The sequence below is a fragment of the Styela clava genome, chromosome 2 (assembly GCF_964204865.1).
Source record: "Styela clava chromosome 2, kaStyClav1.hap1.2, whole genome shotgun sequence".
Classification (NCBI taxonomy): domain Eukaryota; kingdom Metazoa; phylum Chordata; class Ascidiacea; order Stolidobranchia; family Styelidae; genus Styela; species Styela clava.
This window is the reverse complement of record NC_135251.1, coordinates 29,118,912-29,169,427: the sequence shown is the minus strand read 5'-3', so window position 1 is coordinate 29,169,427 and position 50,516 is coordinate 29,118,912. Positions and strand designations below refer to the sequence as shown.

Here is a 50,516-nt window from a genome sequence, read left to right as displayed (position 1 = left end):
CGGCCATTTCAATTTTTTGCCGGTCCGCGAGTACATTTAATCTAATTTTACTGGTCCGCCAGGGTAGAAAGGTTGGGAACCGCCGCTGAGTCTAGTGCAATCTACTTCTGATCATACTCATTTGACTGAACTATTGTAGACAGCACCAACAAACCCACATAGTAAATGTGGAAGTCTCGGTGAATGTACATTACTTACGCACAGTCGTATGATTTGATCAGATATATTTCATCAAAACATATATTTATAGCTCACTACAAAACTTGAAAGATAATTCGAGTGACTGATCATGTTCATCAGTCACTCTAATTATTCACTGCTTTTCCAAACTATTTTTTTGCACCCACATTATGCACAGGGTTACCATCTACTTAGAGCTAAAAATAAGCACGGGTGTCAAAAAGGTATTTTTTCGTACTTAACGACGGCAGAAACGCAGGATAAAAATAAGAGGGAAATCATACACGAGTCTCTTATGCATTCCATTTTTTTTTATTTAATGAAAAGTCGCTCTCAAGAAGGTTGCATGCAGCCCTGAAATCGCAAAAAGACACGGAGTCACAGCCACATGCAACCTCCAGAAAGTTTTTATACTTCGGTTTCCCGCAATGCCAAATTCTTGTGTTTTGTGGTTGTATTGTGGGCACTAATTGTTGTTTTTCCCATGGCCTCTAGATTGCATGGCTGTCGCAATAGCAGCAGTGAACATAGCTCTTACTCTATCGCCTTTGTTTGACATTAGCAAATATACCTTTTTATAACCGAAAAGAAACTCTTGCCTATACGATTACTTATTGTCTAAATTATTGTTTTCACTGGGATAGGATTTACATATTTATCCCGGGGGAGAGGAAGGTGATAGGACGGTTTGACCATATGGCGAATCACGACCTCTCGTCCGGTTTCCATTCTATGTCGGTTATGGGATTAGCTGGCCAGTTATTTGTTCTCAAAAGCATGGACTTGATGGTGGAAGAAGCCGTAACTGGCGGTTACGTGAACCACCCTACGGCGGCGAGGACTCCAACAATCCTCTCGCACATAACCATCTCCGCATGGGATTCGAAACTGTGAACCACAAAAAAACTAAAAACTAGAATAAATTATTGTAACTGTGAACCACAAAAAAACTAAAAACTAGAATAAATTACTGTAACTGTGTCACAAAGTTTGCCTGGAAATACCGCAAACCCTACCGTCAACAGAAACAGTTCGCGATGGAAGGGAGCGAGTCTGAGACATGAGGTCACGGTGGAATAGGGAGAATTGTTATGTCACGATAATGACACAGCGAAGCGCTAATACGCGTGGCGTATAATGATAAACATCGTCCCTCATTTCCACAGGAGCTTTGTACGCAAAACATGAACGAATCATCATGTTTCTAAGACAAAATAAGCACGCAACTCGAAAATAAGTATTTTTATTGGAAATGAGCACATCGTTACTTTATAAGACGCGGGCTGGAAAATTAGCACAAATCTTAGAAATAAGCACGATATGGTAACCCCGATTATGCATGATGTGGCATCTAGTGAAAGAAGCTTTCGCGCCTCGAGCTAATCAAAAATTCCTTATGGTCGACAATTAATGAAGATGGATTGACTTCGTTGCTCGCAGGGCTTTGTATTTCAGCGAACGTTATATCTCCGATATATATATTTATCGATTTGGTCGACAACATGGGGTTATTTTCGCTGTATTTGGGCGTCGAAAACAACATTTTCCTGTCGCCCAAATAGTTAGGTCTTTATTTTCTTCATGAATCCCTTGAGTAAAAAGTCTGAAACTTTTTGTGATTTCCAACATTACCCTCAACAATCACCACATAATGTTGAATATGAAATTCGAGCAAAAAAACTCTTGTTATTGTCGACAGTTTCTAGGCCTAGCTATCTTTCATATAGTTATTTTTGCTAAATTGCGGCTACAAATATATGTCATGATTTTCTCTTTTCTAACCCGCTTATCTTTTGACCACAATTAGAGGATTGACAGGAAATTTTTTTTGCTATCGTATTGTATTCCAATAATTCACCGGAAACTTTTTTGAAACTTGGGACACTGTCATGGTAAATTTCACCCTGTTAAAATGTGCAAACTTGCAGACGGGCCTTCTGATGTCATATACTATCTCTGTGTCCGCTTTGTCAGGAGAGATGAGGAGTTGGTTTTAGGTATCGATTCAAATCAAAGGTGAATTCAGTTTGTACATAAGAATCTTGCTCACCTTACCGTACTTGACATGGATTCCATATTTATTAGAATGGATGGCGATAGTTTTATTTATAGCTTCGTTTTGTTGAAATCCATCCAAATATACTAAAATTTTCAATCCAACTGCAATAGAACAAAATTTTCATTTTGAGGTCAAAAGTTAAATAGGTAATGGGAACCACTCCCTTAGGATATAATACAAAATTTCCGCATCGACTGATCTATAGCTGATCTATATAATACGTAATATATTTAGGGCTTCAGTCACAAACGAGCATTTCCCAGGAACTCCCGGGGCGAAACATGACAAGGAGGTCTGTGACAGTGTCCACATGACCCAGAAAGTTTTTTCAGAACGATCGGGCCAAAATAAGATGTTTTTTTTTCAAATCTTATTATTTTTTTGTGCCTTGGAAGCGAGTACTCCTCAATAAAGTCATGCTCGAGTCATTTCAATGTTTACAGTCCGTTTAGCTCCGTTGCCGGGGCGGGAAAGCGTTTGCTCGAGTATTTGAAATTATTTTACCTTGCAAGCAAAGCATTTAGCGGTAGCAGTGAACGTTTTTATTGAAGGACAATGATTAAATAGCCAATGACTCTATATTATATTCCTTGCGGTGTCGACCATATCCAATGATGTTCCTCATTTCCACAAATAGGCTTAAAAAAAGTAGTCGCTCGGAATTGGACGACGACGATTGGGCAGAAACTCGACTATATTTTAAACAAACTGTATTACTTGCCTGAAAATTTGTCATATCATTTTTTATTGAATACTGCTGAAAATACCGCTGTGAGTAGCTCACTATATGTTACAAAAAACGAGTGGCCCAATTGCAGCAAAAAATAGCATGTCACCATAATGCAGCAATTAGATGTATACATAATATTAATATACAACATAATATGTTATTGTAGCTTGCATAAGCTTGTGAAAGTTGGTAATAGACAATATTTTATGTCATCTCGAGTAAAATAGTACATCGTATTTAGGCTGTCCACCTATGCTCATTCATGTTGGTATTTCCAACTTAAAGACGTTTTCGAGAACCTTAAATTTTGTTAGAATCGCTCTTTCACTTTTATATCTATGTAAGAGTTAAGCGACCGCGTCGGGAAATGAAATGAATCACAAAAGATAGCTTCATTCCATTCATATCCACCCAAATATAATCTTTATGTCATAAATTAAGTTAGATTCAACATGACTTACGTAAACAAATTCGATTGTTTCAGATATCACACGAAGTCATTAATTATTAGAAATGTCTTCTAAAATAGCCCGAGGTTGTTCTAGTAATCTCTGTTAATGGGAGAGACAAAGAAATACTCTGAAAGTACCTTCCTCGTATGGCCCATAGAAAAAATTTACCCAAAATTCTCAGTGTTTCTTTATGTTGTCGATAGGCTACCAAGTTCTAGTTTTCGCAATTAAGCAGACGATTAGGTAAATATATGTACTTTTTGCATTCCGGTTCAACACTGGACACTTTGAAACGTAGGCATTTCGTTCGTATATGCTATTCCAGTTGTTTATTCATTTCCAAATATTTCATCTCAAATTACAAAGGAGATATTAGATAGATCGACAGCTCAGTTTCTCACAATAGGATTGGAAGTAAAGAACAAAGGCAGACACGTTCCATGTACAAATATGATCAAGTCAATTCAAAAAACTTATCGTAGTACATTTAGGTGTGATTTGAGAGTGAAGTAGGTTGAGCCAAAGCATGAACATTCAGTTAAAATTTATAACCAGTTAAGCTAGTTGCTGAGTTCATCAGAAATTGTGGTCCGATTTTATGTATTCTAGTCACTAAAGTTGATATAAATAATCGCATATTTCAACTTATTTTAGAAAAAATGAAATTGTAAAATAGGAGAAATGGAAACGTGATCAAATAGTGGCATCAGCCTAGTAGAAGAAAGTCCTTTTCCTAGTATTCGATTCAATTGAAATTCGATCGCTTTTTCCTCAACTACTGGACCAATAGCTTTGAAATTTTCAGTGGTTGATGTTGTTTATGTTGTTGCTAAGGGCTATTACTTTTACTTATTTATCTTGGCTCTATGGAAATCGTTTTTCACTTCGACGTTGCGTGTGGTGGCGTGTGGTCAACAAAATTAAAAGAAAAATGAATGTCAGCAGATCTTGAGCTCAGCGAAAGTCGAAAGCCTTTTACTGGGTGCGGTAGACACAGGGCGTGGACAAACTAGGACAGTCTGGGTACCGGTACTCCGATACAAGTAGGCTACTGGTAAGTGACCATAACTGTTCCACAGTTCCAGCTTTGTTCAGGATATCATTTTCAAGGAATTGTTCGTAAAAAATTGTCTTTCGTTTCCATATATTTCGTTTTGACCTTCGTTTTCATATATTTGAGCAATACTCTCTTGTTTAAAAATGCACTTAGTATAGGACTATAGGTGTATCAAGATGGTTGAAATCGGGTTTGGATTCAATGGATTTTCTCATCTTGTCTGACACACCGATTTTTGAGATCAAGTGTTTTTTTTTAAATGTGAAATGATCAAGTTCGCACGTACCAGTTCTTTTAATTTCTATATTTGTAGTAATTTTTTTCCTTTTGTGATTGTTTGTCTGAAAATTGAATTGTTGCGTCATAAGTACAAGTCATGGGACGACAGATCAAGAAATTGATGACAATCAGGTCTCCATTTAGAAATATTTGATGTAAAAACTGCAATATTTGAGTTTAATTTCAGTAAACTTTTTTTTCTTCGATAAAGACTAGATTTCTTGTGTTTATATTTTTAACAGCATTTTTATAGAATATCAACATTCAAGCATGTGATTTCAGTAGATCATACACCTTCAGGTTTTTAAGTTCATTATCAACGAGTATATAATATATACAACAATCATCTAATTTTGACATAATGACGCTTACTTAATCATTATTTTGAAATGTTAATTAGGAAGTAACAGAACCGGCTAAAAAATATGACTTTTGTGATAGAACCGGCTGACATAAAATTTGAATCCCACCACTGAACATAGGGTATAATTAGCAAAAGACCAAGAAGAAGTCATATAAATATTTCAAACGAATATTGACCGACCGTATCGTATTGAACTCATGTTGTATGATCTTATTATGTAATTCATAAATTTGTTGAATTCATATGTCACGATAGAATATAGATTACTGTAGATATTTTGAAATTTAGTTTTGATATGTTCTTTCATTGTATATATAATATCAATTTTTTGTGTAAAGAAACTAGTACAAAAATGGGATTGTTTAAATTAATTCAATATCCTAAGCACAGACGAAGAAGAAAAAAGCTGAAAATAGATATGCGAGCATTGGCATTACGAGGTAATATTTTGAAGAGATCTCATGAGCAAGGTCACTGATACCGTTTTTTTTTCAGAAATTGACTTCTGTTATTAAAAGTAGATTTAAAAATAGATTTATCGTTCAAAGTTGTAAAGCTTCTTGATCTGTCATAATTGTTAACTATAATAATAAAATAGTTTTTGTTGGTTGATAAAACCCCGAGTAAATATATTTAAAATATCTGAGCCAACTGGAAGTCGAGGCTATCAGATTTGAATTAAACTACTATTGTTCTAGAATCTAGTTTATGAGTGAGTATTTGTTCCAGGAAAAATTGAAACTCGTTACTGACATTCTGTTAACTCTGTGGTATGAATGTGATTGTATAATCGGGAACATGAATAATAAAATACTGTTTATACTTTATATTCTGTATCTTTTTTTTGCTTCAGATTCTATAACTTCGCTCATGAAGGACGAAAAGTACTTGGAAGCAATGAGACAAATAAAAGAGATTTGGACACTGAAGACGAGTCCTTGGACTTATAGTAGCTCCATCTTGAACTACATCGAATGTCTAATACGAAAACAGAAATTTCGAGATATTGCTACCCTTGAAAAAGAGGTTTTAAATTTTTACGAAAAGATTTTAGATATTTCACCTCGCCGCCTCATGAAAGCAGCCCATGAGGTCATGGATATCTCTTCACGACCACTCCAAGCGGCTCTTTTGGCGTTTTACGCAGCCCGACTTGCTTTGAGTAACAAGAAGAAGGAACCAGCTATGAAACACGTAAAAGAAAGCGTTGAACTGATCAGAAATGCAAACAGTCATCTGAGTGCACAAAAAAGTGTCACAGGGTATTTATTATCTCTCCTAAGAGAGCTTCGAGATCACGTCAATGCAATATCAACAAAAGCAAAGACCAAACTCAAATCAGATTGCATTGAAACGTGCAATAACTTGATAACTGAAATCAGAACACAACAAAAACTACAAAATAGTCAGCCAAGATTGAGAAAAAGTCGTAAATCAAGAAGAAAATCATCATTGCCCACAAAACTTAACAATAATCAAAGAAGTATTCACAGAGAGAAAGGACTTCCTTCCACATCAAGTGAAGATAATCAAGAGTATGCTGACACGACTAGTGGAAAGGAAGTAATTGAAGATGTTGAAATTGAAAGGGTTATCGAAGAAAACACTTTGAAAATGGAATGAATCTCCGATAAAGTGTGCCTTGACAGCTATACGGTACGAGTGATCCGTGTCCGAGACCAAAATCAGCAAACAAATTTTCTCCAGTGAGTGTTTCAGGAAATGTGAACCAAGACTCTAAACTGAAATTTAAACGTTGTATTCTAAACCAGTGGTCGGCAACCTTTTTTAAGTGACGGACCGGTTTAGCCTGGCCAAAATTTTGACGGACCACCTTTATATAAACGAACTAAGCTTATGTAATGAATTCAAAAGAAAATTTATGTTGACAATATACACAGAAACGAAGGTGATGATATTTATTGCGAGATCGGCATTTGTGCTATTGTTTCCAATCCGGAGATTGTATGAAACATCGATATTTACCATCTTTTTCGAACCGCGGAACACTTTTTAGATTATGAATTTTTCGCGGAACAACAAACAAAAATTTCTAAATTTCGTGGAAACTATCCGAATAAGCAATAAACACTGTCAGGTGAAATTACAACAAGACCAATGACTCAAGTTGTAAAAAGACGTAACAAATTCATTACTTCAGAGAACAAAAGTACACTGAAGTACCAATGAGAAATATTTAAAACTGGCTGTTCGTAGCCGTTAATAGCAATGCAATTTTAATATGATATATGAACTTGTTTAGATGTGCACGCATCGTTTATTTAGGCCTGAATTTAGGAAAGGCAACAACGTAGTTCTCCTTCATTGGTCGTCTTTCTGGCGTCAAAAATCCTACTTGTACTTTTACTAGTAAATGAATTTATTGCCTCTTTAAGAGTATTCCACGAGTCGGGTTTTAAATATTCCCAGCTTTAGGCAACTTTTATAATTTACATTACGAAAACGAGTCAATGTTCCCGAACATGATTAAAAATGTGATTTGAGCGATGATATTTAAATTGTTACGTTTACATTTAGCTGTTTAGTTATTGTTTCAACTTTCGGAAATCCGTGCAAACATTTATCACAAGAAATAAAATCTTCTTGAAAACTGTGTCTTAAAATATGCCAAAATATAAAAAAGAATTTGAAGACAACAACACGGAACACCAGCTTTCAGTCGTAGGGTTTGTAGATTGCTTATATGTTATCAGGGCCTTGTCTGTTTTAGGTCATCTTTCTGCGGACCGGTAGTAACCTTTCCGCCGACCGGTGATGGGCCGCGGCCTGGTGGTTGCCGACCACTGTTCTAAACGATCTGTGAAAATGATATGATAAGTTTAGAATGTGGCAATATTTTGTTATATTTATATTTTTAATCGTGCTTTCACCTATATCAAATTTTTAGTTTATTAAACTGAAAACGTGTAATTATAGACACAATAAACTCTTTGCATATAAAAAGAAAGTGATGACAGCCCAAAATTATAAATGATTAATAAAATGACTGATTCACAAATGTTACATAAGTCACAGATTACTTACTGATATGCGTGCCATGCATATAGTGATTTTATGAATTATCCTGGCATCGAACCGTGTGCCTGCATTTAATAGACCAGAAAATACCTTTTCGGTTTTGTTGTTGTATGGCAGGGGTTGCCAATTTGCTTTCGATCGCGATCGACTAAAATCTTTAAAATAGCTCGCGGTAATAAGGTCATAAACAAAAATGAAGGGATACTGAATACGCAGATAAATACACACGCGCGTACAAAAATTTTACCACTGCCAATAAGCTCAGTTCTGCAGGCGCATTCTCAATGAAATTGCCACAAATATTTGCATTTTTTATATTCCATTCAATTTGTTAAACTGATTATATAATTTTACCCGGAGTAAATGTTTCATTATTCATTATTAATTTAGATTTATTCAAATCATACAATTCAGATCTAGGGCCTGTCTAATTTTTAGTCGTAAGTGTTTCCAATTCCTCAAAAAACCTTGAAAAGTATCCATATATTATCTAACATGACTGCTCAAACTTCGTTATCTAATTTACAATTTTCTTCAAGTTCGATTCTTTGATCGCTTGGAATTAGAATAAGTGAGACAATAATAACTTTCGCACAGTGCAGAAATTATTGTAGAAGACACACGATATTCCGCAAGTTCATTTCTTGCATTTGTTACATAATAATATGCTCCATCGGGCTTGTCCATACCCAATTACTGCATGTGTATATCGTATTTTGCGTATGCACAGTAGTATATTCTTCATGTTTTTAAACACATGATACACTGTATTATCCCGGTTCAAGGCAATTATTTGTGTATGTTATTTAAACTTACTCAACATCAGACGCGTTCGACTACTCGAGACGTGGCGATCGACGTGTTGGCCACACCTGTTGTGTGGTATTCATTTATAAAGAATCATCCAAACGACATCGACATTATATGTAGGGCCCATATCACGGCCCTATGTTATAACATTGAAATTTGGGAAATGTAGAATATTATCTCCATAAGAGGAGAACATACCTGAATTATATTTCTTGCTGTATATTGTGTTGATCTCCAACATATAACTATACCTGCAAAAGTATCAAGTTGAGATTCCGAATTGCTGCTCTTAAAATTCATCCCCGATACTCTATTAATTGTTGGCTTTGAAGACAAAGAATCCTTTTTATCAATGTTGAGGAATAGCAATTGAACGGGTTAAAGCATTCATATTTATTTATTAGATACGGCTAAAATAAGATGTACTGCAAGCCAAGTAGCACGCAAAATGTCGATTTGTTTCGAGCATAATTACAAGACTCAATCACAGAATTAGTCGACCACCCAGTGATGACTGCATCAAATTGGCAAAACGCATGTCGCATCACTAATTGGTGGACAATTACAAATTTCATTTGGTGATAATCGGAAATAAATACGAATTAACGTACATGGTTATCAGTTGCTGTTCATCTGTCTCAGTGTCAACCAACGAAAAGTGTAGTGTAATATTTACCAATGTTAGCATTTTCAAAATTTTTTGTAGGAATTTAGGATGGAAATGAAATTGCACTGGTCTATTGGCAAAACGTAATCTGAAGATTCGTGAAATTAGTCAGGGATTATATATCTTCGGCTCTGTTGAGATGTATAATTCAGGATTCAAAGTCAAACTAAGCAAGTTTCAGAAAACTATACATATATATCATCCTCGAAGGGTAATTTATTCGTATAGCATAAACCCGGGCAGCCTTGTCTTGGAGCGAAAAAGAAGGAAAGAAAGTCAAAAAGAAGGAACTCAATATATATCAGCATCCTGTAGCATGGGCAGAATCAAAGTGCAAAATATACCGAGTTGAGAGGTGTGATCTGCTATGAAGCCTAAATAGTAAGTTGCGGTCTAATTTAAACGTTGTCAAAAGAAAGTCCACATGAATGGTATATATTTAAAATGGGTTTTATTTGGTGACAGCACATTTGAACCTACGTACATTTGAACCCGTACATCTGAACCCGTAATTTGAACCCAGGACAATTGCACCTGTATACTATTGCATCTATGGACATTTGCACCTACGGACATTTGAACCCATACATTTCCACCCGTGGATTTTAGCACCCGCATATAGATTGAACCCGCGGACATTTGAACCCGTGTACGTTTGCACCCGCGTACATTTGAACCCATGTACATTTGCACCCGCGGACATTTGAACCCGTCTACGTTTGCACCCGCGTACATTTGAACCCATGTACATTTGCACCCGCGAACATTTGAACCCATGTACATTTGCACCCGCGGACATTTGAACCCATGTACATTTGCACCCACGAACATTTGAACCCATGTACATTTGAACCCACGAACATTTGCACCCGCGGACATTTGAACCCATGTACATTTGAACCCACGAACATTTGAACCCATGTACATTTGAACCCACGAACATTTGCACCCGCGGACATTTGAACCCATGTACATTTGCACCCGCGAACATTTGAACCCATGTACATTTGAACCCACGAACATTTGCACCCGCGGACATTTGAACCCATGTACATTTGCACCCGCGGACATTTGAACCTACATAGATTTACACCCGCGTACTTTTACACCCGCGTACAATTGTACCCACAGACATTTGCACCCATGAACATCTACACCCATGGGCATTTGCATTTACGGATATTAGCGTCTTCACATATACACCCTTATCCTTCCATGCTATATACTATAGTATTTTAGATTTATTCAAATCATACAATTCAGATATAGGGCCTGTCTAATTTTTAGTCGTAAGAGTTTTCAATTCCTCAAAAACCCTTGAAAAATATCCATGTATTATTATCACATGACTGCTAAAACTTCAGTATCTAATTTACAATTTTCTTCAAATCCACTTTTTTGCTTGCTTAGAATTAGAAAAAAATTTGGCATTTTGATGCCACTGCTACCGTTGCAGATAAAATTTATCACACATACTCTTTGGAGTGAGACAATAACTTTCGCATAGTGCAGAAATTATTGTAGGATTGTTTGCCAGTCGAGACACACGATATTCTGCAAGTTCATTTCTAAAACTTGGCAGCAGTGAAACTTGCATTTATTACATAATGATTTGCTCTATCGGGCTTGTCCATACCAAATTACCGCATGTGTATATCGTATTTTGCGCATGTACAGTACTATATTCTTCCTGTTTAAAACACACAACAGGCGCTGTATTAAACCGGTTCAAGTCCATTTTTTGGGGTATGTTATTAAATTCACTCAACATCAGACGCGATCGACTACTCGAAACGTGGCGATCGACCGGTCGATCGCGATCGACTTGTTGGCCACCCCTGGTATATAGGATTGGAAGGTGCATACGTTGCGAAAACAATCAATATTACCACGGAATTCTCGATTATATACTCGAAGGCTTTATTACAACTATTTTCTATATATTTAAATTATATTATATATTTATATTATACTCCATCTGTCATTGTCATCGCAATTGTCGATATCATAAGACTCAATGGACAAAATGTTCCGCTGTAGAATGCGAGCCAAAATTGGGGAGTATGATTTGTGCTTTGAACGGTCGACGTCTCTTGAAGAGCACGAGCAAGGATTTTAATTGATGTGTTAGTTCGATCCCGCGCAAAGTTTTTCCTCGCATCAATGCCCTTTTTCCCTCGCAGACAATTCCAAACTGTTTCTTCAGGACGTTGCAGCTGCGAAGATGACAAGTCCCTTTGCGAAAATAAGTTGGAAACATGGCGCCTACATTTTCCAAGACCACAAGAGGAAACGACTTACTGATTTACAAAACCCACGAATATTGTAAGCGAAATGATCGGGTTTCAGATGCTACTCATTGGCGCTGCCGTCAGTTTAGGAAATTTTGATGTAAATCGACTGTTGTTACGATCGGTGAAAATGTAATAAAAGAACTAGGATATCACAGTAATTCTGGCGACAGCATTAAGACTGAAGTTGGGATCATCCGTGCAACATTAAAAGAAGCAGCATCAACACCATCAAATACATCGACAAGATATATTTTAGGTGAAGTATTGAATAATAGATCAACAGATGTACTAATGCGCTTGCCAGGCAAGTCGACTCTGGAGGCCAATATACGCAGAGTAAGGCGACAGAAAAATTGTTCACGTACGAATCCTACAAGTGCAAGCTTCGATATTCCGAGCGAATATTTAGATATCATTTTGCATGACACTGGCCCGGAGTATCGTCATCGGATAATGGCCATTGGAGATCGATCAATACTTGCACATCTAGATAGTGACACATATCTTGGCGACGGTACATTTGATGTGGTGCCCGATATTTTCTTCCAGTTGTATACAATTCACTGTAAAGTGGGCGCATCCTATCCACCATGCGTATATTTCCTATTACGAGACAAGCGACAAGAAACATACGTTCAGATGTTGGAAGTGTTGAAAATCATTTTCCCAAATGCTAACCCCCCCAAAATCATTGTTGATTTTGAAATAGCAGCTATCAATACATTCCATGCACAATTTCCTTTGGCCGATATTAAAGGATGTTATTTTCACCTGTCACAACTCACAAGCTATAATTCGAAAAGTTGGTTCTATCGGATTAAAAGAGAAGTTTGAATGTTTACCCTCTTTCAATATGAAAATTAGAAGTTTGGCAGCTCTGGCTTTTGTTCCCATTAACGAGGTTGCCGAAGTCTTCACCTTGCCTTGCGACACCTTCGAAGATTCGCCCGAATGCAATCAACTTTTGAAATATTTTGAATCTACCTACATTCGTGGACCTCAAGTGGGTTCACGTCCAAGAGAAGCAAGATTTCTCCTCGATTGTGGAACTATGCCAAAAAGATTGAAATGATGCCTTCGGCCCCAAGAACAACAAACGCTGTAGAAGGATTTCACAACGCCTTACAAGGAATGTTCCGATGCAAACATCCGAGTATATGGGGATTGCTGAATGGCCTACGAAAAGACATTGCGGTCCACAAACTGACTGCGGCAAATGCTCATGTAGGAGTTACGGCCCACCAAAGATCAAAGTATGTACAACTTGCTGTTAGGTTGTCAGTTAAAGTTTTTTCATATGGAACTGAAACCGACAAGCTGAGGTATCTCGACTCAATAGCTCAAATGCAGTCTATTTGATTTTGACTTTGATCGTGATATCGTAAAACTTCGTTTATCGTCATTATTTTGATTTGTTGTTTAACTATTGTATCATAATTGATAAATTCCCATTTTGTAAAACGTCCATAGCTACTCTATCTCAAAATTGATCGCCCATTCGACACAAATTTGTGAGTGATAACTTTATTGAGATATTAAAATAAATGTAATCCGTAACCTATGACGTCGTTTGTAAATTGCAATAATATATATAACAGACCTTATATGCTGAATATGTTCGATTTACTCTAAATAGTGTAAACAGCAAAAACCATTTTTGGCCACGATAATGGTTTTAAAACTTCTTCACTTTTGAATATTCAACATATTTACTTGACTTACGATTTCTATGTATAGTTTTGTTCTGACATTCTAATGAAACAATACTTCAATAAAACTGGCATTTGGCTATGAACATGTTGTTACAAAAATGGCATAGTTTCATTATCTTAATTTCATATTTTCTTAGAAACGAAGAATCTGTGCGTTTATTTATTTATATACAGACAATAGTATTCAATTTATAGATTGATTTTAGGAAAAATGGCAAAACCTGATTTGAGACAACACTTATTTTCAGCAGTAAAGCGTGGTCGTGTGTATGCATACATATAACAATTTTGTAACATGCTAGCAAGAAAACATGAAGTGGCCACAGAGGCCCAAATCTCATGCTGGGCGGGATATCATAGTAGGCGTTTTCGGTGCAATAATTTCAGAACAAACTTATAGGAGTTGACCACTAAAAATATTACTGTAAAGCTAGTTTTAGTAAGACCCTCATTAGGACTTCATTGGTCTGTGAGATATTTGTTCCGTATTAGCCCTGGTTTCAGGTATTTCAACGAAATACCGCTTTCTAGGTCATCGTCTGTTTTGGAGATCGCGGCTAACGAATGAGATAAGGTTTTACAAATGTCAATGTAAAAAAAACAGCAAAAGAAAACAGACCTTGGCAGAACAATGTTGTTTATATCGTTACGAGACGTTTATCCCTCGGACTACAATGACACTCAAAAATGCTTGCTTCGTAGAAGCGGGTAAATGCATATACACCAAAACTAACTACAAGTGAAACAGTGTTGAAATTTAGAATATTGAGCTTGCGCCTGTAACATGAAAATTATTTGCGACTGGAAATTGCCGTTGGGGCAAACATTTTTTGTGAAAATGTACGTGGGTTCAAATGTACGCGAGTTCAAATATAATATACGTTGGTTCAAATATACGTGGGTTCAAATGTCTGTGGGTGGAAATATACATGGGTTCAAATGTCCGCGGGTGCAAATGTTCGTGGGTTCAAATGTACATGGGTTCAAATGTCCGCGGGTGCAAATGTTCGTGGGTTCAAATGTACATGGGTTCAAATGTCCGCAGGTGCAAATGTACATGGGTTCAAATGTACGCGGGTGCAAACGTACACGGGTTTAAATGTCCGCGGGTGCAAATGTACATGGGTTCAAATGTACGCGGGTGCAAACGTACACGGGTTCAAATGTCCGCGGGTTCAATCTATATGCGGGTGCTTAAATTCATGAGTGGAAATGTATGGGTTCAAATGTCCGTAGGTGCAAATGTCCATAGGTGCAATAGTATACAGGTGCAATTGTTCTGGGTTCAAATTACGGGTTCAGATGTACGGGTTCAAATGTACGCGGGTTCAAAGATAATGGAACCGTTTTATTTACATCACTACCAACAGAAAATTGAACAAAGTGCATGATTAACTAAAAAAAAGAAATACAAATATTCCACACTTTACACAGAGACTGTCAAATTACTTATCGATAGTAAAATATAAATGTAGTTGTAACAGAATATACAGCTGCGAAAAACACAGGATTATGCATGGATGGAGTGCAGTAGCCCACTTCGGAGGAGGCACTGAGAACGGTTTCTTGCCCTACCAGGAGTGTGTGGGAACAGCTTTACTAAGCAGTTCACCATTTATTCCTGCATACTGAATGATACAAAACCTTATGTTCCAATATTGATATGCGCAACATTGAACATAGTACAAATTAACAAATAGAGGTCTATTCTGTGTACGTCATGCATTTTTAAATTAAAATATCAACATTATTTCTAATATGCTACATAATCAAAACTGATACAGATCTCATGTTGAGAATTTCAAAATATTTGATAATATATAAATGAGAAATATAGGTAAATGAAGAAGTTGAGGAGACGAGAAAGTGGTAAAATGAAACAATAAAAAATAATTATAAAAAAATAATGAATAAGCAAGGAAAAGCTTTCAAAGATGCATAATGAAAAATCAGCGGTGGCTAATTTTTTTTTATCGTAGATTTGAATAAATTCAACTTATTGTTAGCAATACATAAAAAATATAATTACCGGTATAAACAATAAGTATTTTGAACTGACAAGCATATAGTCGAGATTTGAATTCTGGCAAAAAGTTTCAAAATTGCCGTGAATCCGCTTATTGTAGAAAGCGACCAACAAAAATAAGAAAAATGGCTAGAACTGTTGCAAGAGTTATTTGAAAAATACAAATTGAACTAGGGCCAAAATTTTCGAAAAATATTCTTCCAAATAACGGAAGGAGTGACGCGTTTGCTGACGAAAATATCGCAAGCCATGTACCAACCGTTAGACGGTCTTCACTTGTTACGCGTTCTATGACTAAAGCAACTAGAGCCGTAGCCGCCACTGGCACGAACAGGCCAAAAATTAATGTAAATACAAATATACATTCGATAGAACCTACTGAAAAGCCAACAAATATTCCCACCGAAGCCATAACAACGCCCCAAGTGGCACCGCAAGATATTCTAGCATAATGAAAATTGAAAAGTTGTGCAACTTTTCCCGTAAATGCTCCGGAGATTAGTCCGCCAACGCAATACAATGACACGGCATAACCGGCCATTACATTTGATGATGTTTTAAAAAGAGCGTTCGATGTTGAAATGTTTTCTGCTGAAATGTCTAAAAATATCACAGTTTCAAAACGAGTTGAACGAAGCATATCTGACATGAGAACAAACCATATCAAACACAGCGGCATTAAAATACCGTATGGTATCGCTAATACCATGAATTTCCTCATTGTCAGGAGGTTTTTCGATGACTGAACCCAAACCGCGATTGTGCCTTTTGTAGCACTCCTTGCTTTATTGATCCGGATTTGAAAAGCTGACTCCTTTCTCTTCTTTTTGCGCATTTGATATCTTTCTTCTTCCACTACTGTCTGATTATCAGGTAACTGCATTGGACTTGGAGCATCAAATATAAAAAGAAACGAAAAAAATCCAAATACAAGCGATGCTGCCAGAAATGACGAAAATATTGCTGTCAGGGCCATCGAAATTTTTTCATCCCACTCGATTTCGCCGTCAATAGTTAGCGACATCCTCGTACCATTCGTGTCATTTGTTTTTGGTACAACGTTTGCCGGAATCAACAATCCTACTATATTTCCAGCGTTCAGTCCTGCGTAAGTTAACGCAATTGCTGTCGGTTGCTCTTTCTCAGGAAACCAACTTGAAGCCATTAAGGGCGCCAGTGAAAAATTGATGGCATGAACTGTTCCAGCTAGAATTTGCCCGAGCACAGCCAATGGAAATAAGTGCCTGCAAAACAACGTTTCATATAATGCACCAAGCAATCAAAAAAAAATTGTAAACCTGTAAATTTCGTTTAGAAAGTGTGGGATTTAATAAAGAATTGGGTGCTGTTAACTCAAGGAAATTATGTGACTGTAAATAATGTTCAACGTATTGTAAATAAAACTTACAAATTAACTGAAATATCCAAGGTTATAAGATATATATCCTGAGTAATTCAATAAATAGTCTTGCTGCACACTAACACAAATATATTTCTGTAACGTTTCGTCTGACCACGGTCAAACTTCCTCAGACATACATATTTCAACTAAAGCAAGAACAGCAATTGCAAGCATATTTATACAAGGGGTGCCATGGCAACAAAACAATATCATAACAATGTGAGTTAACGAACTCATGTAGGTGGTGATTGAAAATTTAATTAACAACACTAAGTTTAAATATTTAAAAAAAAAAACACATGAAAGTTTCATGCACATTCATAAAATGGGTGTCATGGCAACATAACAAATCACAACAATGGGATTTGAAAGATAAATAAATTGGTGATTGTATTTTAATTACCTGCACTAAAAAAATACATGGGGGAAAATAAAAAGTAAATAAAAAAATAATAATACAAAATTCGGTAAAATTACGAAAATATACGGTGTATAAAATGTTCCTAAATGCCCTAAACTTCTTTAATGTTCATTCCCAATGGTTCATGCGTTCCAAGTAGGTGAATGAAATATGATTCTTTAGTTTTTCGGTAAATATGGTCTTGAAACAGTTTTTCAATTCCAATTACATTAAAGTCTTTCAGTGAATGTCCAGGTTGGTTGAAGTGAGCACCGACGACCAGGTCTCTGTTTTTTGATTTTATACTTCTAATGTGTTCTGAAATACGATATTTCAGATGCCTCCCTGTTTCGCCAATGTACTGCATGCCACATTTTTTACAGCTTATCAAGTAGACGACGTTTTCCGTATTGCACGTTATTTTTTGAGTAATTTTTAGTTGAATAGTTTTTTGTTTGTTTGTCGCTACTTTCGTTTCATCAGAATGTTCGCAGGTACTGCATGACTGTCTTCCACATTTAAAAAAACCTGGATTGTTGCTGACAGGTGATTTTGGCTTTAATTTGGCTCTGACTAGCCTATCTCTGAGTGTGGGACATTTTCGGTGAGCTAATTTGGGTGGATTTGGAAAAATTTCTTTCAATCTCTCGTTATTGTTTAAAATGTATTGGTAGTCGGAAAAGATTTTTTTTTAGTGCAGGTAATTAAAATACAATCACCAATTTATTTATCTTTCAAATCCCATTGTTGTGATTTGTTATGTTGCCATGACACCCATTTTATGAATGTGCATGAAACTTTCATGTGTTTTTTAATTTTAAATATTTAAACTTAGTGTTGTTAATTAAATTTTCAATCACCACCTACATGAGTTCGTTAACTCACATTGTTATGATATTGTTTTGTTGCCATGGCACCCCTTGTATAAATATGCTTGCAATTGCTGTTCTTGCTTTAGTTGAAATATGTATGTCTGAGGAAGTTTGACCGTGGTCAGACGAAACGTTACAGAAATATATTTGTGTTAGTGTGCAGCAAGACTATTTATTGAATTACTCAGGATAGTTATCTTCACTCTTGCTACAGCATCCTTGCATTATATGCATACGGATCCACCGACGCAAAAGCATAGAAAACGGAAAAGTAGTTGGTCTTGTAGAAACCCAATCGATAGCACAAGTTATAAGATATAGTTTGAAAATAAGATATAATTGTACAGATGTCTTCAATTAAATCTTTAGTTTTCTACAATTTACGGAAATAAAAATACCTGTTACTAATCTGGCTACCAGCAAAAATGAGAGGATTTTTCTATTTTTGTCGACAGTGTGAAGGCCCGTAATCCCTCTGATGTATGACGAGACGACAACATGTAATTTTTGCCTTTAAATGCGCAAACTGAGCTCGGGATATTAGAAATTCCACAACAACACGAAATTTAAAATTACACGCTGCTACAAAAGGCGAATCCCCACAATTTATATCGTAGTTTAATATTGGTTGTTCTCATATTAATGTAAAGAATAATATCGCTAAAAACTATATTTTGTAACGAACCCTGTTTCATATACCATTGTTTCATAATTGTAGTCTACATTTTCATTACTTTTGTGAGATCAACATCCGTGAGAAGGAATGTCGAACAAGAATATTATAAGTGAGGTCTTCCGTAACCATTCTAGTCAATTTAATATATCATAGCATATATGTACTTCCTTCGTTATATAGCTATCGATAATGTTCTTGTCATTTACAAGATAACGAAATTGAAAAATACCACAAAATCATCTCGACTGGTGATGTAGAATTTTATGAATATATATATATATAATTTAATCGTGCGCCTTTTCATAATGTGATATTTTGAAAAGTAATAAATAGTTATTCAATACGTTTGGCTATTTTCCAATTGTATACGTTCAACAAAAAATTGTGTTTGGAATAATAAATAAGGTGTACCTATATATGCCATCACCAATGATGACACGCCATATTCTATATTCCTAATTAAAAAAAATTAACTAACAAACCAAAATAGAAATTTATCGAATTGGTGCTATATAAATTTACCGCAATAAATCCCTTCAATGTTACTTTTATTTTGCAATTTATTAAATTGCTTGGTTTGCATCAATTTTACCTCAACGGGGAAATTGTTGATGAAGTTCTTAAACAGCAGTTAATCTACAGCCCATATCTGGGTACGGAGAAAATGATTTAGCAGGAAAAATGTAAATTTTAATTTTAAATGAATCTTTGCGAGACAATCTGATAATAAAATCAATTTACTAAAGGTTCGGCAACGAATAAAACTATTTTCAATTATCGAACGTCATCGATTGGCCGAGTAATTTGAATTAAAATTTCAAAATGTTCAAAGATGGAATATTTAAAATTGTATTCGTGCCTTGAATATACGTCAAATATTAAATTATTAAAAGAAACGCTGCCGCAAAATCGAATATCGCAATATTCTTCAACCGCATTCTATGGGCTGCTAAAATAATTTTGGGGTGCTATAACATTTATATCGAGATGTAAGTTTGTGCCAGAAAATTTGGTGTTTTAGAAACTTGGTTAATGGGAATTTATGTAACACCTTTCCATGAAAAGTAAAACAAAATTTACAAGCTATATGTAATTCAAGACTCCGGCGCACACTAATACAAATGTGTTTCTGTAACGTTTCAAGCCAGAGTCAGCCTTCTCCAGACAAGCAGTTCAGACGTACAACAATGTTTAGCTCACCGATTCTCAACCAGTGGGCCATGACCCACTTCTGGGCCCTAGAAACATTTTCAGGTGGGCCATAAACCTATTAAAAATTGTTATTGATAAATAAGTTGAACTTTGATTGTGGTAGCATTGAATGATGATGCTGTTTTTGCTACTGAGCTACTTTAATTATTAAAGTGGAAGTGTCTATCTTTGAGGAAAAATTTATGTTTTTCTTGTAGTTTTTCCTTTGCATGAGAAAGTTAATGGGCCGCAGAATTTTTTGTGCAACAAAAGTAGGGCAAGAAAGGAAAAAGGTTTATAACCATTGGTCTAGCCTAGCGTTACCACAACCCGCCGTAACAATTACGGGCATGCGCGCATCGTATTAGTCTACCTAATTGAAATAATTTTTGTAAATTGATTCCGAATTTTCCTCGTTTTTAATTTTAATGAATTATCTCTAAGAATCATTCGAACTTTATTTTCAATTTTTGATACCGTTTTAAATTGAGAAAAGCTTATATTTTATAAAAGAAAACCATTGAAAACATTTACCTTCCGAGAACTCCTGTCACTGTGAAAGCAAACGACAACGTGATGAACCCAGCAGAAGTGAGACACCATCTTCGAAGTCCCACTAATCCAGAAGCTGCCATCCAAGTCATAAAAAATAACGATACTGCACTGGAAGCAGCCGGAGCCAGCGTCAGCCAATCCACATACTCCAAACTAACATCGAAAAATCTTGCCACAATGTTGTTCACTTGTCCAAAACATGTTTTTGTGAATCCTTCTGCCAGGAAGTAATACATTACCAATGTAATGATGATCCATCGAGTTTGAGATCCGTCTATTTTAACTTTCTTGGACGCATCTCTATCGTTTACATTTTGTTGAATTGAAACTGAGGTTGAATCACCACTTTCAGAATCAATTACCGCCATTTTTAATTATGCTCGATTTGATTTTCATTCATGTGTGATCACGTCAAGCTTATGATTAGTATAGTATGTTTAAGAAAACAGAAAATGTTGAGCAAATGAGAAGTGTTTTCGTATATCATTTTGAAATTGAATATAATATTAGAGTGCTTCTTTAATAGATTAGTGCAATGATAGTACTGTAAATAAAAGAATAAGACATAATTCTGCATTCACTAGCTTATCTGACTAAATTGGTCTGAAATATTCAAACTCCGGAAAAACTTCTCTCAATTATGAATTGATCCTCATTCTATACATAGCTCATCTATTTTTCGCGATTGTATATATATATATACATACATACCCTCCACACATATTTGGTATTTAAGTTGTCTATGAAAAGCTGTTCATTTGACAAATTATGTTTAAAAATGGTATTTACCTTTCTGGTTGTTCAAGATAACTGACAGATCAATCTCCATCATGCAACAGATCGAGCGAATCTTTGCTTCACAAATCCATCGAATTACTGTTTATATCCAGTAAATAACATTTTGTCATGTCAGATTAAATCCATGGAGATTTTTTTAACGGTACATTTGGTGTCAAAACATGAATCTTTCTTAAATTAAATAAATAACTTCATTTCGGAATTATATTTTATGCCAAAGGCAATCTTAATATTATTATATACACATTTTCCATTCGAAATATTAAAAATAGTTTTCTAATAAGGTTTTCACGTTCACCGCAATTCCCTGAATAAATACAAAAGACAATGGCTTGTCCTTCAACACTTTCTAAATCCGCCGCCTGTACTATCGCCTAAAATGGACTTTCATGATACCCAAATATGCCGTATTGTATCAACTTTTAACCTGCTACCTTGATTCATTCAAACATGATTGAATATCAGCTATAATAGATATCCTTTACTTATTCTATCGAAAGCTACTTAGACTTACTACTTATATATATACTTAAAAGGGGCTAAGCGTCATTGTCTACTGTCAATATCAAGTCTTAACGTAACAATGGCAGCGTTGAATGAAAATGAAATCGGTCGCGTGTGTGGTGTACGTCAATCTGTACTTTTTTTCAATGCTCTTATGGAAACATCTAAATTCGAGAATGTTTCGAACGATGCGATGAATTCCTACTCTATTGCAGGCTTAATTCGTAATTTGTGAATTATTAGTCAGTCAAAATGAGAGACGAACGTTATCGAAACTTCAATGATCTTTCTAATATGAGGATTTGTTCTCATGTCATTGCGGAATGGATCAAGCGTCAATCAATAGATTGGTATGATCTTATAATAGGAAAATTCAAAATGGTATCCGTTTTTGGCGGTTACGCATCAATTTTGAAAAAGTGAAGCTATTTTTACAATCCGGTTTTCTGAGAGTAATTTTGTAGTCACGATTTATCTTTATCGTAGTCATGCCCAAAAATTACATCATCCAACGCAAAGAGTCAGATTAGCATCGATAAGGACACGTTACATGTCGTGATTTCAGTAAGGGTGGTCTTAAACTAACTTTGTTTTCCTACACTTACGTTGTAATTTGCATAAATGAGAAATAAGAGTAAATAATAAACATTATCTTTATTATCGGAGCGGCGATCAATTCAACGACGTCGCCAGCTGTCTAAACGTGGGGAAAAGAGATAATATTGTTACTTCATAGGAAAATATATTTTCGGGTTTCATTTCACCATCTGAATAAGGAAAAATGATAAGCTTCATTACTATCGAAAACATGTCTGATAAATTATCTTCTTATTGCTAGGCAAAACAAGCTCTATGGAGGAATAAAAAAGAAGTTTGATGTTGTGAGTCCAAAAAATCTGTCGTGACGGAATACTCCCTCACGGTGTCAATATATACACAGGACATATATATGTTTTTAACGTTGAGACTTTTAATCGAAAATGCAAGTTTATTATCATTTTGTGACGGGAAACATCTATAATGGGATTTAATATTCAAAGAGCTGACCTAAACGGAAGAGTATTGTACTTTTCATAAATGTATTTTCTCTTTTAGAACGCATCGTCTTGAATAATTCATGCCGGGCGGGCTTCAGTAAACCCAAACAGAAAACAAAGTACGCTATGAAGTACGGACCACCATTAAAAATACAATGCATACAATACAACGTAATGTCAGCCTTTCATCCTTGATAGACGACATTTAATAGAAATATCGAGAAATCTTCGATATGCACAACTGCGTATATATATCTGTATGTCATAACGTTGTGTTGTGGGTAAAATAAATGTAGAAATATTGAATGAAAAATCATATACCCACTTTATATCGACGTCACTAATTTTGACATTTAGATCCTATCGTTGTACTTTCTTCATTAGAATTTGTAACATAATCCATTGAAATTATAATATCTAAACCCTGATAATGTCGTAAATCTGTTCTCAATGCCACGACGCGACGACTGTTCTACCGTATTGTGGTTTTGCAATAAATGATAACCGTATAATATACAATATATCATCATTTTAAAGAATTTTAGGTTTGAAATCATGTTTTGATGGATTATGGGCTTGTTGGTTTTTTCACTTTTGGATGTTTGATTCCCAAAAATGTAAATACGGTGGCGACATATTACCTGATCTGTTATGAAGATTTTTCTCGATACCGTTGACTATGCTTTCTAAATTTACAAATCTACTGCGCTGACTCGATATATCGCTTTAATAGTTCGTGCTATTCAAACCTGGGATTTACTCAAAAAACCTGCATTCAATAAACATTTAACAAATTAGCCAGATCCAGATTGTAAATTTTGAATTCTTTCAATCCTAGTCCAAACGTGTAAATGTCTGGTTGCCTATAGACTTATACACTATGACGAGGAAAAGAAGCTTTGTAAAACACGTAATATATTTAGTAGTCTCTCAACTCGAAATTTGTTGAGCACAGAAGTCAAAGAAACCAAGATTTTCGATTCCGAATCTCGAGAAAATTACTACCCTCAAATTCAACATATAAATATATTTTTAACTTCGTAATAATGACGGACACTGAAACAAAAATATGAATTCCTAGGTTTAAAGCAACATCGCACTGCATTATCATGGATAACTAGCAAAAAATATAATCTCCTACATCAAGACAGAACTCCGAGATAATTTGCGCCTATGTTACTAAAAATGGTTATATTTCGAAACGCACGTTTTACCGCTTTTCATATTTATTTTGCCTTTCTGTGGAAAAGTCTTATCCATTAAGATGCAGACGATGACAAACTAGTTCACCAATGGCACCAGCGGTGAACCTTTATGAGAGGAACAAATAACATCAAACAAATTGTAGTATAAATATCCACAAATCCATAATCTATCAACTGAGACAAGAACACCTGCGAAATTATATTAAAATACTGATAATTCAGAAAGACCTTCAAATTCATGAACTAAACCTCTGATTTAACCAAGTCAGCTGATTCTGTTTACTTTTCAAATTATTGATTCAATACATTAAATAGATGCTTCACATCCATCGAGTGCTTTCACGGGAATACTTTAATCCGCCATTAACAAAATATATATCCCAGCTAGGTTACTAGTATTACCGTGATCTTTTTATGACGCGCAGATTTCAATTCTCCTTTATTTCGAGCTTTGTTATTCTTTGAAGTCTAATACGATATTATAATGGGAATGTGCGCATCTTCTTTCTTGGGGGATCTGACCCTTGTGTGAGAAGGTTTTATTTTTCACATATATTATAATAACGCATTATATTGTGAACGCTATTAAATCGAAGACAATCTTCAAATTGACACGTATGTTATTGTGAAGCATTTGCTTCTAATTTATCTGCCTTTCGGAACATAGAAGAAAATATAACACGAGCACTGAATAATGTAACTGTAAATAATGCCGTAGCAATTTTGGGTTCAGAATATATATACTCCTTAGGTTGTTTAATATCAATGAATGCTGGGTTCGTGATGAAAGTGTAAACCATTTTCCAAAATATAATATCAATGCTATCAATGTGTCATGCGATAATAAAATCATGTATAACTGATCCGGTGAATCGTGGACTCAATAGATTAATTAATGGATTTGGAAGTTAACTCTCGAACTGACCAAATAAACAATTCATTTCTGTATAAACTGTCGCCTGTAGAACAGCAGGCTCATATATCATCATCATATCGCTGCAGTATCAATCAATGGACAGTTATTTTAAAATTTATAATAAAATATATATTACTGATGTCCTGAAACGGCTTCAGTAGTTTTCGACGATGCATTAAAACAGTGACTTTGTCCTATGCATATGAAATAAGATTTCTGAATATAAGATTATAGTGTGAATGAAAGTTTCATATAGAAATGGCTATAAAAACGCCAAGCCCTTGAATCAATAAAATGATTTTTTTGTTTCCCCCCAGACTAATCTAAACACGATAAACTAGGTTTCTGTACTATTACAGGTCATATCGCACGTTCAGTTCATGCTTGTTTTCGTTTGCATTGTTTCAAGAAATTGAATTCTCTCTGTTGAGAGGTTTTAAAGTGGTTGTGAATCGGCAGTTATTGTGATCTGACATAATATTGTGATTCACGTCAGAAAAATATTGTAAAACAACATATTTGTTCCGTCCAGGTTAGAAATCATGTATATTTATTAATCTTTCAGTGTAACATGAAAGCTCTGTGTTCAACAATAATATTACATTGAGCAGGAATGAAAAATAAACGTCAGTTGTGTAACCGTCTGTAGAGTTGATCTAGTCGCCCGTTGATTATGGAGCCCGTCCGTGATGAGGTTGATTATTATTCACGGAGCTCCACAATAAATTTATAAAAACAAAAAACACATTGTTACTCACCGATTAACATCCCGAGTAAATCAAAATGTACTCGAATGTATTTGCTGCTTTGTATTTACAAAATACACTTGTAGTGTCGAAATGTGGCAACAAGCCGGTAATTAAAATATGGCGTTATCTACTGGAATAATGTAATATTTGAATTACCACCTTGTTGCCACCTTTCGACTCTATCGTTGTCAAATTTTAGCAATGTCGTTATTGCTTCTTTGGGCAGTTACAAAAGTCAGTATTTTAATAAGTGAACTAATAGCTCGCGGAGCGCCTGGCTGTCTACTCACGAAGAGTAAACGTGCCAAAATAAACCATAAAATCGCCCTAAGAATATTAGTTGTCTTTCGACCGTTTTGTTACGTTGAGGTTTTTCTGGTTAGAGCACAAAGTGAAAAGCACGATTTAGCAAGCAAACTGACGACAAACTTTCAGCACTCGCTTTTTACGTTTCACTCCAATATTGTGAACGCGTGGTGTCGTGGCAGATCGAGAAACACTCGCAAAAAGACTGCTGATTTATTGAACGGTTGGATTACATGACAAATATTTTCGAAGAATGCGCGGTTGAACAAAAGTCATTCAGAGACAAATTAATAAAATATGACACAAAATTACAAGAGGTGGGGGAGGGGGGACTGGTTATCTATTGCCATATCTGATGATATGGACTGGTAACCGGGCGAGACGTCATTGTTTGCATCATGATGGCTTTCTTCTCCCAAGATATCAAAATCCTATTCCAAAGGGGTGTGTTTTCATGAGTCTTGAGGGTCTAAAAGATGTTTCAAGCTACGACAAATTGCTATGTATGATACAGAAAGATGCTTTTTTGTTACATTTCAAAGGGGGCGGCTCAGACCTCCAAACCACCCCCTGGTTACGCCCCATGCATAACAGGAAAATTCATGACTGAATAAAGTAATAGCATTTGTGAAAAACTCATATCTTTTATTATAGAGGACTAGGAACCATTCTAGTTGTTAAATGGAGAAAACATTTTCGGTCCCAAACTCAATTTTCAAAATGATTCAGAAATCACATTGGTTCCAAAACGTATGGGCCTTTCCATAGCAAAACAACCAAGCAACTAAGACAGATTTATAATAGCAAATAGCAATTCGGGTATAACGCTTCTGATATTCTTACATTAGAATTAAACCAATGAGTAGTAGTGATCTGTACTAGCTGGTACAACATTTGATATATGTTAAAGGTTAACAGTATCAAGCACCGCGATCACCATTTTTCCACGATAATAGATAAAAGCACTGCAGAATCCCAATGTGTCGATACTATTCAATGAGGTCATTGACCCAGATGAGTAATATATTAAATAATTGGATAGGTTTGCCATATACTGAAATAGATGGAAGCCCTAATGAATCTTTCAGGTTAGGACTCGTGGATGCAGATTCCATCAAAATAAACAACGGGTCTGGAGGCATTTCTTATTGATAAAGAAACCGGGATCCTCGATGATAAAGATGTTCACACATTATTTTATTTGTAATTTGAAGTAATTTATGACAGAATGTCTAATGTTGAGTCTTATATGATGAGTTTAGTCTTTTCATATATTCAAGCAAACATATTGCTTCAAATTTGAACTAAAAAAGCTGCAGGGATACGCAATATATCTCCATTTGGAACGACGTCTCGAGCCTTTTCCTGTATGGGAATAGAGATTTGGAAATACGTTGCATGTAATGACGCAATATTTGTGTAGAGACCGAAACATCTCCAGTTAATTGTATCAAGATAGTTGCGAAGGGCCGGAACCCTCAAGATTAAACCTTTAATATCAAGATAGTCAAGCCAAACATTGTAATTACCTGTCAAAATTGAGGCCCCAATTAAAAAATGATTGATTACATTGCATAAATATATTGCATAAATTTGTATTTTTTTTATTAGCAAAAACACAGTCCTATATTCAAGAGTTGTATGTTTAGGGTAGATCGGGGAGAAATGTTACGGGGCGAGTTTTTACACACTATTTAAAAAAACGCTTGGTTAAGTTAAAATGTTTATGTCTCTATCTGTCACAAAATATGGCTGGACTGGTTTAATCGCAACCAATTTTGATAACGTAGTGGCTTTTGGCATGGTTGATCATGGCAGGTATTGTATCAAACAGCCTATTGAGTCTATTTTTGAATCTAATAAGAGGAAAATTGATTGTGTTTGGGGATGAAATTGTATTTTGTATTTGCTGGTTGCATCACTAATATTTTTCCACTATTTATTATTAGTATCAGTAGCGTAGCGGCCATAGGTAAGGCAGCCATGGGAGTTGTTGGGATACTGGCGAAAAATAAGTGAAAAGTTTTAATCGTAAAAAGATTTAATAAATGAATTAAAAATTGGAGAAAATACAAAAGCCAGAGTACCAGTCGCACGTATCGTAAATATAAAGGATGCAAATGGTGTTTTTATGCGTAGTTGGGGAGGAATCAGGAGCTTAAAAATTGGCCAAGGGGTAATGTGTCAAAAAATGATGGAAACCACTAATCTGATAGAAGATGATAGAGCAGATAGAGAATCTATAGCTAGCGAATAAAACCCCGAAGAAGGCATTCCAGTGAATATAAACAACGTTAGGTAAATGCAGAAGGTCGCATTTTAAAAAAAAGGGAATTTCAATATTCCTGCATTGTTCGAAGTCACACTGTTTAATTTGTCCCAATTCCATCAATGTAATGAATGTGAATGTCGTTTCCATTTTTAAATAACAACACCTGGACTGGATAATGAATTGAGTCGCAATATATGACGCAAACTACATATAACAATATATTAGTAATATGGTATAAATTATAAAAATATACCAAAAATTGCATGCGGCCCGCAACATATTTGACAACACATCTGAGTGACATGCGCTGAGTAGAATCAAGCAAACAGATGCTCTCACATTTTATTTACTTATTAATAATGTAGCCTAAGTAGGTCATTACGGTACGGTGAGGTTTGAGTGGGTTGAACAGGGTTTTACTCGAAATGTTTTCTATCAAACTCGTAATAAATTTTAACGTCAAAACCATCCAACCTCCTGAATAAGGGGTTACCTGGTTTTACGTTCTTGTATGAAAGTGTATTACTTCGAAATTTTGGAGCCGGTAGAATTCTGCATTACAGAGCCATTGGCTTTGTGTTACAGCTATTTGTGTTCTTAATCAAAGAACTGTTATATAGGTCATAAAATAAGGCATGTTTAATCTGCATTATTTCACCTCGTTTTTTCAACCAATAAAGTATTTTATACAATAAACTCCGGAAAAATCAATTGACGAGGTTAGAATAGATTTAGATACAGTATTATCGTCATAGATAAAACGAAAATTGTGGTTATGATAGGCCTATGGGTTTTCTATTATATTTGATTCAATAAAACGTTTTCCGGGCCCTGAACCATGGAATGCGATAGGTCCTCGCTGGTATGCAGGCTACATTCAAACTACCTAAAATACATCTAAAACGATATTTGATGAAGAGTGTTTCTGATGTCGGAATCGCTCCCTAAACATGTGTATCCACGAGTAGAAGTGTTTGAAAATCTTTTAACGTGGATCTGTCTTTGAAAATCAAGAACCGCTGCATTACGTGACTGAAAGCTATAGCCGCTCATATAGTGGATTGTATAAATGCCGAAAACACTCTCTAGTGTGGCGTTGAGTTTTGCGTGATATGTTGGGGTATTTGCAATATGAAAAACAATTTTTTCTCGTCCTATACTCGAAAATCGTTCTCATTGTCAGGATATGTCAAACACTATATATTTGGAATTTTTTGGGAATAGAAAGTATTTGGTCTAATTTTTGTTTAGCGAAGACTTATCGAATGGGATTGTATTTGTTCAAAAATCGGAGAGTGATGATTTTGTTCAAAATTTTTCCCTTTTACAATACTGTTGAATAAATATTTAATGGCTGTACAAAGCATTATCATGTTTTTATAGAGCTTATTTAAGCAGTTTATATGGTTTAAACTTTAAACCATCAGGTCTATAATAAAAAGACAAACCAATAATATAGGACGACTACTACCATTTAGTTCACATAACTTTTTAGTATCCGCTCCTCATTGCTTATTTTTGTCGAAATAATCTAAATGGCAAAACATTCTAGATTTAAAGCGTTTCAACTCTCACTTGAAACAGCTTGCCTTGCTCAAATTCAAAACTATTGACTCAACTATTTGCATTTTTGCTTTATCCAAATATACAGAACATTATAAAAAGCTAGGCAATTAGAAAATCAAATTTTCCTACATCAGTAACATTAAATATTTTGACTAAGCTGAACATCAAATCAAAAGATGGTTGGCATAATGGCAATTCTCACTGTTGAAGAAAGTCGGTATGCAGACTCCAATTCATCTTGCAATTCAATATTAACATTTTAAGTAAATCAACAAATATGATTTAATATGCTTGATTTATTCGATACTTTTGGAGCCTAAATTTATAAATCAAAAATAAAGATGAAAATATATTTAAAAATTATGATAATGCAATTATATTTCGATTGATCTGGAACATTGTTGAGTGGTCATTAAACAATTATTTGAGTTGATATCGTCAGAACTGGAAGATTCATTCAAAGCAGCGTAGTATCGAAATCAGCCATGCATTCCTTCGGAATAGCAAATTCTTCGTGACCAAACTCTCTCAGGGTGACATCGAAATATCTGAAATAGGCAGAATTGGGTTGAATAATTCGAATACTATCACTGTTATAACAGAAACAAAATTGCGCAAAAAAGACATGACAAATATCATTCAATTTTTATTTCAAATCGGTGCTTTCAACTGAGGAAAATATATAGATTTTTTTATTCAGCATCGCATTAGATATTTCTTAATAGTAAGCAATAACAATTTTTCAAGATATTTCAACAAACATTGTAAAAGTATTAGTCTTACGTTCTGTGAAAATGCAACGTCTGTCCATGCATCATGCCTCGAAATTCGTGATAAAATGGAATGCAGTCCCGGTGTGTAAATTCAGAAACAAAGGTTCCTAAAGCATAAAAAGAAAAGTGTTGAATGTATATATCTATTAGGTTCGAGTACGGAAAATGATGTGCTCTAATTCTTTTTTATGATTTGTGTAAAAAATTTGAACTAAACAGCCTTACACACAGAATCACAGCAAATACCGTGTTTACCCATACCGTATAATTCAATTAAATTGCATCAAATTTATTAGACTTCGTACGTAATGTATCGAACAGTACTCAAAAAACATGTTCTGAATTAGTTGAGATTTTATCTTTGTATACCTTGAACGGTCGTGGAATTTTCTGTCATGACCCATACACCCAATCCTACACCATCTCCGGGCGGGGCTCCAATGGTTATGTCACTAACGTGTTTATATCCTTTTTCGACGCCAATCGGGCGGAATTCCATCTTGGGCTCTGATTTTGTGCATTTACGAGTTTTCAGGTCCACTTTGTATTCTTTTCTCTGTAAATGTTTAGACATCCATCACGCAATGTTTTGAGCCGTTCAATCAGCCATAAGTGAGAACCATCGAATTTGGTGAATAAACATTTTCAATCGAATTTTTGAATTTCATTATGTTCTTTTTTGCAGAGCGAGTCAGATTCTACTCTTATCTATATACCGAAAATTGTACCTATAGGCCATTGAACTATCAACGATTTTGAATCAGTGCCAAAATATCGGTTCGATATTTACCTCGCGGTAGAGGACAAGGATATCTTCGGCTGATCTCGTATCATTTTCCATAGTTTCTTCGATAAATCGAATTCTCTCTCCAATAGCATCGTAATACATTCTTCCTTGTTGATAGAAGTCAGTGGCGTGATCATACTGATAAAATAAGTTGGGCCTTAAATTATGAGAAAATGTAATGTTATCCGACCTAAATTTGATCAGTGTTTCGAGCACAGTTCCAAAACTGCGATCGTGTAAAAATCTGCGTTACTGGGAAGTATTCAAACATATATAGCACAGTTACATTTATGAGTGGCATAGTTGTATATTTGAATGTATTCTGCTAAGTTGATACTATACAAAGTAAAAAACTTGTTATTGTCACTGAAAAATTAAATTTGCTGTTAGCCATATATTGCATCCTAATGCTTTCTAATGATATGAACTAACCTGGTATACTCTGGATTCAAAATGTCTGGGAGCGACTGAAAAATTAGAAAATCATAAGACGGGGTTATAAGGGTAAAAAAATATTTAGCTATTACTGAGACAAAAAATATAGATATATCGATTCGAAAGTTGCAATTTCTTTTTATAACGAGTCGCCAATATCGAACTTATTTTTTTAATTTCCTAATTTTCAGTTTTCCTATTATAGTATTTCGACCTTTTTTATTTCAAGGTCTTAAATAATATTGTAATTCACATCAATATTAAAGAAAAAAATGAAATCTCACCGCAAGTACGCTCTTGGGCGAACACCACGACGCTGCACACAGATACAATGAAAAGAATTTTAAACATTTTGCTCGATTTCTAGAATCACCTATTTATAAGTGCAATTAGAAATGTCAAACCGCGTATGTGTGGATGGCTGATGCGGACCCGCTTTTATACTTGCTTGTAGCTGAATATAAATCACCTGATCTAGTTTTTATATGTGTTTTTGTTTGAACAATTGATAGACTTTGTAACTGTTTGAAATCTGCAATTCTGCAACAATAGTTACATAACTGCCTGTAGTTAGATTTGTTTCGTGTATCAAGGTTAAATATGAAATATTACATAATTGTTACAATTTTATCGTATTATCGTATCGGATTATTTATCGTCATTTTTATTCTCTTTCGCTTACATCTCGCCAATATCACGCTATTGTTCATCGTGCTGTAATCACAGTCGTTGCGACAATGAACTGTATATTCGTATCATTACAAGACGGTAGTTCGATCAAGCTTGTTTGTACCTAGTGACTATATAATTTGATTGCGTGTTTTTGTGTTTAGCTTAAGATGTGATTTTATTTTATTCGGTAGTTATAAATTGTAATTCTGGGTGGTAATGAAAAGTTCAATTTGTTTTTTTCACTCATAAATATCTGTCTGCATCCTCTTTATCGTATTGATTACAGCGATAAAAGTAGAACTCGAAAAGCAAAAAAGTGGAATGTGAGCCTCAGTAAAAATACAGACCTAAATGAGCCAACCCCGTTCGGCAATTTGGAAAATTAATGTTTTGCAATTTTAAGTACGCGCAGTAAATGGTGCTCATTTGATCAACATTTACCTTCGGTACACATACCCCGACCTTGACATATGTCCTTGGCTCCTATGGTTTTGCAGGTTAAATATTCTACAGTTAATCGGACTCATTGGCTCAACAGATCGACATTTACCTGTGGTATGTATACTTTGAAGCAAGTCTGGAATTGCTATTAGTAAAAAATTGTTATTCTTCAAAGCCAAATGACAAAGTTCACAAAGTCACCCACAATGTTTCGCCAATTCACGAATTAATTAAAAAAAACATGTTAGTATTTTAGTGATAAAAATTGTAATAATTATTAAATCAGCCTTATTACAAACTAAGAATAAGTGGGCTATATATCGCGTATTGACAGTAAGTTTGAGTTTGAGAGCAGCTACACAAAACGTGCGCTGCCAAGTGCAATGTTCTTGTGAAGTTTATTCAACGTTTTCAGATGAATGAATGAAGTGCTATGAACTAAAGTCGGGTAACAAAATGTCGATAAATAAAAACGTGTGCCATGGCGATGGTGTCAAAAGTATTAAGATGTAAAAACAGCACCCCAAAAGTAAGTCTACCAATATAGAGGTAACTAATTTTATTCGCCTACTTCACATCAAGTTGTTTGTGTAAATGTAAAAGAACGGAAGCTTATAAGCAGAAGGTATATTCACTTGGCTAACTCACCTCCCTAAACTCCTAATAGAATTAAAACAAGGAAAATCCGAATAAAATTATGGCATAACCCTAATCTGGTACATTTACTACGGGAATACTGTAAAAACAACCAAAAGTGAAACAAACGTGAAGAGATAAAAAGCTGGACGGGTGGACTGGGAGAACAGAAAGAAACAGAATCAGTACAAAAAAGAGGAACGGAGCTATTATTTGGAAAGAGAATCAGAAACTCATCGTCCCAAGTTACCTGCTATTGGGAAATGGTCACGTTAAATTGATGTGAGTTGAGCGGAAAATAGAAAATGTTGGTGGCTCAAGGCGACTGGTGGCGAGGATCGAACTATTCAATAGGAATCGTGAAGTTGTGCTCACCCGCTTATTGTAGGGATAACAGGATCCAGGGTGTGTAACCTTGGGATATATAAATTATATAAATTCATCGTGGAGATAGTAGATGGAGTCAAGTTATATCAACTTTGGGACTATATAGCAAATGCACTTGCAATACAATCTTCGGCATGTCGTGCCGACGCAGTGCCGGAACAATGCTGATCATGCAACGCTTCGGCTACCACGGCATTTGCAAACATACAATTGAACCGACCAAGCTTTATAACGCTCAATGTCCAACAAACATTCCACTTATATCGAAGCAGTAGTAAGGAGTATAGAAATATAAACTATTCGAGTCAGGAGATAAACTATTGGACAAAAAAGCAACCTTAAAATGCGTGAAACTCGTCACAAAAGACGAGAATGACGGGAAGTTGCTTCAGGGTACGGGAAAAATGTATTTTAGAGTATGTGTGGGGTAAATTTGCACTGGAAGGCGCATGTACGGGGTAATTGCACTGAAATACATATTTCTCGTATCTTAGAGCGATTTCCCGTCATTCCCGCTTTTTGTAACATTTTCCGCTTTTTAGTAAAATTTTCCGTCATTCCCGTTTTCCGCATTTTAGGGCCTTAAATTTTGAGAAACGGGAACGACGGGAAATTGTCAATGCCAAATTGCGGGAACTACGGGAAATTTCACAAAAGGCGGGAATTACGGAAAGTTGCTTTAGGGTACCGGAAATATGTATTTTAAAGTATGAGTGCAGTAAATTTGAACTGAAAGGCGGAAGCAAGGGAAAGTTTATACTTGAGCGTGCATGTTCGGGGTAATTGCACTAAATTCCAAATTTACCATATCTTAGAGCGATTTCCCGTCATTCCCGCTTTTTGTAACATTTTCCCGCTTTTCAGTAAATGTTCCCGTCATTCCCGTTTCCTGCATTTAGGGCCCTAAAATGCGGGGAAACGGGAATGCAATAAAAAGCGGGAACGACGGGAAATTGCTAATTTCAAATTGCGGGAACTACGAGAAATTTCACAAAAAGCGGGAATGACGGGAAGTTGCTTTACTGTACGGGAAATATGCATTTTAGACTATGGGAGGGGTAAATTTGAACTGAAAAACGGAAGCATTGAAAAGGTTTATATATGTTATAGTTGGAGAACCACACATCAAAGTTTTTTTTACTCATTCCCTGATTTCTCATCAATTCTCTAAGATATATATTATATTCATGATTGTTTTTTTTTAGAAACAAAAGTTGCGGAAAAGATGCAACGCATTAAATATCTATGACCCACAGTCTTCATTTTCATAATACGATATAATTTTTGACCCATTCAATAAAAGGTTCTGCACTAAGATATTCATTTTAACTTAAAGAGTTTATAACTAGATTTGGTTTAGAAGTTTTACATAAACCATTTATTTGTATATCAAACTCAGTCTTTATATGTCCATATTTACAAATGTTTTTTATATTCGCTCGCTGAAATTATGAATCACCTGATCGCATGTGTAATGTGTATACTAGTTTAGTGTTTGAACAACCGATAACATCTGCAATTCTGGACGCTAGTTGCATAACTGAAAAGTTGACTATGTATTGTTTCATCGTTGAAGAGATTTCAGTATACATTATTATTACAGCAATTGCGTTCTTTTTGCTGAATTTTGCACCACTGCATGTGTATACTAGTTTAGTGTTTGAACAACCGATAACATCTGCAATTCTGGAACGCTAGTTGCCTAACTGAAAAGTTGACTTTGTATTGTTTCATCGTTAAAGAGATTTCAGTATACATTATTATTACAGCAATTGCGTTCTTTTTGCTGAATTTATGTACCTCAGCTTCGTCGTGTTGTAATCGATGATTGTCGCTAAGCGACAATGTAATTGGACGTGCCTATTCGGGTATATGGCGGTAATTCTTTTAAGCTTGACTGTACCCAACGAATATCTATTTTGCTATCTGTAAAAATAGCATAAAAGCATATATATAGTGATGATGTCTGCCATTTCAATTGGTGCCAATATACAAGCCCTAGAATGGGATTGGTGAAAGTATGCATATACAGCCATTCATATCAAGAAACCTCCCAACTACTGAGCCTACTAATTAGGCAGTAATAACTATATTTCATAGCAGATAAACAAACTTACAAGTTTAAACAACTCATAGTACTATATGTAGCTTTGCGCAGATGTTAGCTTTGGTGGACCTGTATATATATATGAATGTGACATCTCAAATTCCAGTACACTTTATTGAAACTCAAATCGACACAGATGTTATACCCCTGAGTCTACTTTTCTATAGGTGCAAAATAGCATAACTTATTATGACTTAGGGTTTTAAGTTGAATATTTGCGTGACCGACGCCTTATTGGACATGAAGTGGACATTTGGATCATTGTGTATTGTTCTTCTTCTTGTAAAAAAAATCGCTTTTCTCATCAACTACTGGATCAATTTACAGTGTTTAAAGATTTTTGTTGTTGCTAGAAGAAAATAATTCGTAGCGGTTCTCGTGTTAAGCAAAAGTAGGAATTTTTTGGGGAGCTACGGTAGACTTTGATATTGTAGAAAATTCGATAATACAGCTGTGACTCGGATCATTTAATTAGTATTTCAATTTACGTTGAGACTCGAAGAATGAATCCCTCTTGTCACACGACCCGGAAAGCCTTGATAGTTCTGGTGCGCCGGCACCCTGATAGAGATACTGGTAAGTTAGGGTACCTGTTCCACAGTTATCATTTCGTTCAGGATAGGGCCTTTGGGGATTTGTGGGTAACAAATTCGTCTTGGCTTTCGTGTTCATATATTTGAGAACCGCTCTATTGTTCATAGTCTACTAATAAAATGCTACTCAAGTTTACGAACAAGTCGAAGATAGAAAGTAAGTGTACATAAATAATATAAATCCGGGCGTGTTTGAATTTCACTGAGTGATAAATTTGTAGCAAAGAATATTTTATTGCACGATTTTGCACTGATCGACATTCGTTCTGGACAATCTCAATATGGCGTTTGACTCATAAATATCCCTATTTCTGTAAACCGATTGGAAAATATTTTATCCGCATTTCCATGCAGTTTGAGAAACGAACCAGGTAGGTATTGTTATCTTTGGTACACTGCGATGATTTAATTCTACATCTAATGTTGGTGTGTCGGGTTCTGGAGCATGCGTAGCATAATATTTGCTCCAAATGGCTATTCACATTCTGACATCTGCATGCGCATGTTCTCTTTTTGTTTAATGTTGGATTCTTGACATTACACATACATGGTCTTTGTTTCTATTTGGGTGGTGTAATACCTTATGGGGGTTGTAGACGGTATAGTTTAGCTCTTGTACCTATTATTGTAATCAGGCGACCAGTCGAGATATATTGGATTCTCCCATTCGTTTTAATTTGCTATGGTATTCTATGATTTGTATCGTGTGTATACAAAATTTATCATAGGTTGAGGTTCTGCTGTGAAGTTAACGTGAAGGCCAACATACGAATGGTTAGTGTGGTTTGAGTGTCTTTGAATGGTTTGCGAGAAATTTACCCTGTGTCCCAACCAGAATTCAACTCAGGTCTTTCAACTAGCGTTTTAAAGATAAATAACTAATGATCAATATCTACTCAAAATAATAATTTTGTGTTGAAAATGTTGTTGAAAATTCTTCAAGAAACCTTGCCAAATGCCAAGTATTATCCAAACAGCGAAAAATAATTATTCTTAAATCATGAATATTACATGACTGCTCAAACTTCAGTATCTAATTTACAATTTCCCCCAAACGCGATTCTTCGCTTGCTTAGAATTAGAACAAACTGAGCATTTTGATTTATCACATTACTCTTGAAGTGAGACAATAACTTTCGCATACTGCGGAAGTCTTTGTAGGATCGTTTGTCAGTCTAGACCAGGGTTGCCAGATCCCAGTGATGAAAAAAAGCCAAATCAAGACAGAAAAAGTCAACAGTTTCAACAAGTACAACAACCTCATGATTTGAAACTCCTAGCACAATTGTGGATTTGCACAGTTCAAAATATGCTTATTTAAAGTCATCAGTTGATTTAGTGAGCCTCATCAAATGCTAAATCCTAAAAAGCCAATATGACAACGCTGGTCTAGACACGCGATATTCGGTGCTACATTTTTAAACCTTGACAGCGAAAGAACTTGTATTTGTTACGTGATAATATGCTTTATAGGGCTTGCCCAGACTCAAATACTGTATGTGTATGTTGTATTTTGCGCATGTAAAGCACTGTATTCTCCCTGTTGCAAAAAAAAAACACATCAGACGCGATCGACTGCTCGAGACGTGGCGATCGACCGGTCGATCGCGATCGACGTGTTGGCCACCCCTGCCTTATAGCATTTAACTCCCTAAATTCAGCCTTATTTTAATTAAAAATTTCTCAAACGTATAATATTGATTTTCGTACATCTCATTCATCCCTACAGCCTGATGATCTGCACCAAAATACATGATATATATATAACGATCTTCGGTAAAATTTATCCTCGATTCCTCATCCTACCACGGCCTCCAGTCCGATCACCAGTCCATAGAATTAATCAGCCATTTGTTTCAGATTCCTGGACTCGGATGTGGCAAGAGCCGTGATTGACTATCGGCTACGGCTCAGGGGTCGGCAAATTTTATGTCGCTCGCGGGACAAAATTGAGGGTTACTAGTCTTTTGCGGGTCGCATATATTTTTTGAAAGTTAAAAACGGAACAGCGCGCGAAAACTGCGACAATTCATGAAATCAACTCATTTGTCTTATTAAAAAATTATTACAATGACATTTAATGTGACACTGTGTTGTTGCTGCATCACGCTAGATAATTTTACGACGCCAAGATTGGTACATTTTCTATTTGGGCATCACTAATCCTAGTTCTTTGTAATGTTCATTTTCAAAAATAATTGTTCGCACAAACATGTATTTCCAAACATCGAAGTGAATATTCTCGCATGGTTTGTGAAATTTTGATGAAGATTTTCTTTAAGAAGATACATTCTTACAAAAATTAAGCAGTGGTGAAGCTCTCGAATAGAATATGAATTTTATTTTCTTATTGCATTGCAATATACGTGGATATTCACTGCGATATTGAACCCCTGCACTCGGCATCAATTTTTCTGTGTGTTGCCATTTGTCTAATTATAATTAAATTGTAGGCTCGTTAAACGTTCACTGAATTGTTAGGATATATATTATATAGTTTATTCTGAACGTGTCTCATGATAAATTCTGTTACATAAAAAATGTAATTATTTCCTTGAGCGTAGATTATAAATAAAATTAATTTATCGCGAAAACCGACGTTTTGTCTGTATAATGGATGTTTCCCCGTGCATAGATTTCCTTGTTTACTTCATGACATTGGCCAATCAGCAAGATGCAAAAATAAACGTAACAATGCCCCCTTTCGCATCCGATCAGACAATTTTCTCACTCAGACAGATTTTCAGTCGTGGTCGTTAACATTTCCTCATTTTCGCGTTTTTGAATTATATTTGTCAGTTTTTAGTTGTGTTTCGGAAATTTAAATATAAATCAAATAATTTAATAATCACTTTGTATTCCTAGGAGTTTCAGTTTAATTGCAGTAATCAAAAATTAGTGTAGAAATAGCTGTGATAGACTAGGCTTAAATTCTTTACCGGTACTTTAAAAAACAGATTGTTGAATGGTATGAATTAGAATGATAGTTTGAAACAAATACCCCATTTTACAGGCGTCAACTCGCGATACCACTCTTAAAATAAGCATCAAAAATTTCAAAATGGTAAAGTATAGGAAGAATTTTCCGCGGTCAAAGGTCGGAGAAAGGTCTATTCAGTGAAGCGTCCCGGGCCAGATTATTTTACTCCGGTCGTATTTTGCCGACCACTGGGATACGCAAACTACCGTACCTTACGATGGAGACGAGTCCAGCAATCTTTTCGCGTGTGACAATCGCCCACATGATTCAAACCAACGAATGTACGCAGTACAGTAATCAAGTGCACGATGCGCCGAACAAAAACAGGTTTCGCGAAATCGTCCCCCTATCGCCCCCTTCGACTTTTTCGCCCCCCCTCTGTATCATTTTCGCCCACCAGGGGCGATATCGCCCACTTTGAGAATCACTGAACTCAAGCCCACCTCTTCACGCACCAAATTCTGGCAACTTTGGTTGGGCATTTTTGGCAATTGACTCCAACTATAATCAGCTTGGCAATATATTTTTCATAAAAGTTTATCTTCACTGTTCACTCCCATTTATAAAATCGATCAATTCGGCAGTGGCAAACATTATAAATTTATTAATATGGTGTGGCAAGTAATTTTTATTTATTTTTTTAACTACCAGTATATATGTAATTTATCATGTTCTTCTTACTTTATAACTTCTGTATGGATGTGTGTGTGGGTGCGTGTGCTCGTGTGTGAAATATTTCAAATATTTTAGGTGAGTGAACACGTACCGCTTCTTCTTGGCAAAACCTTCCTTATCTTATATACATTCTGCACGTTTTAAACCTCATCTAAGGTTTTGTTTGCTCTCCTGATTTCATAATAATAAGTTTTTATTTATTTATTTTTACCCATCATTTTATTGTTATGCTGATTATGGATTCGAAATAAACTTATACTTTTCAAAACATTGTACGAAATTAGCTTCCTCTTTATAAATTCTCATTGCGCTACTCGTTTCAACCGTTCAATACGATGGGGTTTGACGAGGGCTTGGTGAATAGCGCATGGGTTCGGCATGCTCGCAGTCCTAGACCCTCTTGATAATTGTTTGTTGTCACTAAACTCCTTGCCGGCAATTTGCGTTAAATAAACTCCTTGCAGGCAATTTGCGTTGAAACTATTTTATTTCAGGGTCCAAGTCTCACAAACGGTATATGCTTAGACATATATCCCGGCAATACTATAACCAAATAGCAGTAAAGATGCTTCAGACTTTATTTTTGAATTGGATAAAGACAGAATAAATGCAATGATTAGGCTTATTTCTGATTAATTTCATATTGAAGATAAAATTATTGAAATTGCTATTTATTTGAAAAGATGCATAGCTAATACAACTACAGCAACGTTGTACCAAAATGAGGAGAGCATTCCTTCGGCACATTAAAGTCTTCAGGCTTGATTTCTCTTAAGGTGACGTCATAATATCTGAAATTACCAAGGTATTAAATGTAGGCATTATTTGATGCAAACAACACGAAATATTGCCATTGGGATATATAACAATTGCCCTATAATATAACATATATAAAATTATTACACAATGAGTTCCACATGATTGTTTGCAAAGTTTGGAAATACAATCTAATTATTTCTAATTAATTGTATATAGTGTAGTATTATAATATTTTAGAAAAAGAATTCATACGTTCTATGATAATGCATTTTCCCCCCGTGCATCATCCCTTCGAACTCATGATAGAATGGAATGCAGTCATGACGAGTGAATTCAGAAATGAAAGTTCCTGTCAAAATATTACATAAAAATATTATAGGATTCGAGGTAAAATATAAGATTGAAAATTTTGTTCGCTTTTCTTATTTTGAATATTGTTTTCAATGAAAGGTCAATCCATTATAGTTAGTCCCACTTCGTAGTATTTTGTGGATTATTTTCAATTTTTATCAAAAATGTCAAATTAGAAATGAAAGTGATGGTCGGATTCACTTCACATCAACGCAGTGGATTATCTCACAAATAACACAATAATTGATCTAAACTGGTAACCGAGAAAGAAACTGTATTTTGCCATATGCATGAGCCGCCTCGGGCCTAGGCAATAGTTGTCTACCTGGGGTATATAAGAAGTCAATTTGAGTAGCGTATCCAAATATAAAGAATGACAATATTACATACCGGTAGTTAGTTTTGAATCCTGTTATTTTGTTTAGTCACCTTCAGTCAATAATAGCAATAGGTTGTGTCTCGAAATTTGCTTATACTTCTTACCTTGAACATCTGTCGAGTTTTCTGTCATGTACCAGACTGATATCTCAACTCCTTCCTCGGGGATCGATCCAATTATCAAATCTTCAGCATGCTTGTATCCGGGTTCTACACCGATTGGCCGGAAATCCATTTTGGGGGATGACGTCACACATTTACCTGTTTTCAAGTCGAGAGTGTATTCTTTTCGCTACAAAACAGATTCAAAATAAAGCAAACTTATTTTATGAAACTTTATTTTGCTATTCTGAATAAAATAAATGGTTGCTTACAAATAGATTATGTCGAGCGTGTATGTTTTGAACGAAAAATATATAGAAAAATATATCGTCACGCTAATAACCGAATTGCGTAAGTCATTTTTAGCAGTTATGAAAAAAACGTAAAAAACTTCTTAGTGATATTGTTATGCCATTGAGAGTCAATATTTTGCCATGGTTCAATTTTTTGATCGTAGCCGGATTTATGTTAATTTGTATAACGCAGTTAAGTGACGTCATAATGACGCACTGTGACTTGAGCAGAAATGTGTCTATGACTTGGGGACATACGCAATTTTGGAACTTTACTATATGCACCAGTCCTGAAAACTAAACATTCCAAAAACGAATGTAATTTTCAGTATCTACAATGTCTAATCCCCAAAATAGCTAATCAGTTTCAATTACATTATTTTTTATGTTTAAAAATATATATTTCAATAATATAACACGTTCTGCACACCCACCGAAATAAGACTAAGATTGAATATAAAGAATAAAACAGCAATGCACCCAATACTATACCTATACTGCAGTATAAATTCAAATTAATACGCGCTAAGCTAGAATCCGAGATGCAAAAACTCGAAAATACTGATCCGAGGTTATTTTGCATTTGTGACGTCACAATAGTCCTGCGATAACAATGATAATTCATTATGACGAAACAATTGCACAAATGTGCTTGTCATACTAAATCTCCATTTTTATGGGTTTCGGAATTCCTAAAATAAAATCTGAGTAACAGACAGGTGCGCAGCATTTCATAAATACCTATTTTATTAAAAACTCAAAATCGCTAAAAATGACTTACGCAATTCGGTTATTAGCGTGGCGATATCTAGTTGTTACCTCACGGAAGAGTATCAAAATGTCTTCTGATGGTCTTGTTTGATTTTCTGCAGTTTCCTCTATGAATCTAACCCGTTCTCCTACTGCATCATAGATCATACGTCCTTTGCGATAGAAGTTGGTGTAATGATCATACTGAAAAAAAATAATAATCAGACTGAGGTAATGCAAAATATATTTCATTTATGGGGCGTAATTGAAAGTATCATTTTTATACAATATATATTTAATGTGTACCCAACCACTTTGTTTTAATATGTTCAATAGTCTCTCGCCAATTGAAAAACGAAATGCCTATGGAAGATGATCTGGCATTTTAAGACCTATTATAAGAATAAAAGAGCGAAATCGGCCGGGCTAGTTTAGGAACATGAAATTTTATCAGCATTTTAACAAGTTGCATCGAAATACAAATGTTTAACAATTTCAGTCGTTAGTTGAAATGTCACAAACCTGATATAGTCTCGATTCAAACTGCTTTGGAGCAACTGAAAAGTAAGAGAAAAATGTCACATTTTCATGCATTTTCAGATATATAATTGTACATTATTCAAAACTGTTTTAGCCTCGAGGCTGTTATTTAGTTGACATTTGTCAACACCTAGATCAAGTTAACATAATAAAATAAAATGTAGCATCAGATTAACATTAGACCTTACCGCAAGCTCGTTCCTGAGCAAACACAACAACGCTGGATACGACAAACAATAAAACAAACTTGAACATTGTTGTTTTGTATGCTGACAAGCTGCAAATGTACAATTGATTCAATCATCAGGCATTTATATATTTATCTTGTTTATCAGGTAATCATTTTGAGTCACGAGACCCTAGTCACGAGACCCTAGTCACAAGATTTTTGTTTGTATTTGAAGAGAGCAAGCAAACATGCTACACTTTATCTGTGCTTCAGCAAACAAAATTTTGCTGCAGCAGCCCTGATAAGTAAAAACAATGTGCCATAAATATTATGACTCAACTAAAAAATTAAATTTGCTACCTGGTCAAAGGTTAAAATTCGACTGTCTTAGGAATCAAATTCCATTAATGCCCAACAATCCGAAATTAAAAATATATTTATATATATATATATTGAGGAAAATACACAAAGCTTAATATTTATCTTAAAAAACGATAGTGTGATATAAAAAATCAGCGTAATTTGGCGAAAGTTCAAACTAGCTCTGGGATCTATCTAAACAACGATTTATACACAGGCGCCAACAATCATGTCTTTATCATGCATCGAAGTTTTTTCTTTGTTTATATGATCATATATTCGTAATTTGGTGGTTGCCGTGACTTTTAAACATAATCATCGACGTATCGAAAAATCCTTCTGTGAAAATGTTGAACATATATATATATATATCACAAATTCTGGGGCTATTAGAGAAAGAGACAAGTAATCTTTGTTATGTCTGAACAATATCTGCGAAACAGTTTAGACCGGTATGTTAGTCGTTGGTTTAGACAGAAGGACCGACCGCTGGTTCGAAAATTTGTTGATAATGCTCCTTCAGAAAACCTAAATTAGCCGCACTTTAAAACAGATTGATGCGGCTTCACATATCTTGACGATCGATAGCTCATACAGTATGTTCCCCAGCTTTTCTTTTTAAGGGGGGTGTTTCAAAATTTAGGGGGTGGTGAATAATTTGCTATTAGAGATAAAACTAGGCTCTTTGTATTCTTAAAAAAATGGTATGTATTCAAGAAACGATGTACATGAGGCCCCCCCCCCTCAAGTTGATTGACGGCGAGCCAAAATCCACAGCAGAATAAAATTGTAGGGCCATAAAAGGGGAGCGAGGAAAAGTGCGGGACGTCACGGCTGGGGTTCAGCGCTCAAGCGCTCAGAGAAAATTTTGAGAAATAGGTACCAAAATAGGCTCTAAGCTTGATTTTAGATACACCTAGCATCGCAGTTTGTTATGTAATGAAATCAATAATTATAATATTTAGCTGATAGAATTCCCGGGAAATAGAAAACAAGCACGGCTTTCAACCGTAAATATATACTACTACGTTTCAACAAGTAATTTGCAACTGATAGTGACTAATGAAGTTACTTGCTCATTTGGCATTGTATGAATGGCTACTTATGGCTTGTTTTGTTACACATTTCACATTTTTTTGGAACATGTTTGTTTGACTTTTGTATGAATTAAAAGCAATGAATTAAATTTTGAAATACGCGCGTCAACTGATCATAATATTGTATTCCTTCAGAACTGAAATATGTTTCGGTAAGAAGACAAATCGCTGAAGTTTGATTCTTTTCAATAAAGAAATAAAAACGCTGTCATTCATATAAAAAAACGTCTGTTTTCCGTGCCTAGTTTTCGTTTTGTGACATCTTTAAGCTTTCCTAATATACGGCTGATATCTAAAATACTGCAGTGTGTAATCCTAATACCCATACGTATACATAAGATACCGGTATAATTCAATTGTTACGAAATAAACGTGCTTAAACTGTGATAATGATGTAACAATGGGCGGTATCTAAAACTCAAAAGGTACCACATGAAGGGTTAAACTATTTCACTCAAGTTCGGCGGGCCATTTTAAATCGTCACGCCGGCCGTAATTGGCCCGCAGGGGTGTAGGGAAATCACTGAGCTCATAGCTCAATGAACTGTCTCATTCTACTCGTTTGCAGATCATTCTTATAGCCAAGTCAATTGGAAAATTGGGTAAAAGTGAAACTACATTTAGTTAATAACCATAATTTCATCCGGGGCGATGTTGTTTGAAGAAATTCTTTAACAAAGTCTTTGGAGTTCATGACGCGCCTCTCCAACTCGCCTGCAGCGGGCTTATCAACTTACTAAAGAAGTTTGAAGATTCTAAAGTCGGCTGCCCAATGAATGATACTTTTGATCTTAAGAGTATATTTCTATTTGTTGAGACATATTCAATCTAAGACAATTCAACTGAGTAGTTGAATTTCCAGGTTGTAGAGAAGTTATATTATACAGATAGGCACATCATACCAGTGTACTTCTGTATCTTATGAACATACATGAACCTCGAATAGATCAAGTTATACACAAGCTATATTCACATATCATGTTAGGTTGGCTATAAAACACAACAATGAATGGAATTACACATAATTCAATAAAGAAGGCAACAGTTCCAAAACCAACAAATTTATTGCCACGTTGGTTGTCCACAAGATCGCCTCAAATGAAGTTGGTAATATTATAAATCTGTCTGTTTTAGACTTTCCATGCCATCAGCATAAGGCTTATGCTCAATAATATACAATTTTATGTTTTCCCAAAAAAGTAGTTTATTGGTTAATATGCAGTCCAAACGAGCCCATTTTAAAACATCTATCATTATTGATTTAAAAGTAAGCTATTTGTCTGATGAGGTTTACCACAAGCCAACCACCTTAGTGTTAGAGTTGCGAATTATCCATGTGGTGCAATTGCTCCTGGTGATTACTAGAAATTTCCAATAGTTTAAACTTATTCATAGTTCAAATTACCGTCACCATGTTGCGTTGAATCTTTGCCTCATAAATTTTTTTTACCTTTTAACATATTATGAAGGCGAATTATTCCCGGGTGCCGTTTCTCTAAAACCAGCACCGGTTCACCGCGCCTCCACTCACCTCGAAATGCAACTTTTTTACTTAATTTTGAGTGCACAATATGTATATTTTCAGTATGGTGGAAAATCAAACTATCGATTACTGTATATCTGGGTCACACATACTCTCTATTAGTTAAGTTTCTCACGGCTGGCGATCGATGATTACGGCTCGGCGTTGTGACTCAACGGGCTAAGCGTTAGGAATACGCTCGCCACCGCACCTCAAATTAGTCTGCGTGGGGTTCGCAGGTTCCAATCTTCGGCTTTCCTCTCCCCCGGGATAAATATGTAAATCCCTAAAATATACTTATCAATCTCTAGTTAGTATTGTAATTTAAATCTTTTCCCACAAGAGTAAATGTCCAATTTCATGATCTTCTATGATACGTGGTAATAATTGCTATATAAATCCCAACAACATACATGAAGAACGTGTGTATTCACTATCACACAATTCCACAGTGTGAAGAAGTACAAATATAAATTCGTTAATTGTCAGTACTGATACATTACACTGAAATGCCTCATTCCCAATATTCAACGAATCTGCATTTGAATTACAAGACATACTCAAATCTTGAACAAAAGCGAACTTTTGTATATTGAAACATTATACATATTTTTTAGCATATTCTTGCGCAAATTCATCATTTTACTATTATTTTTTTTTCATCCCCAAACTACTAAAAATTGCTTGATTCAGTAATCTTTATAATATGAAAATAATAGTTTTTGGCAAAAATGAGAAAGTCAAACTACACAGTCCAATTTCTGTTTTCAGTGAACAATCTTTGCTTTTTTGTCATGATATGCATCATATAACCTATCAAATATATGTTTGCATTCAAATTTGCTTTTTAATTTTGACGCAATCAAGAAACCGCCAGAAAGTTTGCGATGTAAAGAGTAGCTTTCTTCTGGTGGTGCAGTGAGTCTATGCTCCATCATAGTTGGCACTAGGCTAACGATGCGACGAGTTGTGTCTTGAGTGGTGAAATCAAATTCTCCATCTTTTGCAAAAGGCTCACCAAGTATCATTACTGCGTCAATGTGAGCATCCTCCATAACCTGTTAGAAAGAATTAATATTATCAGTATTTTTATCCAAAACCATTTCATTAAAGATGGCCACAAGTAGGCAGAGGAAAGATGATAGATGGCTTAATCATATGGCAAATCAGACAAGTGGACAAGTCAAACCAATATCAAACGACTTTGTTGCATATATTTATTTGATATTTTGAAAAAACTAATAGAACCAAATTGGTTAATTAATATTTTTTCGAATAATGAACGCTGACCTTAGACTCGTATCCTGTTAGAAATTTTAAATTTCTTGATTTTTCCAAGACAGTGTTTCTATCACCTAATGATGCAGCTCGTACTACCTCAATATATTCATCTACAAACTTGTCAGAATATTCTCGACTAGCTCCGAAATCAAGTAAATGGATCTAAAAGTGAAAACATTGAAAATTGAATTGTTCTAGGAAGTATCAAGACAAAAGAAAAATAGTGATGTTCTGATCTAAAACAATAAAAATTAGCAATTTGTCTAAAGTACAATATAAAGAAACACTATTGTTCAAGAAATAGCACTGTGAGTAAAATTGTTGGTTAGAGAATAGAAATTTTTACAAAAGTGTATCCAAAGAAAAACTAATCAGTGGAGTAGATGAGTCTTTCTCATTCAACCCCCTGATGCATATATATATATGAGTTTGCTGAAATAGACTCATTTAGAATATAAAAGAATTTAGTGCCATAATTCCAGAATATCAATTTATTCGTGCATGGTCATCTCATCATACATTATCCATCGCAATAACAAATCCCTGTTTGCAACTCCAGATATTAAAAAATGAATTAAGAATAGTAAAAGCCATTTATTCATTCTTGTACAATACTACAACTAAAACTAACCTTCTTTTTCTCTGGATCATAGAAGAAATTTGACCAATTCGGATCAGTTTGCATCATACGGAATCCAAATATTTCTCTCATTAGTAGATTGAGCATTGCACTTGCAACCTGATTTTAAGCACAAAAAATTGTATCACAATAGGAAAATACACCAATATCTCAGATTATAGCTATTTTGCTAGTCCAGCAATTTCTGTATTGTCCATTATATCAGTCAGGCTATGATAAAAGGAATGCCTGGAGCAAACAACTTAATAAAAAGCAATGAAATGTACATTAAATATTAGAAAGCAATTTTATACAAAATTAGCCGGGAAGTAATCACTATTTTAATGCATAAAAGTTTACTGCAGTGTTCGATACAGATCCAATAAACATTCAAACCAACAAAAGTGTTACATAAACTAGCAAATAATCCACACAGCAAATTTTAAATACTGGAAATATGGGGCAGACAGGGAGCGAGCATATTTGCAGAAAACTGATATTGGATGAGATCTAGTCACAAAAATCCTTTGTCAGCATATTTTCAATGTTGAAAATATTACATGAGCCTATATGCTGCATTAAAAGAACATCAGTAGACTCACAAAATTTCTCGTATCTTGATCCATATTGGCAACTTGATCTAACGGAACACCAGATATCATGGTGGTGGTTATTACTTGTTTAGTACTCAACTCTGGTATGATTTCAGGCACATGATATCTTTCATCATCACTCAGTAATTTCCTGTGTGAAATGAATCAGTAACTTTGTGTTGTGGGAAAACAGAACATTATTTAGTTTTTGTTTTGTATATGCCACGGAAGTCTTCTTCAAACTAGATAACTCATGTTTTAACTATCCTTATATACATATAATATATAAAGAAATGAAGTAACTAGTTTTGTCAGTTAAATAGAGATAACATGGGCGAAAAATATTCATAGAACTTTTAAAAATACATGGATATAATAATCTTGAATTAAACATTAACATGTTTAAGATAGAGTTAATCATAACACGAGGGAGAGGAAAGTGGCAAACTAAGTGCTCGTACGATGTGTAGACATGGCGGAAGCGTGAAAATGTTCAGTGGCTATGTAAACTACGCTAAGGCAATGAAACTGTTGGCAAATCTAATAAGTTTGTAAAAAAATTTTATGGCGTATTTGCAGATTTCAAATTTTCTGGTGAAGCGAATTCATAAGAAAAACCTATTGACTAACACTTAACACATATGAAAGTAGAAAACGAACCGAAACTTTTGTGAATATTCTGCTTCCCTCAAATAATCACATTCAAGTGCTAATTCTTCTCGTGCAACAGAGATGAATTTATCGATGAAAAATTCTAAAAATGGAGAAATGTGATAAGTTATTAGATTCGTGTAAATATTAGATTTGAGTGTAGTTATCATGTTAATCGCCGACATTTATCATTTGAATTGTCAATATATTTTTGACAAATTATTTTTTTGATTGAAAATCCTGTTTCACTGGTAGGCCATCAATATTTTACCACACCAAGCAAAGTTTAGTTTGAAGCAGTGTTTCTCAGAGTGGGTCATGAGTTTTCATTGAGCCAGAAAGATGTGGAACGGCATGGCCGAAATTGAACCAAGGTTTTGGAAGTTCAAATTGACAAACTGATAAATAGACACAAGGATTAATTTGGTTAACTTTTACTGTATTGTT

General features: G+C 35.1%; 5 protein-coding genes across 7 annotated transcripts in view; 1 reads left to right on the top strand and 4 right to left on the bottom strand.

Annotated features, from left to right (window-relative positions):
* The first annotated feature begins 3,649 nt into the window (after window positions 1–3,649).
* LOC120336650 (uncharacterized) lies at window positions 3,650–7,793 on the top strand. 3 transcript variants are annotated; one of them, XM_039404379.2, is made up of 3 exons: window positions 3,655–4,475; window positions 5,460–5,561; window positions 5,975–7,761. In XM_039404379.2, exons 2-3 carry the CDS (start codon window positions 5,474–5,476, stop codon window positions 6,742–6,744), a joined length of 858 nt encoding a protein of 285 aa, XP_039260313.2. In that variant the 5' UTR covers window positions 3,655–4,475; window positions 5,460–5,473; the 3' UTR covers window positions 6,745–7,761. The 3 variants fall into 3 exon arrangements, with proteins under 3 accessions (XP_039260314.2, XP_039260313.2, XP_039260312.2); XM_039404380.2 differs by lacking the exon at window positions 5,460–5,561 and having other exon boundaries at window positions 3,650–4,475; window positions 5,975–7,793; XM_039404378.2 differs by lacking the exon at window positions 3,655–4,475 and having other exon boundaries at window positions 4,492–5,561; window positions 5,975–7,753.
* A 5,184-nt stretch (window positions 7,794–12,977) lies between these two features.
* LOC120336326 (uncharacterized) lies at window positions 12,978–21,917 on the bottom strand. Its single transcript, XM_039403987.2, has 2 exons — window positions 20,745–21,917; window positions 12,978–16,913 (listed from the first exon to the last, which is right to left on the bottom strand). The coding sequence occupies exons 1-2, from the start codon at window positions 21,131–21,133 to the stop codon at window positions 15,761–15,763; spliced, it is 1,542 nt and encodes a 513-aa protein (XP_039259921.2). The 5' UTR covers window positions 21,134–21,917; the 3' UTR covers window positions 12,978–15,760.
* Window positions 21,918–30,173: 8,256 nt separating this feature from the next.
* LOC120336496 (ependymin-1-like) lies at window positions 30,174–32,545 on the bottom strand. Its single transcript, XM_078110200.1, has 6 exons — window positions 32,398–32,545; window positions 32,111–32,145; window positions 31,682–31,816; window positions 31,261–31,447; window positions 30,902–30,998; window positions 30,174–30,666 (listed from the first exon to the last, which is right to left on the bottom strand). The coding sequence occupies exons 1-6, from the start codon at window positions 32,462–32,464 to the stop codon at window positions 30,576–30,578; spliced, it is 612 nt and encodes a 203-aa protein (XP_077966326.1). The 5' UTR covers window positions 32,465–32,545; the 3' UTR covers window positions 30,174–30,575.
* An 8,619-nt stretch (window positions 32,546–41,164) lies between these two features.
* On the bottom strand, window positions 41,165–44,076 carry LOC120336512 (ependymin-1-like). The gene is made up of 6 exons (XM_039404202.2): window positions 43,966–44,076; window positions 43,760–43,794; window positions 43,307–43,441; window positions 42,198–42,384; window positions 41,616–41,712; window positions 41,165–41,395 (listed from the first exon to the last, which is right to left on the bottom strand). Exons 1-6 carry the CDS (start codon window positions 44,030–44,032, stop codon window positions 41,305–41,307), a joined length of 612 nt encoding a protein of 203 aa, XP_039260136.2. The 5' UTR covers window positions 44,033–44,076; the 3' UTR covers window positions 41,165–41,304.
* A 3,259-nt stretch (window positions 44,077–47,335) lies between these two features.
* LOC120336265 (atypical kinase COQ8B, mitochondrial-like) overlaps window positions 47,336–50,516 on the bottom strand; it is an 8,802-nt gene continuing 5,621 nt past the window's right edge. Inside the window, exons 8-12 of the mRNA XM_039403911.2 lie at window positions 50,079–50,172; window positions 49,428–49,569; window positions 48,838–48,945; window positions 48,216–48,368; window positions 47,336–47,983 (exon numbers count right to left, since the gene is read on the bottom strand). Coding sequence (XP_039259845.2) covers window positions 47,693–47,983; window positions 48,216–48,368; window positions 48,838–48,945; window positions 49,428–49,569; window positions 50,079–50,172 — 788 coding nt within the window. The 3' untranslated portion in view covers window positions 47,336–47,692. The remainder of the gene's footprint in view (window positions 47,984–48,215; window positions 48,369–48,837; window positions 48,946–49,427; window positions 49,570–50,078; window positions 50,173–50,516) is intronic.

Bases quoted from the DNA above. Each gene is read 5' to 3' on its own strand.
- LOC120336650 (XM_039404378.2), top strand. From the start codon at position 5,417: ATGTTCTTTCATTGTATATATAATATCAATTTTTTGTGTAAAGAAACT. The intron at 5,562-5,974 runs GTAATATTTTGA...TTTTTGCTTCAG, and splicing joins GCGAGCATTGGCATTACGAG to ATTCTATAACTTCGCTCATG.
- LOC120336326 (XM_039403987.2), bottom strand. From the start codon at position 21,133: ATGGCGGTAATTGATTCTGAAAGTGGTGATTCAACCTCAGTTTCAATT. The intron at 16,914-20,744 runs GTAAATGTTTTC...GTTGTTTTGCAG, and splicing joins GTGACAGGAGTTCTCGGAAG to GCACTTATTTCCATTGGCTG.
- LOC120336496 (XM_078110200.1), bottom strand. From the start codon at position 32,464: ATGTTTAAAATTCTTTTCATTGTATCTGTGTGCAGCGTCGTGGTGTTC. The intron at 31,817-32,110 runs GTTAGTTCATAT...TTATTTTATCAG, and splicing joins TTGAATCCAGAGTATACCAG to TATGATCACGCCACTGACTT. The intron at 31,448-31,681 runs GTAAATATCGAA...AAACATTTACAG, and splicing joins TCCTTGTCCTCTACCGCGAG to AGAAAAGAATACAAAGTGGA.
- LOC120336512 (XM_039404202.2), bottom strand. From the start codon at position 44,032: ATGTTCAAGTTTGTTTTATTGTTTGTCGTATCCAGCGTTGTTGTGTTT. The intron at 43,442-43,759 runs GTTTGTGACATT...ATTTTTTTTCAG, and splicing joins TTGAATCGAGACTATATCAG to TATGATCATTACACCAACTT. The intron at 41,713-42,197 runs GTAAGAAGTATA...ATATTTTGACAG, and splicing joins AAACTCGACAGATGTTCAAG to GAACTTTCATTTCTGAATTC.